General features: G+C 36.3%; 6 protein-coding genes across 15 annotated transcripts in view; 3 read left to right on the plus strand and 3 right to left on the minus strand.

Annotated features, from left to right (window-relative positions):
* LOC125681552 (uncharacterized) overlaps nucleotides 1–1228 on the plus strand; it is an 11477-nt gene extending 10249 nt beyond the window's left edge. For all 10 annotated transcript variants that reach the window (XM_048921699.2, XM_048921700.2, XM_056155394.1 and 7 more), the window contains one exon: nucleotides 1–1228. This exon is cut by the window's left edge. In XM_048921699.2, the coding sequence (XP_048777656.1) occupies nucleotides 1–1034 (1034 nt within the window). In that variant the 3' untranslated portion in view covers nucleotides 1035–1228.
* A 6085-nt stretch (nucleotides 1229–7313) lies between these two features.
* LOC125681562 (caprin-2-like) lies at nucleotides 7314–10996 on the minus strand. Its single transcript, XM_048921716.2, has 2 exons — nucleotides 10001–10996; nucleotides 7314–7810 (listed from the first exon to the last, which is right to left on the minus strand). The coding sequence occupies exons 1-2, from the start codon at nucleotides 10380–10382 to the stop codon at nucleotides 7353–7355; spliced, it is 840 nt and encodes a 279-aa protein (XP_048777673.1). The 5' UTR covers nucleotides 10383–10996; the 3' UTR covers nucleotides 7314–7352.
* A 4793-nt stretch (nucleotides 10997–15789) lies between these two features.
* LOC125681558 (complement C1q-like protein 4) lies at nucleotides 15790–16934 on the plus strand. Its single transcript, XM_048921714.2, has 2 exons — nucleotides 15790–16340; nucleotides 16434–16934. Exons 1-2 carry the CDS (start codon nucleotides 16244–16246, stop codon nucleotides 16886–16888), a joined length of 552 nt encoding a protein of 183 aa, XP_048777671.2. The 5' UTR covers nucleotides 15790–16243; the 3' UTR covers nucleotides 16889–16934.
* Nucleotides 16935–24006: 7072 nt separating this feature from the next.
* On the minus strand, nucleotides 24007–39559 carry LOC125681554 (uncharacterized). Its single transcript, XM_048921709.2, has 5 exons — nucleotides 38984–39559; nucleotides 35196–35598; nucleotides 34711–35058; nucleotides 27229–27546; nucleotides 24007–24562 (listed from the first exon to the last, which is right to left on the minus strand). Exons 1-5 carry the CDS (start codon nucleotides 39014–39016, stop codon nucleotides 24129–24131), a joined length of 1536 nt encoding a protein of 511 aa, XP_048777666.2. The 5' UTR covers nucleotides 39017–39559; the 3' UTR covers nucleotides 24007–24128.
* A 6930-nt stretch (nucleotides 39560–46489) lies between these two features.
* On the minus strand, nucleotides 46490–55863 carry LOC125681555 (neuronal acetylcholine receptor subunit alpha-3-like). Its single transcript, XM_048921711.2, has 8 exons — nucleotides 55420–55863; nucleotides 53844–54001; nucleotides 50989–51033; nucleotides 50742–50851; nucleotides 50407–50637; nucleotides 50033–50252; nucleotides 47192–47288; nucleotides 46490–47041 (listed from the first exon to the last, which is right to left on the minus strand). The coding sequence occupies exons 1-8, from the start codon at nucleotides 55457–55459 to the stop codon at nucleotides 46626–46628; spliced, it is 1317 nt and encodes a 438-aa protein (XP_048777668.2). The 5' UTR covers nucleotides 55460–55863; the 3' UTR covers nucleotides 46490–46625.
* Nucleotides 55864–69547: 13684 nt separating this feature from the next.
* The window catches only part of LOC125681551 (mucin-2-like), a 3430-nt gene continuing 888 nt past the window's right edge, over nucleotides 69548–72089 (plus strand). The window contains exons 1-3 of the mRNA XM_048921697.2: nucleotides 69548–69708; nucleotides 70990–71220; nucleotides 71406–72089. The exon at nucleotides 71406–72089 is cut by the window's right edge and continues 888 nt beyond it. Coding sequence (XP_048777654.2) covers nucleotides 69651–69708; nucleotides 70990–71220; nucleotides 71406–72089 — 973 coding nt within the window. The 5' untranslated portion in view covers nucleotides 69548–69650. The remainder of the gene's footprint in view (nucleotides 69709–70989; nucleotides 71221–71405) is intronic.

The following is a 72089-nucleotide window of genomic DNA, read 5'->3' on the forward strand; positions in this document are numbered from 1 at the left end:
TGACAAAAACAATACATAGAACAAAGGAATTTTTAAAAGATATTCATGTCATGCACAATCCAGAATTGTTTCCAATGAAAGAACCCGATGATTCCGAGTATCACCTGGAAGAACCAAACGTAGAAGTTCCGCATATATACCTGTCCTCTTCAGAAATCGACATTGAATTTCTGAGGAATAATTGCGCAACCATCGCCGAAGGAAACTCCAAGTTTATTGTAAAAGAATCTGAAATTGATGAATTCAACTGTAAAGGGATTAAAAATGAGATTAAAGATATGAGTTATAACACTAAACAAGATACTATGTGCATAACCGAAAGTGGAAAGAAAGCCATGTGTGAAATAAACCACGCCGGAGAAATCACTAGAGAGTACAACGTACAATGTGAACCCAAGTGTGCAACTGTCTGCAATACAGGTGTGATATACGGAAATCCTTCAAAACATACTGTAGAAATTCTTCCAGTTGAAGTTCCGGAAGAGGCGAGAGTAATTTTGTTCACGGAGAACTGGTTTCCTAGAGGAATCTCAGTTTCGCCATTGGGAGAAATACTCCTGTGTCTTTATACATACAAAAAGAAAAGTCACGGAAAAGTGGTAGTGATAAGAAATTACGACTCCAAGTCAGAAAAGGAAGTGATCACAATTGAGTATGACCATAACGATAAAGTTATATACCAAGAGCCAAGATATGTCGTTATGAACAGAGACGACATTTGCGTTTCAGACCGCAGATCTCTGGTTGCTGTTGACTCTCTCAGGAAACTGAAATTTGAGTACACAAAAGGATATTCAAAGTTTCCGTTAAATCCACAGAATGTAAACGTGGATTCGAACAACCACATCTTATTACTGGACTTGTCCGAAATATCGGCCGTCATACACATCATTAACGAAGAAGGACATTTTGTTCAATACCTCATACCCAGTGGGTTACATAAACCAACCGCCATGATCGTGGATGGTAAGGATCGTTTGTTTGTCGCGGATGGTCCTAATGGCAAAATAAAATGCTGGCCATTGAGGTATTAGTTAGTTCATCATGTGTTCTGTGATATTTATACAACTTTTGATTTAATTATCATTTGACATGTACTTTTATACCTCAAACTTTTATACTTGATGTAAAGTCACTTAAGTGTTCAAAGGCATTGTTGCCTGTATGAATTGTTCAGATGAATGATTTCTTAAAAAAAAAAGTTGGTAAATAAATACTAGATATGACTCTTTCGGGTTTATTATTTTTTTAATCAATCAGTTCTCTTCTTAATTTACGGAGAAGCAATAAAATCATGATTACTTCAGAAATAAGGTTCTTATATCTAGATGATTTATCGTTTGCTTTTGACTCCTAATCATTTTGTGAAGGTTAGAGTCAGGGATTTGACGAATATAAATGTTATCTTTTATATTACACATATATAGTAAGACGTCCATTTTGGCGTGACGTCGTTTTGATCAAAATGCTTTCGTAGGGATCCCGGTTAGAATAGGTCCTCAGTACCCCTTGTTTGTCGTTAGAGGTGACTAAATGGGGCTCTCCTTCGGATGAGATCACAAAAATCGAGACCCCGTGTCACAGCAGATGCGACACGATAAATGTCCCTCCCTGCTCAAAGGCAGCAAGCTCCGAGCATAGGCCTAAATTTAACAACCCTCCACCGGCAATGGTAACGTCTTAATATGAGTGAACAATTTCCGACGGACGTTAAACAATATACCATGATTACCATAAATTGTCAGTTGAAAAATTCCTAATCAATATTATGAAAATATTAAACCTCGTAGAGGGCGTGTCTTATCACTGGTTAAGTCTGAGAAGACCTCTAGTAGAGGGCGTGTCCTAACAGAAGGCCATTAGTAGAAGGCGTGTCCTATCAGAAGGCCTCTAGTAGAGGGCGTGTCCTATCAGAAGGCGTGTCCTAACAGAAGGCCTCTAGTAGAGGGCGTGTCCTATCAGAAGGCTTCTGGTAGAGGGCATGTCCTATCAGAAGACGTGTCCTAACAGGGCCTCTAGTAGAGGGTATGTCCTAACAGAAGGCCTCTAGTGGAGGGTGTGTCCTAACAGAAGGCCTCTAGTAGAGGGCATGTCCTAACAGAAGGCCTCTAGTAGAGGGCGTGTCCTATCAGAAGGCTTCTAGTAGAGGGCGTGTCCTATCACTGGTTAAGTCTGAGATTTAATCGATAAAGATTTGTAAAAAAAGAATTACAGACCATCTGTAGAAAATAGAATCTCGACGTTAATCTATACTGACGTGTTTCATATTAATTGTTAGGCCGTTCTTGGCATACTAATTTTGACTACGGATTACTCAGTTTATCTGATCAAAATATAGGGCTCACGGCGGATGTGACCGGTCGACAGGGGATGCTTATTCCTCCTAGGCACCGGATCCAACCTCTAATATATTCAGAAGTACATGTTTGCCAAAGTCTCAAATTTGCATTCCTTATAGGACTTATGATATTGATCACTGTTCGTTATCTCCACCTTTCATTTAAAGAGACACTAAAGCTCATTTTCCACATTTAAATGAAGTGTTTTTAAAAATACGTATTGATAAAATAATAAAAATCATATCGATAGTGACAATTTTGAACAATTTGGATGCATCGATTTGCTCTCAACTGCGCCTTGGAGATCATTCAGAATTCAAAGGTTTCTTCATGCTGACTCGGACTTTTGAATGCTTATTTACATCACATGATTTTGAATGACAGCAAAGGTGACGACGATGGTGAAGATTTAGAGTACAGACTGCCCATTAGACTGCCCATTAGGGACCCTGCAACACTAGGTTTGTTGCGGCGAGGCGACGATGGTGGTCGACCCTCGGATCCCCTGGGAACGGGGACGGGCCTTCTTGAAGATTCGGGGATGGTTGGATCCTCCAAAAGGTGGTGGATGGGTCCATCTCCTTTTTCTCGAGTCGATAGCCCACTGATCCCCACAGTATAGTCGGGGGAAGGGCTTCTTAAAGGTAGCTTGCTAGTCTTCATCTGTTGCGGATATATCCTCGGATCTCCCTCAGTAAAATCCAAAGGCAATTGCATCGCTTGGGGTCGAATTTACTATATAAAGAGTAAAGGTATAGAACTCTAAATATAGGGTACCCAAGTTAGCCTATGTAAAAACAATAAATTAATTGATATAAAATTCTACTTTGTATTTTAATTTATTCATACATAATTAATCTACGTTACTACTAAAGTTCATCCCGAAATTCCGTATACTTCCCAGGATATGCAGAAATGAACTCGGAAAAATGCCTATTATTTTTTGGTTGACTTTTAGCTGGGCCCTGACACTATACGACTACACAGAGTGTTTGAGCATTGCAACGAGCTATCAAATAGAATGTGCAGCATAAAATATCATTTCTAAAATGAATTTCTTACCCCAATTCATAAAATGAAGTCCGTAATAGCTTCAAGTGACTGAAAACTTTTAATCCGTCTGTACTTTCACAATCCCAACCATTAACGGTAGTTATGGCTACTTACCCAAAAGAGATGGAAGGACCCATAACGATTTAGAGACTCAAATACTAATATTTATCAATATTGATTCATTATAGTACATAAATTATGCTAATAACAAGACTTTAAAAATATACAAATGTCTTATTATGTCTATTTTAATCTAAATCACATTATCACAGGTGTTTGACGATTGATAATAATGATGTCAATGTGGGTAGTTAGTGGCACCGATGAAAATGACTGTGATAAATGAAAGTACACACGGTTTAAAATTTTCCGTCACTTTGAGCTATTACGGACTTCATTTTATGAATTTGGGTAAGAAATTCATTTTAGAAATGATATTTTATGCTGCACATTCTATTTGATAGCTTGTTGCTATGCTCAAACACTCTGTGTAGTCGTATAGTGTCAGTCAGGGCCCAGCTAAAAGTCAATAAAAAAATAATAGGCATTTTTCCGAGTTCATTTCTGCATATCCTGGGAAGTATACGGAATTTCGGGATGAACTTTAGCAGTAACGTAGATTGATTATGTATGAATAAATTAAAATACAAAGTAGAATCTTATATCAATTAATTTATCGTTTTTACATAGGTTAACTTGGGTACCCTATATTTAGAGTTCTATATCTTTACTCTTTATATAGTAAATTCAACCCCAAGCGATGCAATTGCCTGTGGTAAAATCGGTTAGATGGGTTTTCTTGAAGCAAAGGTGTTGTGTAGAAAACTATTCAAATACCCCTTAGGGGGTCCACACTCGTCTTTCAAGTATGAAATTATTCCCTGCTTCATATAATTAAGTAATTATAAATCATTATTTTAACAGAAGCTCTTCCATGTTCCTAATGTTTTTAAAATAAAGACGTGTCGTCTTCAGATAAAAATAGCACTTACTTAAAAAGTAGTGTCTTCGCGGCTAGTCCCAATGGCAGAATTGGAGGGGGCAGGAATCCTCCCTTTTTTGCCACAAATTGTTAATAAAACTCCAGATTTGGTAACCAAAATGGCCGAGAACTTTGGCTGATATTTGACTTTCACATCCCCCTTCGGAAATCCTAGATCCACCACTCCATGCGTTTCTCCTAGCTCTTTGTTTTCCACAGTCATACTGATTCCAAGGTAAATTTTAGTTCACATACATTGAGTTTTATCTCATTCTATTTTTACCTCTTCTCTCGCAGAATCTGTCAAAATTCTGGATCTGTCCACTACACTTTCTCTCAATGGACGACATGCTGCATTGTTTACCGTCAATGCGCATGCGTCTGAAGACCGAAAAGAGGAGACTCGATATGTTTTGTATCGGCCATCAAAAATTATTAATGTTTACGTTAAAACGAGGATTTTGAACTTTAGATAAATGTTATTTTCGCAATCTTCATACATTCAACTATGCAGCAAAAATTGAAAAAGCGCTTGGAAAATTGTCATTTCATGATTTTTGGGCTAAATGAGCTGTAGTGTCTCTTTAAACCTAACTTAAATGTGTTCGTTTTCTTTTTTTTCTTTTTTTTTTTAAATCATTTGGAGTTTTAGTGGACTCTTTTCAGAATCACCATCTTCGATCTGAACCAGGGATTCATTGAATGAAAGGTGATTGATTGATTGATGTTTTCCGCCGCGCCCAACAATTTTTTAGCTATCTGGTGGCGCCCAGTTTTTATTGGTGGAAGAGAGAACCCAGATCCAATGTACCTGGGAAGATACCACCGACCTTCCGAAAGCAAACTGGGGAACTTTCTCACGAACCCGCGCCGACAGAGGTGAGAGGCCGTGTGATTTTGAGCGCGATGCTATAACCACTCGGCCACGGAGGCCCTGAATGAAAGGTGAAGACAACGAACAGTGATCAATCTCATAACTCCTATAAACAATACAAAATACATAGTTGGGCAAACACGGACCCCTGGACACACCAGAGGTGGGATCAGGTGCCTAGGAGGAATAAGCATCCTCTGTTGACCGGTCAAACCCGCCGTGAGCCCTATGTCCTGATCAGGTAAACGGAATTATCCGCAGTCAAAATCAGAGTGACAATCGGTATGAAACACGTCAGACAGCATTTGACCCAATGATAGGTTGTATTGACGAACTAGATCGTTATAACAACCATAGAATTTGCGAAATGCTGACTTCAATCGAGACTGTTGAAACCCCTGTACCACCAATGTGTTTGTCAGTAGCTTGCCTTGATTTAAAAACTGACCACACGCAGAACAAGCTGTTACGTATCGAATCAGTTGAGAGATATAAAGACCATATGCAGGTGATAATGGAATATTGCTACATAAATATGAGAAGTTGACGATGGAGAAGCCGAAATCATCCCGTTTGTCATACAGTTGAGTTGTCAGTTTACCATTAATGTCTACTTTCAATAAAATATCTAAGTATGAAGCAGAAGTGGACGACCCTGTGGTGTCTTTTATTTCGAGCTCACAGGGATATATCGAATCGACATATGAATGAAAGTTATTATTGTTAATAGACAATACGTCGTCGAAATATCTAAATGTCGAATTGAAGGCCACAGCAAGATATTTTTTTTCTCACGTAGAAGTTTTTGAATAAATTTTGAGTCATATGAATATAGAAACAGGTCAGCTAACAAAGGAGCACAATTCGTGCCCATGGGAATTCCAACAGAATCATTAGAATCTGACGGCAAGTATGATGCATCACAATAGCCGACACGTCATTAAATTCAGTCAAATGATTTAATAAATCGGTACACATGTGCTTTTATGCCTGTATTCCCCAGCTTTTATGTTGATGTACAAGGATACATTTATTGACCGAGTTTCTACTACATGACGTGTTTTTGACAGCCCTCAAATTCAGTATCACTAGTTCAGAAAAAGCACGGTGATCCTGGAATGATTCTGTGAAACATTTCAATTGGCATGTTTTCCTGTATTTCTAGCCTGTACGATATCTGCGACCATTTATTTGGCATGTTTTTCGAAATGGTTCACAATTTCAGTGCGACACACAGGAATGTTCAAAAGTATTTGCATCTTTTCCTGTGGCCTTCAGCTCGATATCTAAACATTTTATCTAGTATAAAAATTAACTTTTATTCATATCTTGATACGAAATATCTCAGTGACCTCGAAATAAAAGACACTATAGAGTCTTCCACATTTGTTTAATACTGGAATATTTTGCTGAACATAGACGTTAGCGGAAAATTAAATCGACTTTATGACAAACGAGATGGCTTCTCCATAATGAACTTCCCATTTTCATGTAGCATTATCACCTGTATATAGTGTTAATATTTCTCCATAAGTGATAGCATGTTTTATGTCTGATTAAAGCTTACTTTAAACGAAACTGTTGAACCCCTGCATCATCAACTTATTTGCCAGGAGCCTGTCTCAGTTAAAACATTGATCACAAACAGAACATATTATACATGGGAGTAATAGTCGCCCACTTTGCCGTCCGTTTCAAATTATGTTGAAAAGATTTCCCATTTAATGAATTCAAAGTGAACCTCCGATTTACAACCAAATGTAAGTACACATATTTTCATTAGAAATAATCTGAGATTGAATATGACTTCACCTCACCGTTGCTGCGCAATAGTACAGCCTATTCAACATCTGATAATGGAGACGAGTTAAACAATGTTGATCACCTTTTCGTGGAATGTTTGATTTTCCATAAACTTCCTATTGCTCTTTCAGGCGTAATCGCCATCCGCATAAGAAAATTCGGTAAAAAATCAATGTTCTATCTTAGAGATTTTCTCTCTCTCAAGAAAGCCTCTCTTTTACGAAGACAAATTGATGGGAAAATAAAAGGATACAAGATAAAGTAAAAATTTATAACTTTAATTAGGAATTTAAATCATAATTTAGTGCAGCAACCACCCAGAGAATGTTGGCTGACCATGCAAATTACTGTGAACGTTACCATCCCCAGGATACGTGGAGTGAATGCGCACGAATACAACGTCTCCTTTTCCGACATGCGCAATTGCAGTTCCACTTACCGACCCATCGTCACCATTTTTTGCGCGCAAAAATGTAGCGCCCAAGATGTCGTTGTTAATCAGTAATTCAGTTGAATGTTCGGCATTGACCATTCTAATGACCCAGATGAATGTGTATATTCCTTCCTGTGGTGCCGTAAAGACCCCGGTGATTCCATTATATCCATTGCCGACGTTTGTACGCACTTTATCGAAGATAAGAGTGTGGTGAGCACTGGGACTCACTTCAACAGAGGACATCTGAGCATAAAAAGCGACCACTCCTTCTTCATACGGATGGGGTCCAGTTGCCATGGGATTCAAAGGAAGTTGTTGACGTCCTGCCAGAAAAAAATAAAATTTATCAAAATGTCTTCGAATTACTTATCAATATTTTTGGAAACGTACTTTATAACATACTACAGTGCTTTTTAATATATGGAGAGAAATTGACGGTCATGTTGCTTAGTTGGTAGCGCACCTGGTCTGATTCACGGGAGGTGCCATATTAGCGAATGTTGTTTCTTTTGAATCAGAAGAGCTCCTGTGATGGCCTAGGGAGGGAGTTTGTCATCTTAGTTATATTGTTCCAAAACGAGTACAAAATGACAAAAACTTCTTCGAAAATGATATGTGAAGAATGTAAATAAAATTTGATTTACGTAGAAATACTTGCTTGGAAATCCCCTTATTCAGATATCTTCACACCAAATTATGAATTCCGATATTCTATTACGCATCCATACAGATTGCAATGCTTAAGAGGTCTTAGTTCTGAAGATAAAGCAATCAACTGGTATTTTCTCACTATGTAAAAAATCTTGATACATTTCTAAAACAAGATAACAAGAAAAACATTGTTAGAGGAATAATTAATGTTAAAAGACATCTCTTTTTGTCGATAGAATCTTCCTTTAAACATGTAGCAAAACATGTTGATTTGTGGATTCAATATATCCCAGTGAACTCGAAATAAAAGATGTCTCCCACACCTGTTTCATACTTGGATATTTTATTGAACATAGATGTTAACGGCAAACTAACAACTCAACTTTATGACAAACAGGAGGACTTCAGTTTCGCCATCGTCAACTTCTCATATTTATGTAGCAATATTCCATTATTATAAACTGAATAGGGTGTTTATGGCTCTAAACTGATTCGATACACAAGAGCATGTTTTTTGTATGATCAGTTTTAAATCGGGGCAGGCTACTGACAAAAAAGTTGAGGTTACAGGGATTTCAACAGTCTCGTTTAAGGACATACGTGATGTTTTATCAACAATATATATTCTATCGTGGCATTTCACTTGCACTCTATCTCGGTTCTACGAAAAAATCTTGGGGTATATTATCACGCCTGTTTTAGAGTTTTGATAGTCCCTGGTTGTTGAAATGAAAGTAAAAGTAAGCTCTTATGTATTACAGTAATTAATTTCCTTAAATGGATATTACTGTAGCAAAAAAGAGACAAATCATTGCGACAAACGGGTATCGAATTTGATACCCTTACATTACATCGATGGATGTCTTACGTGATCTTATCACACAGATGTGGAAAAAAAACTTAGTCAGAAACTATGTGTTTTAAGGAGATTGAGATTGATGTACAAAGTATTATACTATTTCTACCCTCTAAAATTTAAACTTATTTCGGAAATCATGCAATAAATCTTCATATAAAGGTGATGAAAAAATAAATTAAGAGAAAATGTCAGAAAGTGTGTTCTTTAAATCAACATTTCAGAAATATGGTTGTTACAACGATTTAATTTACCAATACATAAAAGGTGAAGATAACGAACAGTGATCAATCTCATAACTCCTATAAGCAATACAAAATAGATAGTTGGGCAAACACAGTCCCCTGGACACACCAGAGGTGTCGACCGGTCACACCCGCCATGAGCCCTATATCCTGATCAGGTAAACGGAGTTATCCGTAGTCAACATACTGTCATTGGGTCAAAGGTTGTCTGACTTGTTTCATATACCAGTTATACATGATCAAGATATAGGGCTTACGGCAGGTGTGATAGATCAGGAGGGAATGCTTACTCCTCCTAGATACCTGATCCCACCTCTGGTATATCCAAGGTTCCGTGTTTAGTTTATTCTTAATATTGTATCTTTTATATAGGAGTTATGAGATCGATCACTATTCGTTATCTTCACTTTTTCATTGTTTTGTAAATTCCATATTCTGAACAGCATGATAATTAATTCCATGACTAGGGTTCCGTGTCACAGAAGACGTTATCATGATTAAGAACTCTTTTTGTCATGACTTGGAATTCTAAACATGTGGCACTATATCTATGCTTGGTGATGTCCCTATAAGAGTGAACGTTTCTGGAATGGATGTAGCAACGAACAAAATTCCGAGATATTCTTTCAGAATATGAAATTAAGATTTGTAATCTACGTCAACTGAATACGACTTACAATTGCTAAACTATTCCCGGGAACGTTTTAGAAATAAGTGAGAATAAATTCCATAACATTACTTTCCAAGAATTAAAGCCTTACTTCTTCTGGTGATCCTTCCTCTGTTCGGTATGATTCCACTTCCATGCGGATAAGTGGTGACATTAGAGCCAGAAAATGGAGCATACTCCGTTTTAAATTTAGTTTCCACACTCTCCAACCGGTGCTCTAACTTCTCGGTTTGAGTGCCCTTGGTAGTTTTGATTTCCTCTATTCGTCTCTCCTGTTGTATATTTCGTTGAATGAGGTCATCAATTAGGTCATGTTGACGTCGAACCGTGTCCTCAAGTGCCAATACCGATCGTCGAAGCGAAGTCATCTCTTCCAAAAGCAAATCAACCCTTCTGTCCTCACATACCGTCTTACCATGGCACGTATATATTGCTGAGAGTATGGGTAGAAAAAACATATAGGAGAAATTCATGTTTGATGCACTCACAATAGTGTACTTATCTCTATGATATAGGCCACGCAGTCATTTATATATAGATAGAAAGTTCATGTAAATACATTCTTATCATGATATACCTTCGTAATGGACAAATAAATACATGTATAGTAAATTGCTACTAGTATAGCATAGGATTGACTCTATAAATCACTTTATCCATGGATATATGAAAAAAAAAAAACAAAAAAAAAAACTCGAATCACAAGCTGGAGATAATTAAGATTTTTCAAGAATCTGGTCTGAGATTTAATTTCCTGGTTAAAAAAAACTACATACGTGTAACAAACTTCTGAATGCTATTAGCTATGACAAAAGTCCCAATATAGTACTCAGAAATATTCAATATACCTCCATAATTAGCATGCATTGGAAGACAATATCTTAAAATTCACTTGTTAGTATGATAGATAAATATATCAAACACTAGTAAATGTATTTAAGTCATATCTCTCACAGAAGACCTAAAAAGTGGCCATAGGATCCACCTTCTCCGATGATTTCCGTCTCAATTGCGGCGTACCACAAGGATCTGTCCTAGGACCTCGATCGGCTCTATGCCATTTTCTCCAAACCTATTGGTGGAATATGTCGTAAAAACAATGTTCTACATTACTGTTATGCAGATGACACACAAGCCTATCTAGTCTTCAAACCTAAACATGACTGGCAAAATACCGTTAGCTGCCTTGAGGCTTGTATGGACGAAATAAAGATGTGGATGTCCGCTAACATGCTAAAATTAAATCAGAACAAAACAGAGTTCATTGTTTTTTCACCAAAAACCATAGTCACTGACTCACCATTGTACCATCTTTACTTTGCTGACACTATTATCAGTGAGACACTTATTGTGAAAAACCTAGATGTATGGTTTGATAAGACACTTTGCATGCAAAAGCAAATTCCATCTGTGTCTCGTGCTTGCTATCATCAACTACGTAACATCGGACGAATACGGTCGCTCATCACAGAAGATGCGTGCAAGACCCTAGTATGTGCCCTCGTGACATCTCGGCTCAACTACGCCAATGCTCTTCTTTTTGGTATTAACACAACCGACTTGGCAAAACTGCAGCGAATACAGAATATGGCAGCACGAATCATCACTCGTACCAAGAGAAGTGATCACATAACTCTAGTGCTGATTTCTTTACATTGGCTTCCTCATGACAGGCGCAGCCAATACAAAATTATCCTCTACGCATACAAGGTGATTCAGAAGATGGCACCAAAATACTTGGAGGAGGTGATCACTGTTTACCAACCGAATCGTTCCCTAAGATCTGAGGAGGGCCTCATCTGAGGAGGGCCTCCGTGGCCGGAGTGGTTAGAGCATCGCACTCAAAATCACACGGCCTCTCACCTCTGTTGGCACGAGTTCGAATCCCGCTCGCGCCGGTAAGTGAGAAAGTTACCCAGTTTACTTTCAGAAGGTCGGTGGTCTCTTCTTAGGTACATTATATCTGGGTTCTCTCTTCCACCAATAAAAACTGGGCGCCACCAGACAACTGAAAAATTGTTGAATGTGGCGGAAAACATTAATCAATAAAAAAAAATCTGAAAATTCACTGACATTAGTTAGGCCTAGATGTCGAACCTCCACATATGGAAACAGGCACTTGGATGAGGCAGCAACTACACTCTAGATTTCTCTACCTGATACCCTCCGCCGTTGTCAGAATTTGAACACTTTTAAAAAACATTTAAAAACACATCTTTTTAGACTTGCATATTATCAGTATTATAGGTGGTTAAATCTTTATGGTTTCTTTCCCATCATTTTAACATGACTTTTTCAAGTGTATAATTGTATATTTATTTCAACTATTGTATTTTACATCATTTGATTGTACGGCGTGGAACGTTTTTCATGCATATCATGTTTTAGATTTTAGTAATTTTACTTCACATCATTGATGTTTTTCTAACATTGTTTTGATATTATCTCCTTTTGCTACGTTTATAACATGCTGTATCATTTTTATTGTGTGCAGCGCTTTAGAGTGGTTATTTATAGTCTTATAGGGCACTATATAAATAACTATTATTATTATATTACATTTGGTAATCCAAATGATACTCTAAGATCTCTTGCAGATGACGACATTCTTCGAAATCAAGTTTCGGTTTCAATGTAATTTGATATCCCTGTTCATGCCCTCGGCAAATGAAATTGAGTTTTCATACCTATACTGAATTCTAATTGTTTTTAAATAAAAGTCTTACAAAGAAAGATGCATCGAATGATCCAGTAAATGATCTACCGAGCCCCTATTTTTACTCTTCCAGAAAAAAATACAGTCAGTGCCACAACATATGCCAGAAGTAGATTCTCAGAAATTCCGAAGAATTTTAATAAACTTGAAATCACTACTTTTCCAAAATCAACGTTACCAAAACGTACGACTTTTCAACACTTCACATTACCATCCCTCACAGAAAATTAAAGACATCACAGACCGCTACATCTCTAACAAAAATGGAACTCAAAAATATTCATATTTTGTTATCAGTCATAAAGAATACATTCTGATTCTACATACACGAACTCAAAAATTGATATCATAAAGATGATGGAGTTCTTCAATGTTGTAGTATTTGGAAATCATGTCATCCAACATTTTGTTTGAATTCCCATGGACAAAAATTGTGCTCCTTTATTAGTTGTCCTGTTTTGGTGTTCTTACGAGGCATACGTCAGAAGAGACCGCAAAAGTACGAGACCCTGTGCCACAGCAGGTGTGGCACGATAAAGATCCCTCCCTGCCCAAAGACCGTAAGCGCTGAACATGGGCCTTAATTTTTGCAGCTCTTCACCGGGAATGATCACGTATCCTTATGAGTGAAAAATTCTCGAGAGGGACGTTAAACAACATAAAATCAATCAATCCATTTGATATATCCCTTGTGAACATGAAATAAAATACACCATAGAATCTTCCTCATTTGTTCTCCATCACCAACTTCTCGCAGTTGTGTATTAATCTAATATCACTCGTATATGGTGTTTATGTCTCCCAACTGATTAGATGCGCGAAAGCATGTTCTGCGTATCATCAATTTTTAAATCGAGGCAGACTACTGACAAGTTCATGTTAAAGGGGTTTCAACAGTTTCGTATTAAGTCAGCATTGCGAGTGTCGAATGCTGTCTGACGTGTTTCATGCCGATTGTTAGATCGTTCTTATCATACTGATTTTGACTAAGGATAACTCCGTTTTTCTTATAAAGATAGAGGACTCAAAGCGGGTGTGACCGGGCAAAAGGGATGTTCATTCCTGTTAGATAAATGTACCTGACCCCCACTTTTAGTGTTTCCAGATGTCCTTGTTTGCCCTGATCTTGATTTTGTATTCTTTGAAGGATTATGAGATTACTGTTCGTTATCTTCCCTTCTTCATTAATATTTAACTTATTTATATTGGTATGTGAGATCAATATATTAACATGCAACTTATCTATGTCAACATGTAGAATGTTGATGTCGACGTACAGTATATTTATGTCGCCATACAGCTTATCAATGATAGTAATACATGCAAAATAAATTATATTATGTTAATCAAATTACTTATGTTAACAAGCAAATTATCTATTTTGATAACGTAATTAAGTACAATAGTGGAATGTATTGTCTAATTACATTGGAATGAAACATGGCTGATCAGCCTCCTTGAATTTATTTGTAAAACATACAATAAACATATCACAATCTAAAAACTTAGAAAGTCTTTCTATATTATAGGAAATATAGGTAAATTTCGGATTAGCACTCAATCCGTAGTTAAAATCAGTAAAGAACGGCGTTGGTATGAAACACGTGGCGAACACGTCATAGTGATAAGATGTATTTGCGAATTAGATCGTTATAACGACCACATAATTTACGAAATGCTGACTTTAAACGATACTGTTGAAGCCCCTGTAACATCAACTTATTTGAAGTTTTTTTTTTATTAGTTTGCAACTAAATGGTAATTAGATATGACACATATTGACATCATTTACTCACAACTTGTCAGGAATAAGATGCATGCTAACATATTTATCTAGAATGTAGGCTGTCAAGGGTGTGATTAACCAAATGTATTATTTCTGAAGAACGAAGCACCTCTCATGTCGACTTACTAATGATGCGTGTTGTCAGAATCACCATGCTTGTTGACATAACGGAACAGTCTATTTCGTGTTATCTTATTTTATCCAGCATGTGTGAATGTTATATCTGGCGAACATTTTTTCATTATCATTGTTTCAGTATATTCATACTTACGAAAGAAAGCTTCAATCGCACATTTTTGCCAGTGGATTACTAGTATGCGAACGTTCATATTGGCACTATAATAATATGAGAATAGAGAATGATAGTAGGGTTTCTAAGCTTTTTTGGCAGTCATCATAGAATTAATCCTAGAAATGTATACAAGTAGTGTGATTTAAATAAACAAATAGTTTATTTACAAATACAATAAAGCACTATGAAATAAATCTTATTTCATTGAACCGTTCGACAGAAAGATTTCAAAACCAAATAGTGCAATAATGACAATAGAGATTATAACCAGTTTCTGGGTTTGAGCAATGTAGTGTAGAAAATGAACTTGTAGATATATACATGTAGTTAGGAAAGAAATGTTTTGTATAGGATCCACAGAGAGCTATAGTTCTGTCTTCTGGAACCACCGCCTCCCGTGAACTGTTATCGGGACTGATTCACTATTTCCCCCAAAATTTTATTTTTCATTTTTAATGACCAAAACCTGCTGTCTAATATGGTTAAAACATTTCGCATAAAAATTAAGGTTATACATTTTTACACAAGCTCATTTTAGAGAGTTTGTTATTTGTTTTGTAAACAAAGATTGCGGTATGTTATTGTTTACGAAATTTTCAAAATAAATGGATATCGATCAAAGTTTATTATATCGGTCGACAGGGGATGCTTACTCCTCCTGGACACCTGATCCCACCTCCAGGGGTCCGTTTTTGCCCAACTCTCTATTTTGTATTGCTTATAGGAGTTATGAGATTGATCACTGTTCGTTATCTTCACCTATCATCTTTCACATTTCAAGCATTCTTTAGGTAAAATGTGTCATTTAAAAGTTAAAATGTGCGACTATGCAAAATTTTAAGATCCTTTATATTACAAAATTAATATTTCACTGCTTTGTTTGTATACATAAAAAGACTCGAGTCTTTGTTTACATAACACAGATTTAAGGCCAAAATATTGCTTTTATTCTTTCATTCAGAAGGTCAAAATTTTGGCTGTCAACATTAGATGAGTCATATTTTTGATGGTTAACATAAAAAATGCAAAATATTTTTTTCAAAAATCGTGAACCATATAATTATATTAGTGAAGAGATTACAAATACAACGGCTCTGTCATTCACCGTTACTTATCTCTCTATGTGTATTTATATTCCACACGATAAGAAAACCCGTCATCTGATAATGGCAAGGTTCACAGTCTTAGCGCTATGTGTTTTCTTTATTGACTACGTTCTTTCTGATACTGTAAATATTGACGAGCAGGAAGTTTCACTTTCCAAGGACATAGCTTTGTTACGGTACGTCAGGCTGTCTTAACGTTGCAGGATACGGTTAGAAGCCAAGGTGTCCTCATTACTGACCTCTGTCAGAGTAACCAGCAGCAGGAGAAACGTATAGAGGAACTGGAAGCTGCTCAGAAGAACACCGACGAACACCGCCAGCAGCAGGAGAAACGTATAGAGGAACTGGAAGCTGCTCAGAAGAACTCAGACGAACACCGTAAGCAGCAGGAATACTGGTTAAAGGATTTAGTGTCCAAATTCATCTCTGATAACATGGTGTCGTCTGAGAACACCAAACACACAGATAAAACCATACAAAATGCCATTGTAAAGGGTAAAGGCATTAAACGTGAGAAAATAGATCGAAAAGGTTGGTATCTCTAATGTTAATACTAATATGCTAAAATTCACTGCAAATACGGTATAGAGATCCTGATTTTATTACAGATATTATCATTTTCAGTGCGTTTACTTGCATCTTTGATTCCACCTACTAATACGCCTCCTGTTGAGGAGGGAATCGTCGCCTTCTATGCTCAGATATCAAAAGATGAATCTAATCCTAGTGTTCATCATACACTGATATTCGACAAAGTGCGTACAAATGTCGGAAACGGATACAACGGAGTGACGGGAATATTCACTGAGCCACGTGAAGGCATCTATGTATTCAACTGGGTCATTAGAATGCACAATGCTCAACATTCAACCGAACTACTGATTAACAACGACATCTTCGGCGCTGCATTTTTGCGCGCGAAAAATGGTGACGATGGGTCTGTAAGCGGAACTGCAGTTGCGCATGTCGGAAAAGGAGATGTTGTATTCGTGCGTACTCACTTCACGCTTGGTGGAGATGGTAACATACTTAGTGATTTGTATAGTTATACAACATTCTCTGGGTGGTTGCTACACTAGGTTATGACTGAGATTCTTTAATAAAATTTAGATTTAGATTACGGTCTATCATAGTTAACCTTTTTCATGCACAATGTAGTTTTACACCCGTGGCAGTCAGACGGGTTCGATCAACGGTGAGCAGTTAGCTCAGTTGGAAGAACAATTAACTAAAGATTCAGGAGACCCGGGTTCGAATTTCGGTCTGGTCCGTTGTATTTTCTTCCCTCCTCTTACATTATGTGCCGTTGACCAGCCTCTGGAACTGAAAGATGAAAATGCCCGCTTGGGGATAAAGATCTTGGGTTGGTGTATTCATTTTAAGGAGGTAGGAATGCGGCGGTCAGACGGGTTCGATCAACAGTCGCCAGACACTGGTAGTTCAGTTGGTAGAGCACTTGACAAGAGATTCAGGGGGATTGCGTTCGAAACCCGGTCTGGTCCATTGCATTTTCTTTTTTATTATTAAACACGGAAAGTATAAATCATATATCTATAATATGGTACAAAAGATTACATAATGAGTCTTAAAGGGACATGGACATGATTTGAGAAAAAAAAAATCAAATTTTGTTTTTCCAATTTTTATTGTTTACAATGTTTAACAACTAAAGTACAGTAAAACTCAAATATAGCAAACACGAGTATAGCGAAATTAAGCTATATGGTTAATCAAAATTTGAATATCAGTTTTTGAATTACATGTGAGATACAGCACTCGCAATTCTTTGTTATGTAGTCAAGGCTTGTGCCATATTTTTTGTTTAAATATATATTGCTTAATAGAAAATAGTATGTTTGAAACAAAATGAGGTGTGCTAAACACTAAAATATATTTATTAATGTTCAGAATTAACTCCTAAATTGAAAAATCTACTTTAAACGAACTTTTACTTGTATATCTAACCTTCGTAAACAAAAACATGACATGAGCCTTGTTTACATAGCAAAGAATTGCGTGCCCTGTATATCCCATGTATTTTGACAACTGACATTCAAATTTTTGTTGACCAATAGAAATACCTTAGTTGAGCATTCTAAACATAAAACATGAAAAAAAAAAAAAAAAAAAAACAAAAAAAAACAAAAACCAACCAAAATGTTCAGGTCAAATCGTGCCCTTGTCCCTTTAAGTATAAACAGAAGACTTCATTTCTATATCATTTCTTCTCACAATGACTGAATGACATATTTGTTTTTGCTGTGTATTTTATTTTATTATAAGACTGAATAATTTGTCGCTATCTAATTGGCTGATATCCAATAAACTACAAACAGTAGAACTTCATGTGCATCTCCACGTGCATTCTCGGTGAATGTATCATTTGATTTTTCTTACATCCGACCAAAAAAAAATTGGGAATTTTTCAAATTGATACTAGCTTTTTTTGTCGTCCAATGAAAACTCGCGTCTCTAATCACATTCGACTAGGTCTTACACTCTAGTTGTAAACAAATATGGTCGATCAGATATCGTTTCGTATGCTTTAGTAGCCGGGCTTAATTTTTTTGATCATATAATAAAACAATTATCAACATTTTCTCAGTCAGTAAGATGATTTAGCTACTCTCAAAGTATCCTGGGCTCGGTGAATATGTTCTTCTCAAAGTATATAAAGCATCATATTGGCCGTGAAAATATCAACAATTGTATATTATTCTACGTGAAAGTTATTCATAATTCATAAGCGAAATTATAGGATCTGGGACCTCGTTTCTGATTTTCGTACGTCTGCGATCAGTCCGTTCTTCAATATTACCATACTTTGTTTGTTTTTGTTTTGATGTTTTCTGCCACACTCAGCAATTTTTCAGTTATATGGTGGCGCCCAGTTTTTATTGGTGGAAGAGAGAACCCAGATACAATGTACCTGGGAAGAGACCATCGACCTTCCGAAAGTAAACTGGGAAAACTTAAAACTTCTCTGAAGAATTTTTTCAACCAATTTTCACCACAGAATTTAATCAAATACATTTTCCTTTGGATCCACTCTGACTTTTATCGCGCGCTGAACTGTAGGGCATGTCACTTCCGGATTACAATAACAAAGAAGTAAATAAGCATGGAATACTTCAATTGCTATCAAATTCCTGCATCAAAATTATATCTTTGAAAGAAAGAAATCACTACAACCATTTATGGGAAAATGTATTTAATTAAATCATGTGAGTTGGTGAAGGAAATAAATTTAGGGAAAATCCTGAGGATATCGGTAAAACTTAACGCCTTGCATCAAAAGATTTGCATCTAAATGCGCCTTTTCCCTTCCATCTAATTTACACCCAGGTACTAAGATCAATAGTGACTTGGATCGTCATCGCAAGACTGCGCATAGCTAACGAAACACCATTTGTATCGATGTCAACTTTGCCCTACAATTGGTTACTATCACGTGACCGCGGCGTATATACGTCAATTCTAATATAAGTCGATAACCGGTACTAGGGTCCATTCTGCGTTGTCTTCAAAGATAGCGTCAGAGAGGTTGAACCCCTGCATTGATCATACGATAAGGAAATCGTCAAAAGTTCAGGAGAGGTAAAACCACATTTTGAGCTTTTTTAAAATCTCATGTCTCAGATTTCATGTGTGTTTCACTTGACATTTTTATCGCAACGATTAGAAGATTAATTTGTTTTAATATTTTCTTTGTGTACTCTCAGTCCTTTGATGATTTTACGTAGTGGGTGCTAGCTTCTAACTGCTTCAGTCTGGTAAGTAAGTAGTCCATGCCAAACTTATTTTCATGTTTCATAGAGGCGTATATGAGCAATGTACCGAATGTAGTTCTTTGTAAAGTGCACAATCGAATTCATAAAACATGACTATGATTTAAGTAACGTCCCACGTCTCCAAAATTCTTTCACTTTTATTGCAGTTTCCTGTCATTGTTGAAAATATACAAGCCTAAACATGTGGTCTTGCATGGCTGTTTGGGTAACGCAATCTTTTGACCGCAGTGACCAGAATTCGATCCCCATGATCGGCAGAGCAAAGGCAATTTATCGCTTGAGTAACGGTATACAACTCTAAATATAGGGTACTCAAGTTCGTCGATGAAAAAATAAAAATAAAATGGTATAATTTGTTCTGATATATCCTTATATAATCTAGATTACTATTAAAGTTCATCCCAAAATTCCGTATACTTCCAAAGATATGCAGAAATCAATTCAGAAAATTATTTTTTACTCGAAATTTCCTGGGCCCTGACATTATACCACTAAACAGAATATTCGTGAATTGCAACAAGCAATTACTAGAATGTGTAACATTAAATATCAATTTTGAGTTGAATTTCTTACCCCAATTCTTAAACTGAAGTCCATAGTAGCATCACGTCATTGAAAACTGTAAAACTGTCTGCACTTTCACTTGTCACAGTCATTTTGACTAGTTTCCCAAATATAAAACGTCAAACTCCTGTTTTAATGTGTTCGGATAAAAATAGACAAAACAAGAGCTGTGTATTTTTTTTTATAAATACCTGTCATTAGCGTAACTATGTACATATACTATGCGGAATTATCTTTGATAAAAATTAATATTTTTAAAGTATCTAAATAGTTTTGGGTCCTTTCATCCTTTTTGGGTAAATAAAGGAACCGATCAAAATGGCTGTAAGAAGTGAAAGTGCTGGTACTTTTACAATTTTCAGTCATTTGGAGCTATTACAGACTTTAATGTATGGATTTGGGTAACACATTCAACTTAGAAATGCACAATCATGTAAGTGCTTAAAAGAGTAATATCTAGTGCATAGGTGTCAATTATGCAGTGTTCGTTCATTATTTGGAATCTCCCCAAAGCAATAGAAACAATCTAGCGTAGACCACTGCAGCAAAACTTAAATTCAATTAGATCCTAAAACAAGAGGCCCATGGGCCACATCGCTCGCCTGGGTCACTTTGGCCCAAATCTAAAAACTTTGATACCCTATTTTAGGCCCATCCTCTCTCCCCCCCCCCTGCGGGAGGGGTAGGGTTTAAATAATTTTAATAAACTTGAATCTACACTATGTCAGAAAGCTTTCTACTAAATTTGTAGTTTCCTGGCCGAGTGATTCTTGAGAAGATTTAAAAAAAAGATTTCCCCTATATATTTGCCTGTAAAACTTTGATCCTCTATTGTGGCCCCACCCTACCCTCGGGGGCCATGATTTTAACAAACTTGAATCTACACTATGTCAGGAAGCTTTCATGTAAATGTAAACTTTTTTGGCCCAATGGTTCTTGAGAAGAGGATTTCTCTATATATTTGTATGTAAAACTTTGATCCCCTATTGTGGGCCCATCGTACCCCTAGGGGCCATTATTTTGACAAACTTGAATCTGCACTATGTCAGGAAGCTTTCGTGTAAATGTAAACTTTTCTGGCTCAGTGGTTCTTGAGAAGATTTTCCGTATACATTTGTATGTAAAACTTTGATCCCCTATTGTGGTTCCATCCTACCTCTTAGGGCCATGGTTTTAAAAAACTTGAATCTGCACTATGTCAGGAAGCTTTCTTGTAAACCTGTACATTCCTGGCCCAATGATTCTTGAGAAGAAGATTTTTTTTTAAAGATTTTCCCTTTATATTTGCATGTAAAACTTTGATCCTCTATTGTTGCCCCAACATACCCCTGATGGTCATGATTTTGCCAAACTTGAATCTGCACTATATCAGAAAGCTCTTATATAAATTTCAGCTCTTCAGGCCCAGTGGTTCTTCAGCAGATTTTTAAATGACCCTACCCTATTTATGCATTTTCGTGATTATCTTTCCTTTGAAGGAGGCATGACTCTTCATTTGAATAAACTTGATTCCCCTTTACCCATGAATGAGTTGTACCAAGTTTGGTTGAATTTGACCACGTGGTTCTGGATAATAAGATGGAAATGTGGAAAGTTTACGGACAGACAGACGGACGGACGGACAGAAGAAAGACAAATAGTTTCGTGGTATAATTATAGGGCAATACAGACAGTCACACTATCAACAAAGAAACATTTTCTAAAGGCAGTAGATACAGATTTGTAACTCTCTGGAAAAACATTGGGACAGATTAGAGAGCTACAGATCAAACCTTTAAATACAAGGTGAAGATAACGAACAGTGATCAATCTCATAACTCCTTTAAGCAATACAAAATAGATAGATGGGCAAACACGGACCCCTGGACACACCAGAGGTGGGATCAAGTGCCTAGGAGGAGTAAGCATCCCCTGTTGACCGGTCACACCCGCCGTGAGCCCTATATCCTGATCAGGTAAACGGAGTTATCCTCAGTCAAAATCAATGAACCAAGAACGGCTTAACAATCGGTATGAAACACTTCAGACAGCATTTGACCCAATGCGAGGTTGTATTGACGAACTAGATCGTTATAACGACCATAGAATTTGCGAAATGCTGACCTCAATCGAGACTGTTGAAACCCCGGTACCATGAACTTGTTTGTCAGTAGCTTACCTCGATTTAAAAACTGACTCTACGCAGAACAATCTCTTGATATCGAATCAGTTGAGATATATAAACACCCTATGCAGGTGATAATGGAATATTGCTACATAAATATGGGAAGTTGACGATGGAGAAACTGAAATCATCCCGTTTGTCATACAGTTGAGTTGTCAGTTTGCCGTTAATGTCTACTTTCAATAAAATATATCTAAGTATGAAGCAAAAGTGGACGACTCTGTGGTGTCCTTTATTTCAAGCTCACGGGGATATATCAAATCGATATATGAATGAAAGATATTATTGTTAATAGACAAAACGTCATCGATATATCTAAATGTCGAATTGAAGGCCACAGCGAGAGATTTTTTCTTCTCGCATAGAAGTTTTTTAATAAATTCTGCTTCATATGAATATAGAAACAGGTCAGCTAACAAAGGAGTACAATTCGTGCCCATGGGAATTCCAACAGACTGTTGGAAGACCTATCACCAAAGACCACGAAGATATTGTCAATGAGGAACTGTAGCATATTTTTTATTTCAACTTCAGAGTACTTGTGCGTGGAATCAGAGTGGTGTTTAACAAAGTAAGTTTTTGAATGACTGATCACTAGATATGAATATTTCCATTTTCCGTTTTTGTCTATGATGTCAAAAAGTCTAGTCTTTAATTTATCGTGAGGAATGGTCGTGTATAGTGCTGAAAAGTCATAGGTTTTAATGTTATTGATTTGGGAAAAATTCTGCGATTTCAAGTTTACTAAAGTTCTTTAGAATTTTTTAGAATCCACATTTGATTATCACCACTTCTGGCATATGTAGTCGCATAGTAAGTTTAAAGCGTCTCTTTCACAGCTGTTAATATTTTCGTGAGGAGCAAAGATAGGGGCTTGGTAGAGCACTTACTGGATCCAGCAATGTATCTTTGTTTGTAAAGGTTTTTATGTAGTTTAGGAATCCAGTATAGGTACGGTAACTCATATTCATTCGACCCATTGACTGGGATATTAAATGTGTTTAAAACTGAAGCATGGTTTTGAAGAATTTCATTTTTTGAAAGGGCAGCTGGAGTATAAGTATGATTACCAAAAGTGGAATGCCAAGTTATAATGAGCCTTACAAACAAAGACAATGAAGATCTTCGATTTACGACGCAGAAAATCTGCGCACGTTTGAGACCTTATATCGCCGAATTGTTGCATTGCCGTGTAAGAATTTCATATCAAAATTGTTCCCGCTATACCTGTGTCCAAACTTACAATCCAATATTCATTAAATCCCCATGCGAACCCCAAAACTCAAAGCTTCAATTGTTGACGTAGCCATGACTTTGACCTTGCTACCCAGACCTGTCACCTTCATAGGAAGTATGAAAATGAAAGTTGTAATTGTGCTGTTTTACAATATCCATAACGTTTTTTTTTTTACATGTGTTTATCATTAACTCTGACTTTAATTTGACACATGAATACAACTGATAACTCACGAACGATAGTCCTATCTAGCAAAGATAAGAATTTGATGGGAAACGTCTTTATGATGAATGTTTGGACATAAAAATAGTAGGAAAATGTATATAAAAAAGAAATTCAGCGATATAAGGTTTTCTCTGCGATATAAATAGAAGGTTTTTACGAGGGGTGGATCTGTAGCTCTCTGATCTGTCCCAATATTTCCCCAGAGAACTACATATATGCAGCTATATAGACATGTATTTTAATTTGTACATGGAAAGAATTATGAACAAAAATGATTTAGTCTTTTCAGGCGTGTGACTTCCAATATCTGTTTTCAATGGATATTTTCACCAAAACATCTACCGAAGAAGCCATCCAGAAAACGTAGATTTTCCGTGTCCATTACTTGGGGTGTTTCTGTATGCATTAGTAGTGGTATACACGCGGATGAATACAACATCTCCTTTATTGACATGCGTAAGAACGTTTCCGCTGACGGATCCATCGTCTCCATTAATGGCGCGAAAATGAGTGGACCCATATTCAACGTTGTTGATCATCAGCTGCGTGGAACGTTGAGATTCATGTAATCGTACGACCCAAATAAATACGTACACTCCATCTCTTGGGACAATAAATACATCGTCAAACCCATTATATCCATTGCCAACATTTGTGACGACATTATCAAATACCAGAATATGGTTGCCGTTCGGGGCCTTTTCCGAGGTTGACGTCCTGGCATAAAAAGCGACGAGTTGGTGTGATTCATGGGGAGTTTCAGGAGGGCGCTCTACAAGAAAAAGTGTTTTGTAAGTACGAAAAATAGACCATTCGTTTGTATTATACAGTACATTGTATATCCATTTGTCACAATTACAGACCACGGCAGTGCTGGCGTTCTTACACCTTCCACGTTGACTAGGCTGATATCCAGAAATTTAACCAAATTTACACAAACATATTATCAAGTGTATCCCAACATAAATACGAAATCGTGTGTATTATGTCAATGAAATATATCTTTTCTGATATTCAATTTTCATTTCTATCTTGGAATCCAGATAAAAGTGTAAAAATAAAAGTTGATGATTTCGATCATCATCTTGTCAGAATCAGCATTCTGTGCACAATATTGTCGGAGGTCTTATTTGTGTTATAGGTCAGAATGTTCGTATTTTTGCGACAATTTGTCTGTGGTTGCGCACACTATAGAAACAATTCCAAAACAACTTGTATGATTAGTTGTATCTTGTTTAACGTCTCTCTCGAGAATTTTTCACTCATGTGCAGACGTCACCAAGATCGTTGAAGGGCTTTAAATTCAGGGCTTTGCTCGGCACATACAGCCAATGAGCAGTGAGCGTTCTTTAGCGTGCCACATCTACTGTGACATCCGTTTTAAGGTCATCTCCGAGAACCCGTGTCATTCACACCTGATGCCGAGTGTTTGGCCATGGAACTGTCACTACCTGTTTTAACGACTTAAGTTTGTCGCGGCAGGGATTCGAACCTCGGCTTTCCGCATGCGGGGCGAACGCTCTAACCTCTAGACCACTGCGGCGATTAAAACAACTGGTAAGCCAGTGTGCAATGGAAATAATGTTCAACAGAATAATACCGATTTCTAGCATTTTGTTTTTGTCCGCCTTTGTGTGTTCTTTGTTCAACATTTTCATTGTTTCCTCTCCAATACCACAAGATTAATTCTTATAAGTCGGTAGTACAGGGTATATACTAGCAGTACATGTATTTATGGGTGAAGGGGAACAAAACGTTTGAATTTCACAGCCCCTGTCCCTTTGAGGGATAAGCATCGGGACCAAAACCTGAAACAAGAGGTCCATCGCTCAACCGAGTCAGCCGTCGTAAATTTAAAAGATTTTTTCAATCTTTATTCCCATGAAAAATGTTTAATCCCATACTGTAGCTCCAAAGGGTCACAACGTAACTGAACTTGAATTCACACAATATAAGGAGAGGGCGTTCTAAGTTTTAAGAACTTGTGCTCAATCCGTTTGTTATAACATCAAGACAATAAAATATGTTCAAATCAAGGATTCCTCAATACAATTATGATTAAGGGCAAAGTCACAAGGTCAGATACCATGGTATCAAACGAAAGACATTTATGTACAAAATATAAAAGCTTTTAAAAATAATTTTGGATATATTTAAGGTTAGTTTTTTTCAGAAGGTCAAATTCCATGGTAAATGTCATAAACCTAAATACTTTGGTACCATTAAAAAGGTTATGTCACAAGGAATGCACACATCAAATACGAGAACCCCATCACTCACCATTCAAAAGTCATGAGCAAGGTTAAAGATTTCGACAGAAAGACAGACGGAACAAAACCAATATCCCCCGCCAGTAGTCATGGGAGCATATTAAAGCCACACAATTTAAACATTTTAAAATTTACATCTTTAAGAAAGCTTTCACATAAGTTTTGTCTTTTCTGGCCCAGTGGGTCTTGAGAAGAAGATTCTTAAAAGATAACACCATATTTTCACTATACCACAGGACTGAGCCCCCCCCCCCCCCCCCCCCCCCCCGATTGAGCATTAAAAAGATTGAGCGTTTTCGACGGCCACTTTGAAATGTTGCCAATTTTGAAAATTTCGAGAGTTTACTACTTTATTCGCCAACCTGAACTACCCATACATACTAACGAAATTGGACGCACTCTTGGCAGTCATTTTGAAAATGCTGGCGGACATCTAAAAAATTTCAAGTACGATAAAAATTTGAAACCCCATCCCCTTTTGATACCCCCAATACAGACTTTCCCTTCCACACATTGCAAAACTTAAAAGGTATAGTAAAGGTAATTTTGTTCAAATTTCTTCAAAGAATTAAAATGGGTTCTAATTAATTTTTACAAATCATTTTCTGTATCTTATAACAATTTTATGCATTTGTCTACTTTTATTTCCAAGTAATCTTCAAATAACGTCCGCTGAATTTTGCTTTCTGGACAAAAATTCAATCAATGAAAAACGTAAGAAAGTGACAGGAAAATATCAGTAGTTCAGAGAGGATAGATGTTAAATAATTGCAGTCTTGCATTCATATTATGCCAATGCATGTTAATTAATATCAAACATTTTCAAGATATTTTTAGCAAATGTTTATTAATGATTTTAAGCGGAAGTAGCGGTATTTCAGTCATATACTGACTTGTAGTTAAATCAATATTCGGTTTTTAAATATTTAGGTGATCGTGTAGACTTGAAACAAGCTCAACAGACCCTTTTATCGAACACGACGACGACGGGTTTTGTTTTGTGTGTCAGAGGATTTGTGATCTCCCGACGATATTTTGCATCATCAAAATTGGTACCGTATAAGTTTTACATCATTTAGCAAATGAAAAGAAATCTACAAAACAATTTTTGGGAAATTGAAGAAAAAAATTTAAATGATAAAGATTAAATAATCAAACAATCTTTCACCTATTTGTAAACTGGTGTCTCGGGATGCATTAAATGACTTTCCATTGAATCCATTGAACGCTGTACACGTGTATATCCCAGTTTGCGACTCCTGCAGATTGGTCAGTTGAAGGTCGCCATTATTAGATGCTAATTTCGTGGCATTGTCGCTGGGATCCGCCCGGAATGTCCACACATACTTATTGATGTTCCTGTCTCCACGGTAGGTTCGTGGACGCGGATTACCATCAGCTTCACAGATCAAGGTCACATCAGAACCAACAGGATACTGTTTATTTCCTGCATTTCGAAGCCATATTGTGGGAACTCTAACCTTATCTAAAAGTAAATATTTACATCGGTGTTAGAAGAATTTTGACCCGGGGCTCAATTTATTGACCCCTGGTTCAGTTTACACGGTTGAAAATTGAGACCAAAAGTCGTGAATTATACCCCGTCATTTTTCAATAGCTTGGTATTTTTTTCTTTCAGCACTTACGATGACCTGAACACATTGGAAATTGACCCTGTTAAATATTAATCCAGCGACTACAGAGTTTTGCCCTTTCTCCGTCTGGACGTTGTTATACATGATTTATATGCTTTTTTCTAAAATAATAAATGTATGGAAATCAAGACCGAGTATAGGGATTGTTGATCAGTTCACAGTCCTATGATTGAGGCCACGGTCGTCTCATCATCGGAACTTCACGATTAATTAATCAATGCCTGCTGACCTTACGTGGGGATCCGGGTTAGAATAGGTCCTCAGTACCCCTTGCTTGTCCCAAGAGGGAACTAAATAAGGTGGTCTTTCGGATGAGACCACAAAAATCGAGGTCCCGTGTCACCAGTGGCGGATTTAAAGGGTGTGCAGCCTAAAATTTTCAAATCTAAGGTAAATCGTGGTCTCTTGTTTAGAAAAATATAAACGATAAAACAAGCAATAATTTCTTCCACTTTTGGAGAAAAAAATAACAAAATCTTTTGATTTATTGAATTACTTTTATTGGAAAAACTTACATTTCCCCCCAAATCCCTTAATTTGCCAATCTCTACCCAGAGTTATCTTTCCTTACACTCACATACACCTCTGTCTCAAGGGTTTTACAAGATTTTTGTAAAATGGCACGTATGCTCAAGTAAAGTATGGTTTTGACTTCAGTTACGAAAATATACGTAAATAAATAAATAGTGAGCAGATGTCAAGTCTTTTTGTGACAGAAGAAGCATTGATTTGGGTTGAAACGTGATATTGGGTGGTTCTATTGCACCAGGCCTAAACAAAGGTACATGAAGAATATATAGTAATGGAAAAAAAATCTACATAGTTGCTTGTCCTACATTTTCCCGATATTTTATAAAATAGTTCTTAGTTTTATTAGCCGTAAAAAAAAGTGGATTTACATGTGGAATAACATGGCTTATTTTGAGACGTTAACAGAGGTGCAAGTGAAAGCAAGGAACGACAACCCTGGGTAGAGATTGTTAATTTACTTTTGATGATTTGGGATTTTTCATGTCTGAGTCGGCTTCTAAGAATGGAAAGTTATTTTTGATTATTTGAAAAACTTCTGGATTTTTAGGGTTATGTGTTGAAACGTATGGTATGGATTTTTTTTTTACCGTAAGAAGTTCCTTTCTTTCATGTGATTTTGCTTTGATAATTTCATTTTCAATGACTTCCCTAGGATAACGTCTTTGTCAGAGTATTTTTTTTTTTTATTCCGCAAGACTTTCTCTGTCTGATATTATTGTGCATAGACTTCTTGCTATGGAATAACATTTCTGGTATGCTTGGGTGACACGAATCAAATGACAGACATTGATTGGTATCTGTTATTTTGTAGGAAACATCGATGATGTTACGTTCTTTTTTTCATTACTATAACGACAAGGAATGGTAACATGCACTCACCCCCTCCCCTCCACACACCCACAAGATCGATCCTCAAGTGATGTCGTAGGTTTTTGCAAAAATCTTTATTAAATCAAACTTGCGCATGATAGAAATGTATATACATTTACTCTTTAATCCTGTGATAAAATGCATTAGAGAATTTTGAATGATATTTGCCTATAACTGCTATGGCATGTCAAACGTTGCAATATTTGATCTTTTCCATTTGCATTGTATAATTATCCATTTGTATTCTATATTTTCCATTTGCATGTATAATTTTTCATTTGCATTGTATAATTTCCATTTGTATTGTATGTTTTTCCATTTGTATTCTATATTTTCCATTTGCATTGTATAATTATCCATTTGTATTCTATATTTTCCATTTGCATATATAATTTTTCATTTGCATTGTATAATTTCCATTTGTATTGTATGTTTTTCCATTTGTATTCTATATTTTCCATTTGTATTGTATAATTTTCCATTTGTATTCTATATTTTCCATTTGTATTATATAACTTTTTCGTTTGCATTGTATAATTTCCATTTGCATTGCAAAATCTTTCATTTGTATTGCATCCGAGGGATTGTTTATTTTGATTTGTTACGAAGGATTTCATTAGTTAAGGTCCCACTTATATTTAGCCGTCACCAGCTGCAGGTGACGTACCACAAATAGACTTACTATGCTACATGTACGGGCACAGTGGCTCTTTAACGTGTCAACGCCTGTCGCAACACGGGATGTCTGCTTTTAAGGTCACATTATTCGAAAGATCCGTGATTCTCACTTTTAGATAGCAATACATATGGGAAAGTATTAACTATATTTACGTCTAATGTTTGATGCAGCCATGACACGAGTAGTACTCGAACATGCGACTTCACGGTTACGAACCAAAGGGTATATCACTGAATTACCGCGATCGGTTCCATATAAGGACTAGTTGAACATACATGTAGCTAGCAATGAGGAATCTTGCGCCGGGAGACCCCCTCCCTCCCTTCACAAATATGATATTTTGTATATAGATGTCGAAAAAAGCATGCATGTACGTTTTATTTTGTCAGAACGCACTTGTTCCAGGGGCGGATCAAAGAATTGCTGTTACGGGGGCGCCACTTTATGAAGCAGGGGGTCTGGGGTCGGCCCCTAGTGGGTCCAGGGCCAAGCTCTGGTAGGTGTTCAGGGGCCAAAGCCCCCGGAAGCTCCTGGATTTGACAGATTTTACAGGGCTTGAAATGTGTCATTTTTAATATTTAGTGAAATTAGTAAAATGACGCAAATTTTAAGGGTTTCTGGAAAAATTAAGTTCTCTCAATAAAGTAATTCAAGAAATCAAAAGATTTTGTCATTTATTTCTCCGGGAATGGAAGAAATTATTGCTTCTTTTATCGTTTAATATATTTTTCACTAAACAAGATACCAAGATTTACCTTAAATTTGAAAATTTATGGGGGGAGGGCGGCTGCGCCCCCCTTAAATTCGCCACTGACTCCCCCCCCCCCTCTTCCAACAAGGATTTGCACTGGACTCACTAGGGATCTTAAGACAGTCCCCAGACATCAAGCAGTTTACTGCATCCTTTCGCTCAGAATTATCTAGATCAGCCAGTGGTTAAATAGGAGACTAGTTTGTGTAATAGTGTTTATTAATTGATTTAAATTAATAAATCTACACAAATTTGTATATAGATTTCAAATGAAACATTATCTGAATAACCACTACATTGAGATGTGTTTTATGCTCATCCAAGTAGAACAGGCAGTACCTGTTCTGATTTATTGAATTTTGCCTTAGGTCATTATAATCAAACTTTTGTAAATAGGTTTGAAAGTGTTCGAAGTTCCTATTGGTTTTAGTGTTGTTAGCTGGTGTTTTATTGGTCAGTTCTTTTTCCCTCCAAAAGTTCTTGGTGGTGTTCAGTCATTCTTTGTCAAGTTGGTTTATAGAGAAGTTGGTAAAAATATATGACAGATATTTGACTGTTGACTGATCATTTCTTTAACAAGGTAAGCTTATTTTATAACTTTAATATTATTTCTAATTTGCAGTAAACGTAATAATTTGGTAGATTTAATTCCATAGCACTTGCACAGTGAGAATGATATTTTGTGAGGCATAAATCAGTTAGCTTGAAATAAGTTAAATTTATGTGTTTCACAGATTTGGTATATTTTTAAATACATGCTTGATATTTTTATGATGCAAGTTTATTTATGTAAACTTCATAATTTACAGTCAATCTCCATGGACATTTTTGTTAAATGAGGGATTATTGCCACATCACTTATTCCCATAGAATGGTATGATTGTGTTCATGACATATTCTATGATTATAATGAATGTCTGTATAGTCATTATAGAAAATCATAAATATATAGTATCAGTGTTTTTAAGCTTTTATAATATCATGGTAACATATATTTCAAAGAAGTAATTTGTGTAAATAAGTAATACTTTGATGTATATGATTGTAAATATAATTATTTGTTTGATATGTTTCAGAGTGTCATACACATACACATACATATATATCTAAAGCTTAGATTCTGGCAATAAAATGGAGGTGATCGATATCTAAGAAACCATACAGGACTTTGTTGTTTAATTCGACATAAACCCTGTTACATTTTAATATGCTGATCACAATGGGTGGTGGGGGGGGGGGGGGTGGTGGGGGTGGGGGGGGGGGGGGGGGTGGTGGGGGTGGGGGGGGGGGTACGCCATTACACTTAGCAAATACGGTACATTCCTGCGAAACGTGGCTCCTGAACTTTACCTCTTCAACATCTCTCGCATTACCAAATTCGATAAACGATAACTTAACATTAATCCAATGAATAGTTGTAACAAACCAAACTCGATGTTAACAATTGGTGGGGACCCAAGAGCCGAATTAAGTCCTCCGAATCTACTGAATTCTGACTAAATAAAAATGTACATGCTTTTCGGACAGTTCTATTATTTAAAAAATGATCAGGGTGGGGGTGGAGGGATTCGCCATTACTAGAGCTAACTACGTATTTTAAAAAATAACTTGTCCTGCATGCATGACCTGGTCGCGGTAGCTCAGTATATCGCTTGGTTTGTGGGTGAGAGGTCGTGAGTTCGAGAACCGTTATACTGTCATTGCCGCATCAAACCTAAGACATAAACAAAGACAGTGATTGCTCCTTTGCCAAACACTCGGCATTTAAAATTGAGAATCACGGGTGTTTCCGTAATTACCTTAACAACAGATATTCCGTATCGCTGCACAGGCGTTGACACGATATAGAACCGTCATTGCTACGGCCCTGTGTGTTAAGGACGTCTACATTTGTGGTACATCAGTGACGTTAACTAATGAAATCCTTCGTAACAAATCAAAATAAACATTCCCTGGATACAATACAAATGAAAAATTATACAATGCAAATGGAAAATATAGAATACAAATGGAAAATTATACAAGACAAATGGAGAAGATCAAATATTGCAACGTTTGACATGCCATAAACTGCAAAGACCGAATCACTAAATTTATTAGGCGTATGAACACCGTAGAACATGTCGTCTGCATCTCGGCCCACAAGAACGCTTCAACCGGTGATTTTGTAATAATAATAGTAGGGGTCTTATGCCATACAACTTCCTAATAAAATTATTCTTACCCCTTATTTGGGGATGATATGGTACAAGACCCCTACTATTATTATTACTGACTACCATGCAGTTCCTGTGCTCGGCCACACGTGTGCCGATTGAAAACAAAGCTTTGTTGTCCATTCCCGTCTCACTCGATGCCAGTAAATTGATCTTACCTCTAATATGGGGTTAATATCACCGAACCTACACAAGAAATTAACCCAAGTGCAGGATTTTTCAACAATTCTCTTTCAGTAATTGTACTTTCAGTTTCTCGATGTGACAACATGGCCAACTAGAATTGGACTATTAATTTTTTAAGTATTGTGCACTCTTTTCTTTTACGTAATGACATCACGTTTTGCCTTCCACGGCTGTTCCATTAATCGCTACTTACCCAATTAATTAGACGGGAGATTCAAGATATAAATGAAAAATGCACACATCAAAAAAGTTTTTAAAATGTAAATATAAGCAATGAATTATTATTTTTTGAAAGATGTAGTTTCATGACTGCAACAGTGTGTGCATACAAATTTTCATAACACGCTAATGCGCGTTATCCAATTTATATGGACACACCGTTGCAATTATGAAACTACATCTTTCAAAAAATAATAATTCATTGCTTAAATATCTTTCAGAGGAATTTTATTCACTGAATAAAAAAGTTGGTAAACTATTGATATTAAAAAATGTATTATATTTTCCACACAGATAAATCAATTATTTATAATTTTAAAAATGGAATCAAGGGCAATAACTCCTATACTGATTCCCTCTACTGTATATCATTATATAATGATTTCCCAATATCCACAATTAATTTATGCATATTCATAAATCAGCATTAAAAAAACCTGTTGATATCAAAACAATTGTCATTTTAACAAGTAGATATCTACATTTGTTATTCTGCTTAACCTCTATAAATAAATTATCATTAATCATTTATTTCTCATTGTTGCATGCAAGGTGAAGATAACGAACAGTGATCAATCTCATATGTGTAAATGTGTTTTTATTTCTGCGATCAAGTATGACAGACCACGTGTGTGTGTTTATAACTGACCACTGGACTTCCCTATACTTGCTTAACCAATACTAATACTCACTCACTTTCCCGCTTTTACTAACCCAGGGCCCGCACTCTCGGCGCTACCCTTGAAGAGAACAGACGTAGAAGCTCTTTAGCTACGATTATCCATATTCTTAATGCTGGAGATATACGTACCGGTGTTGGGTAATTATTAATTATAATCTAAATTATATGTAATTGTGATAGTCATTGCCATATTTAAAACGTTTTTCTAATAATTTATTTTATTTCAGGTTTTCATATAATAGTTTTTAAAAATAAAACATATAGCCCTCAAACTGACTGCTCTCTGTCGATCTGGGTACAACTACTTCTGTTTTTGTATGTCTGACATCTTTATAAAGCTGGCAACATGCACATTTTCTTTGGTTATCAATTAAATTGAACTACATTGAGTGGAAATCACTAGTTTTTTTATTACCATTTCTAACCATTAATATTGATAAACCACACGAAAGTGGAGCTTCCTGAAGGTATGAGACATGCATGTAAAATAATTTAAGAAAAAAAAAATCATTGTTGGAAAACAAACACAAAGACTTGAACTGCGACACTCTATGCCAGCATACTGCTTAAGCGCTTCATGAAAAGTGTGCAGGCGTGAAGCGTTGCTGATCATATCCTCAAGTATTTCCAAAACTGAAATTTACTTTTTATATTTACATTTTACTTACATTTATGTTGAAATATTACCAGCCTTTGACGTTATCAAGATTCATACACAAATTCATGAGGAAATTAATATCATTCCATTGTTAAAGATATCGAAGGTAAAATCTATGGAAATGAAAATATTTGATTTTGGCGGACACAGAAAATAGATTCATATATATGAGCTTGAAGAGGACACATTGTCTCAACACTTACAATAGACATTGACTCTTTGAGATTCTTGGTTAGGTTTGTTTTGGTCAGGCTGAGTTGTTAACAGCTCATTGTCTACGGAACACCGCCACACCGACTGGTCATCATCACTGGACATGTTGTGTTCGATGGAACTAGTCACGTTGTACACACACACCTTAGGCTGTACCTGTGGGTTTTCTGAAGAGTCGCCCATAGGCTGTGGTGCAATTATTCCAGACCTGTAGCGCCACCACCTGATTTTTCCCGGTGGTTTCCCAACATTAGCAGTACAGGTGAACTTTACGTTCATACCCTCCTCGATATTATCCGGAACAGGAACCGGAACTGCATAGGGCTTCTCCGCTGGAGCTACAACATTATTCTAATAAATAGCATTTGCATAGATAAAGATCATGTAAACATCATTCTCTAGGGTGTGGAGGTCACATTGATCTATACACAGTCATTCATATATACATATATATGTTGCTTGAAATATCCTTTACCTTGAACTGTGAGAGATGTCTCTGCAGTAACAACGCTTGGCCCTTGAGTTGAACTAACATAATTAACATTACATCTGTAGCTGTCTTCATCGGCACAATCCACGTTTCTCACCCTCATCACAACATTAAACGTTGTGTTATCGTCAGATGTCACATCGGGTAATTCTGACCTATCTTTGAATTTCAGACCAGACTCTGTACTTGTGAAAGCATTAGAACCACCAGAGTTGGGAGGTGCAAATGTGGCGATGCTCTCAAATCCTGTCGCTGCTGAATCTTTTTTTATTTCCCAGGAAACACGTCCTGGGTACACCACTTCATCTCCTTCTAGTGTATATGTACAACTAAAGTCTAAGGAATCTCCGACAGTGGCTCTGAGAGATGTGCCTGTCAACACTGCCACCTGTATGATAACAAAATGTCAATTTTAATTCATAGATACCTACAATGTATGAACACACACACAATGTATACAAAAGATCAAATTCTTCAATGCTTCTGCCAAGTTATGAATTGAAGCCCTGTAGCGAAGGATGTCCTTCCCCCCAGCCTGAGGAAAAAGTGAGCACTATACACCCCTCCCCATACTTATTAAGGTTTTGAAGATCAGGCAATCTTTATTATTATTGTTTGTCGGGAAAGAAGGTGTTGCACGTCTCATGTTAATTTCCCTAAAGGTGTTGCATGAAAAAAATCGAAAAAATTAAGTTATTTAAATATATGATAAAACCAATTGGAACGTATATCTTGATTCAATAATTTTTGAAAATAAGCTTAAAAGACGTGTATTGACAAAATTAGTCAAAAATATTTCGAGTTTAAATCAAGCAATAAGTGATTTGTAATGTAGTAATTAGGGCTATACGGACCGTGGATATCGGCCTGGATAGCTCGGCTGTTAGAGCACCAGACTAGTAATGCAGGGATCCCGGGTTCGGTTGATATTGAAAGACAATTTAAAAAAAAATATAATTGATCTTAAGGAGGGAGGAATGTAGTAATTAGGGCTATACGGACCGTGGATATCGGCCTGGATAGCTCAGCTGTTAGAGCACCTGACTAGTAATGAAGGGGTCCCGGGTTCGATTCCCGATCCAGCCTAAGATTTTCTCCTCTCTTTCAATACTACAATATGATTTATAGCGTTAAAGTGGAATTTCAGAAAAACTACCTCCGTGAAACAAAATAAATTTAGCATGAACATGCTCTTCGAGTTTTCCTCTTAAAAAAAACTCGCTTTGAAATTTTGTTTCACGAGGGCATTTTTTTTTGTAAATTTACAAAAATCGAAACGACTTCACTGGTATTATTTTCAACTTCACCTGTACGTTATTTTTCCCTAGTAATGTATGGTCTACTGCGTGGTTCAGTGGGTAAGGTCGTTGACTCTTACATATAAAGATGTAATCTATCTTTAAAACGACCGGGTTCGACTCCCTCACGAACACATTTTTTTTTTCATATTACGTTTTCCATCTAGATTTTTTTTCTTAATTGAAACACGCTTCTAGTTTTTATAAATGTTTCTAGTCAAATCTCTGCTTATTACCATGTGCCGAGTTTGAAATAAACTTCCAACCTGGACACTGTTTAGTTTGTGAATAGGACTCAACAAACACGCCGAATACAGCATGCAATACCTGTGTTTTAACAGTCAAGGTTGCTAACGTGAACTTGTATGTTTTTTTAATGAAAGTTGTTGACAAAGGCATGGCACCTTTTACGAAAAACCGTTGTGAACTATGCAAACTATGCAAAGCTTCGGAAGAAAAACTTTAAGACCAAACAAGGTTAAACAGTTTGAGTTTATATGTATTCCAGCAGAAAATTGCTATGTATATATTGAATCAATTTTTACAGGTGCATGTACTTTGAATAATGTTGAACTTTATTGATGCGTATTAAATTCCCATATTTTGTTTTGTGGTCAGAGTCATGTACAGTTGCCAATTGTTGGTTGTAGAAAATAATACATAAGAGCTTCTGGACTGTAGGTATAGAATGTTAAATATTTGATACACTCGTAACATGTAACCGTATACATTGTATCTGATACTCAGAAAAAAAGAAGGCAATTTAATTTTCACGATATCAAAAATTATCTTTAGACTACATGTATAATGTATTGACACATAAAATATTTTAGGATTGTCCCTAGTACTGGGGAATCCTTCAGGTATTTAAATGGTAAATACGCAATGAGTATAAATATGAATGAAGGTAAGTTCTACGTCACGAGTGCTGGCACAGAGCTCCGATTAGGGAAAATTCCCGCTTCGGTGCAACACCCTCTTTAAACAATCAAATCAACTTCCAACTTCTCCGGCACCCCTTCCTGTTGTTGTTTTTTCTTCTTCCGCAAAACGATATTATGCGTCCACTGGCGGATTTACAGGGGGTCCAGGGCAAGGGCGGATCCATAGTGGGGGGCAGGGGGACCGTTCCCGTTTTCTCCACCAATTGACAAGGTATTACTAGCATATATAGATGGAAATTCCAGATCTGGCACCCAAAATGGCTGAACATTTTGGCTAATACTTGACGTTCACTTGTCTGGAAAGCCTCACCATCTGAAAGGTCTTATCTTCCTGAGTATTCATTGAGCCCACAAGGCAAGATGGATATAGCACTTTTAGTTTACATTGATTTAAGAGTCGTTTTGATAGGAAAAATAAATTTAATTGTTTAACCATATGATGAAAGGTGAAGATAACGAAGAGTGATCAATCTCATAAACCCCATAAACAATACAAAGTAGATAGTTAGCCAAAGAGGGACTCCTGGGCAAGCCAGAGGTGGGATCAGGTGTCTAGGAGGAGTAAACATCCCCTGTCGACCAGTCACACCCACCGTGAACCCTATATCCTGATCAGGTAAATGGAGTTATCTGTAGTCAAAATCAGTGTGCCAAGAATGGTCTAACAATCGGTATGAAACACACCAGACAGCATTTGACCCAATGATAGGTTGATATGATTGAATAATTCAAAACATGACTATTTTGGCCATCTATGTTTCATTCTTAATTCACATAAACAAATAACTACATGGTGAAGAGATAGTTTTGCAATTATATATACATTTAGTGTTGTTCATGCCAAGGCGTACATATAATACAATATTCAAAGCCAGAATATACAATGCATTGTTATTGCACATTACTGGTTTACAACAAACTCTCATTAAAACACCCTTTTCCTCCAAATACTTGTAGATCAAAACCAAAAAAAACAAAACAAAATCAATCATACTTCAAAGTGTACGCAACATTGAAGAAATGGCTGTGAGTGGGAATAGGGCATTGTTCGAATGAGAGTACCAAAGCCCCGGATGTTTAATCTGAAGGTTCCTTACTCAACATAAAACAGATATATTTAAACGTCTAGGAGCTACGTGATTTGCCAAAATCAAGATAAAATTATTTTGAATTGAAAGAAAATATTATAAGTGTTTGAATTAATTGTCGGGATGAGAAATTATTGCACAAAATTGAGAAATGACCGAGGAACTAACGTGGTAGGGGTTATATTTCAAAGGAAGGGAGCACTGCGTATTTAAAGAAGAATGTTTTTTACTATGATAATAAAAACAACAGGACCCTTTTCGTAATGTTTTCATTTCATAAGCGTTTGGAATGGACTTAAGTTGATGGGTATCTGTCTAAAATCAATATACATATGTAGTGAAATAACGAGAGGGCGATATGGAAAATGGATTGGTACTCTTGAATAATCTTAACTTGCTCAACACAGATACATTTATTGGCAGGATTCCAAGTGGTCACTTACCCGGATAGTATAACGTTGATAAAAATAAAACATAGGATATCCTTTGAAATAACTCCATGTCTATTACTGATGATGTTGCTTTTAACGCTATCCTTTACACAAACTATTCATTTAGCAATGGAATGTTTTCAAAAGACGACAACCATATTGAGTCACTTCCATAATCCCGTCATGCATTGCGATATGTGACTTAAAACCTACACGAGCGATTCGCGAGTGCAGTAGGAGGCGGGTCTTACCTCACTGCTGTCACATTAAACAACCTGCAGTTTTATTTTTGCAATGAAAGACCTCGTAAACTATAACTCACATTCGTAAACTAGATTTTACAATTTAAAATCCTTGATAACAGCAGTTTAGTTTGTTAATCATAGATATGTTAAAACTCACAAAAATTATCTTTTCAATATGGTTCAAAACAACAACAGCAAAATGACTGAAACTGGTAGACGTTCAGAAAGCAGGAGCACAAAGCTAAAACGAATGTGAGAACGACAGTTTAAAGACAATGTGCTTAGAAAAATATGTATTTGAGAATTGAAAAACACAACAGAACCCTAGTTTCAATATTCCAGATCACCCATCTTTTAAAATAAGGAATCAATGTCGTCATATTTTGAAAAACCTATATCCAAGATTAAAATTCCATTCAGTGTTAATCCAAGCTTCATCATTTCTGATTGCACCTTTTTTGAAAAATAATCCTTTTGGATTACTGTGAATTTGCGATTTTTGCAACAAAGTGCCAAAACAAACATAGATGACATCGCTTCTGGTGTGTTCAAAGGGACGGATTTAAATGTTTGGGTTGTGTGGTTTTATTTGATATGTGTATGAGACCAAAGTTTAAAAAAAACAACCCAACACTGAGTCTTGAGTCTGCACATAAAGCAATGATTGATAACTGACAAAAGAAACGGGGTAGATAGCATGTTCTTATTATTAGACTTAGAGGGGAAATAGGCCAACAGGACGCAATGCTTATTACTAGACTTAGAGGGGAAATAGGCCAACAGGACGCAATGCTTATTTAAGCTACTTTGTTCATACGGGGATATATACTTAAATATTTACAGACATATTATGGTTCCAGTGGCTTAGATATGGTTCCAGTGGCATGGAGTGAAGAAAACGGAACATATACTGCATGAAGATATTCCTATAATGATCAGACTAAATTTATAGATAGGACGATCTTTTTAAAGTAGATTTGCTTTCACATTTAATTGATAATTTGATTCCTTTGTTTTACTTAAGAATATTTAAAAATATTCCATAAACCAATAATCTGGCCCCACCCTTGTCTTGGGATGATAGTTTGAACGTTGAATTTATTGAATCTGTCCTACATGGTAATGCTTTCATTGCAATGACACATTTCACCCTTGTACGATTTTGAAGGGGTCATGATTTGAACAAATCTGAATTTACCGGGTAGTTAAGAGGTGCAATGCATCGTAAACCGCTATTTGTCAGCTGAAGTAATTCTTGATTCACAACTGAGCATATTCGGTTCGATTCAATATAAAAGAATACAATATGTACCACTTACCTATTTACTTCCTTTATTTTTTCAACGACGTCTCTGACTAGCTAGAAAATATCCAATCATCACTTAATTTACTAAAACAAAGATGGAAGGGCATGATAAAAATCCAGCGTTCAGACATCCTCTTAAGTCGCTTATAGGTTTAGAAGATCAGAAAACAGGTGAGTTTTGTTTTGATTATTCCCAATAATTTGCTGTAATCATGCAATAAGTACCGGTGAGTTGTTAAACAATTATTTCCATCAAACTACAAAGTGTAGCATATGTTTTTAAGATTTGTATTTAATTTACTGATGATCTGTGATAGCATATATATAATTTCTTTCAATTTCAAGGAGAATACTTAATTAAATAGCTAAAGAACTATATGTCACTTTGATTTAGTTAAGAGTATTAGATATTATTTTAAAAAAAAAAAAGTTTTAATGATTGGAATTTCATTTTTAAAAATAGTGATGTACAGTACAGTACAAAAGTATACATCACAACAAACGAGTCTTGTTGTTTACGACGTTAAGCGCTGAACCACTACGACCAGTTCGCCATGAAATCGAGATGAAATTGATCTTGATTTCAAACCTAAGACATAAAAACAGAAAACAACTGCTACTTTGTCTAAGAGTACGCAGCATTTAGAAATGAGAGTCACGGGTCTCTCGGATGAGACCTTAAAAACCGAAGTTCTGTGTCGTGGCAAGTGTTACATGTAGCACGATAAAGAATGTCTTAATTTGTATTTCACGTCACGTCTCAATATGAGTGAAAAATTATCGAAGTGCATGGCGTAAAACAAATAAACACCCCCATCACCCATTTTAACAACGAATTGACGATTAACATCCAAGTTCTAGAAAATATGTCGATGCCTCCATGCGGCTCAAATATTGACACGAAGGGGTAAATGCTATGGAATGAAAACGGAATAGCTGGAGGAAACACTCTTATCACAGTGGACAATCATAATTTCCTCTCGTTTACAACCCCTGCCGATGACGAGGTTGGAATTCGGGGCGTAGCGGTTACCGCTCACTGGCTAATCAACACATCAAATTGAATTGATCCTTGTAATTTTGTAATTCTCGATGTAGATTTATTGATTAATTAGATATTGTTTAACGTCCTTTTCGAGAATAGTTCACTTATATGGAGACGTCACCAATGTCGGTGAAGAGCTGCAAAATTTAGGACTATGTTCGGCGCTTACGGCCATTGAGCAGGGAGAAATCTTTATCGTGCCACACCTGCTGTGACACGGGTCCTCGGTTTTTGCGGTCTCATCCGAAGGACCGCCCCATTTAGTCGCGTCTTATGACAAGCAAGGGGGTACTGAGGACCTATTCTAACCCGTATCCGCACGGCATTGATGTAGATTTAATAAATAAATAAATATATTAAAATCAATATTCGGCGCTTATTGTCATTTAGTAACTAGTTCCTTGTCATAAGTATGGTTCAGTAACAAAATTTAGATCATAAAAAAATCTATGTATGGGCCTCTTTCAAAATCAGATGATATCAACAGAACTCACACGGCCTGTAAGACGTCCAGACATTACGTTGTAATCCTTTTTTCAATTGGCCAAAGTTCAAGATTACTGATAAAATGATCTGTCAGGGCCATCAACTTTGTAACGGGGATATAACAGAAGTTCACCCTTGACACACAGGTTGGAAATGAGTGGACAAAGTGGACTGGATGTTTATAAATATTAAGTAACAATGTTTCGCCAGTTCATAAGGTCAAGGTAAATAATGAAAGGGTATTAAAATTATGACTTTGTAATAGAGCTATGCCACAAGTTCATATTTGGCGCTAATGTAACTGTTAAATTAGACAATGTGTACCGGAAAATAATGCGATATTTCTCACCCCCGTTTTCTATGGTGAAATGTGATGGGGAGAGTGAGAGCGGAGGCCATGTTGAAAAGTGACAATTCAGCGTGTCGTTGCTTTGCCTACCTTTTATAGGTACGTAGAATGGGTTTTTTTGGACAATGATCATCATAGCTGTTTTATGATACACATAACGATATATTGGGTGACCCTCCCCCCCCCCAATTTTAATGACGCATAATAAGATGCTATGGAGGAAAGGGAGAGGTTTTGTTTAGTTCTGAAACATATCGGTAGGTGGTCATCGTGAGATGGGTATTTACCCACTGAGCACAATCAATAACTGTCCGCTCTTCTTAAAAAATGAGCCACTCACCTAAATTCCCTCTCAGCTACAGACTTTTGGCTGGGCCCTGAAGGTTTTAATCTGAATTTCTTCAGCAACTGACCATGTGTCTTAGTTTCGTATTTACACCCATCTAAGTGGTAACAATCATGGTGATACCTACATGTTGCTTTTTATATTTTTCATTAAGCACTCGGCTACACCTGTCCTAAAATTATTCTGCACATTTTTTTTATTAAATTATTTAACGGCCCTATCACGGAAGATGATTTGAGTTTATGATGCAGTACGAATTCGGGTTACCCGTGTTGCACTCCCATGGAGAAAGTTTCATCTATCACATGACGTATTGTGACGTTCGAACTCTACACATATCGGTCTTGCAAGGATACTGCGCATATGTCAGTTAGGAGAGTAAGACCGAAGTCACCCCGAAAATAAAAGCATTACTCTGAATTAGGTCTGTCCTATATACGTGTTAATTCTACTATGTGTTTCAAAATGTTTGAAATGCATTTTAAAAAAAACTTTTAAGAGCATCATTTCAAAAAGAATACTTTTCTAATGATTATCAATTTGTCTAGTTATTTTTATTATCTGTTAGAGTGTAGACTGTAAAGAAACACACAGGGGCTCGGTTGTCAGATATTGAAGTTTTGTATTATTTGTTCCCGAATAATAAATTGAAGTTTTGCATGATTTGTGTCCGAATAATAAATTATATAAATAAAATCCACCACCAAAATCCGCTTTTTTAGAGGTTTTAAAAAAGGTGTATCATGTGTACATTAAAAAAAGTAAAGGGACGACACTCGCCATCTTGGATTTCTAGGGGGCCCTCGATTCACGGCTTGTTTTTAACAATTTCTACTCTCTGCCTACCGGTTTCTGGCGAGATCTATGTTGGAAAAAGATCCAACGACTTCTCCCTATCATCTGCTTATGTCTACATGCCGTATTAAAGATCCAGTGACCCGAAACATCCTCGATACCTGTCCCTACTTTTCGAAAGCAACGGAAGTTTGCATCGAGTGACACGACGCCTACCGGAGCTCTCCATATAATCACTGGGGTGTTCCGAATGTATACGATAAGTCCTGAGAAATCAACACCGCAAAAACAACATATCTTAAACGTGGTGACTTTGCTTTAGAATGGTCACAATTTATTGATAAACGGCCAAGCTGCTGACAATGGGATGTTTCCATTTTCACATTTACTGATATTTTGGAGAAGCCTAAAATATGATCGAATTTTGTTTCGTTATTTTGAATTAAGTTCTTGCACGTCGTATTTAAGTTGAATTGTAACATTTGAAAATAAACAATGCACACAGTGTACAGTTTTGCATATCGGACCCATAGAATGATTCTAAATGGGGGAGGGGGATTTTTATTTCTCTTCTTAAAAGGCTAAAGCAGGAGAAAGACAGCCCATAAGGGGGTGGGGGTGGGGGGGGGGGAGAGAGAGATTACTCTTAATCAATTTCCCTTAATGATAGGGAAAAAAGTGGATTTACATATAATTGGTCCAGATAAGTTGAAATGGGGAAAGGGGGAGGTTTGCATGCCCCCCCCCCCTCCCCCACGCCTTCTATGGGCCTGCAACCTGTGTTTGTTTAATCGAACGAACACTGATGAGTTAACGACAATACACTTACAATACTTGTATGGTATATCGGCCTTCAATTTGATATTTATATAGCAATGTGTGGATAAACAGGTGTTCTTTTGATCATGTGCCCCTGTGGTACTTTGTGCGTAAGTTAATCTAATGAGAATCATTCAGTTATTGGTATATAAAATCTCTCCCATAAATTACATAGTTTACTATGCTACGACATTGTCTGAATTCTTTGTTCTTCCGTGGAAAACATTCGTTTACTAAATTCAATTTGAATTTAGTGCTTATTTCAACTTAGACTTCTCTAGATTTATCCTATGCGTTCGGAACACCCCAGTGATTATATGGAGAGCTCCGGTAGGCGTCGTGTCACTCGATGCAAACTTCCGTTGCTTTCGATAAGTAGGGACAGGTATCGAGGATGTTTCGGGTCACTGGATCTTTAATACGGCATGTAGACATAAGCAGATGATAGGGAGAAGTCGTTGGATCTTTTTCCAACATAGATCTCGCCAGAAACCGGTAGGCAGAGAGTAGAAATTGTTAAAAACAAGCCGTGAATCGAGGGCCCCCTAGAAATCCAAGATGGCGAGTGTCGTCCCTTTACTTTTTTTAATGTACACATGATACACCTTTTTTAAAACCTCTAAAAAAGCGGATTTTGGTGGTGGATTTTATTTATATAATTTATTATTCGGACACAAATCATGCAAAACTTCAATTTATTATTCGGGAACAAATAATACAAAACTTCAATATCTGACAACCGAGCCCCTGTGAAGAAACATAGTAGCATGTTACGAAATGGCTACACAGAGTGATATGAAGAAAAAATATAATTTATAAGACGGAGAACACATGCAATACGTCATACCTGAAAAGTTGGACTGATTTTTTAAATGCCCGAGTTTACCGGCATTATGATTATGATTATTCGTATAACACAGGACACTCTTTGACGTCGTTATCTCTGGGGAATACATTTCATAAAACGTGTTTGTGTAGATGAATGTTGATATATTATACTCTGATTGAATGGTACTGACCAAATAAAACCGCCAGAGATCTCGTGATACCGTAAGTAATGGTTATCTTCTAGCATCCGAGTAATATTCACATTATCAAATAGATGGGTGGTCCTTCTGTCATGAGTGCGCGGAGTGCGCGAGTGAGAGAAGGACCGCCCATCTCCTTGATAATGTGAATTTTACTCGGATGCTAGAAGATAACCGACTTGTCACATATTTCAAAAGCTTCTCATTTTACATTTATTGAACCATACATTCAATACAATGGTAGATTGTCATATACCATCGGCGGACGATGCATGTGTATATAAAATTTAGTACGCTTTACCCGTAAAACAGCAAAACTAACTTAACTAAACTAACTTAACGAAAATTGACGAACAACAAAACAATTAATTAAGGAGGTACTCTACATCGTCACAATGGCCGACTTCCTTTTTAAAAATGGATGAAAATATAAATATCAGCAATATTTTTTTTATTCATTTAAAAAGTTATCGCATACCTGAGTGCAGTAGGTTATAACGTCGACTGTTAAAAGAGTAAAAAAAAAAATCACTTCGACTGCTGAACTGTGGATCGTGGATTCGAGTCCAGCAGGGGTTTTAATTTTTTTTTCAAATAGTTTTTTTTATTACTAAAACTGCAATTTTTGACTAAATAAAGTGAATTTGAAAGTCTTCAATTTCAAAATATTGTTGTACATATCGTCCACTTTTCATCCATATCAAATTTCTCTGGTGTAACATACCTCCTTACGGCCTCGAACCCGCATTCTACAGATCAGCAACCGACTGAGCTACAAATATTGTTGATATTTATATTTTCATTCACGTTTTAAAAGGAAGTCAGCCATTAATACGATGTAATACATAACATTTATGCTGAGGATTATCACTTTAGAAATACCCTCGGTGACACATGATTATAGTAAAGTCCTTCAAAATGACACTAAGGTTTAACAGTTTGTTTCAGTAATCTACCGTTTCATAATATGGTTTCAATATGGATGGGATAGCTTCAGGACATAATTCAGCTCTTCTTGATGTTGGGGTAAACTCTTATGAATCAGCCCATCATGGACATAAATGCTTAAAGCACTGGACTTTAAAAATACAACTCATCATGGTTTTTCATTCATCATGTTTATCTTGTTTTTGTTCATCATGTTTTCATTTACATAATGCATCATGTTTATCTGTCTTAGTTAATAATGTTTTTGTTTAGCATGTATTTGTGTTTTTGTTCAACATATTTATTTCTCAAGTCGAGTTTACTTCCCCTCCTACAGCCAATGCAACCATAAAAGTTAGAGACGACACTGTGGTTACGATCGACATGACGACCATGAAAAACTGATCCAAGACGGCGGACAAATCCACCCATTTTATCCCATCGGAAGACTCAGGCCCCTCCGATGGCGTCGATTCGGCTTCATTTTTACCGCCCTCGTAATTCACAACAACCACTTCCTGTTGGGTGGTCGTGGGTGTAACGCCATTATTCTTTCCTTTCTTGCATCCGCCGGAACATGAAAATGGCACCAAGATCTTATCATGGAGAGACCTCCACGTGGCTGAGACGGGTATGTCGGGGTCCTTGAAGTGGATCCTGATGACCGTCACGGTCAGTAAACAGCACATCACACCAATACAGAGAGTGACGGCTAGGTAGACAGCTGAGTGAGGAGGAATTGTAAACGATGTTACATTTACTCACAAGTATTTAATAATATCGACTTTATTTATAGATTTGAAAATACATCAATCGATGGCAGCATTTCAAACGTGTCGATTCATATTCAACATCAACGTTAATATATACTTACATAAAACGCTGGTGCTGATAGATGTCGAGGGTATGCTGTCACTGACCAAAGTCAGAAGAACGGCCGTCGCCAGTAGCACCGTTAGGATAAAACCCACCTAAATATAAACCAAGAACATGTCAAAGTGATAAGAATCATCAACAGCTTTTGATATTCATTAGAGTATAAAAATATTCAACATGTAGAAAGTACATAGGTACTTCTTCTTTCATTGGAACGGTTTCATTTGTTGTATCATGACCCAAATCGATTTCTTCTCTCACTCAGAGACGTCAACAGCATACATATGGCATGCCAAACGTTGCAATATTTAATCTTTTCCAATTGTATTGTATGATTTTTCATTTGTATTGTACATTTTCCATTTCTTTTGTATAATTATCCATTTGTATTGTATCCGAAGGGTTGTTTATTTTGATTTATCATGAAGAATATCACGTTACCCTACAAAACATGTATTATTATACATTTATTGCATGATAGTGAGGGAGATATGAAGATTTATTCACCCAAGAAAAATCATATTCCCCGAGGACAACGCCAGGGGGGAATATGATTTTTCTTGGGTGAATAAATCTTCATATCTCCCGAACATTCATGCAATAAATTGTTTATTATACCGAAACAAAGCAAAACCACAAAATTGTATTTGACATTGGAGTTTACTCATCTATACATCGTACATGTATGTAGCTGAGATCGCCCTAACAGTAACATCGCGCCGTCAACGTATATATAGAAGGTACAAACAGCGAAACACAGTGATATCATAACCAGTTTTTAGCTCACCTGAGCTGAAAGCTCAAGTGAGCTTTTCTGATCACCCGTATTCCGGCGTCCGTCCGTGTGTCCGTCCGTCTGTCCGTCTGTAAACTTTTCACATTTTCAACTTCTTCTCAACAACCACTGGGCCAATTTCAACCAAAGTTGGCACAAAACATTCTTAGGTAAAGGGAATTCTAAATTGTTAAAATAAAGGGCCAGGCCACCTTCCAAGGGGAGATAATCAAGAAAAGGTAAAAATAGGGTAGGGTCGTTAAAAAATCTTCTTCTCAAGAACCACTGGGCCAGAAAAAATGAAATTTATAGATAAGCTTTATTAGGTAGTGCAGATTCTAAATTGTTAAAATCATGGCCCCTGGGGGTCGGATGGGGCCACAATAGGGGATCAAAGTTTTATATACAAATATATAGGAAAAATCTTTAAAAATCTTCTTCTCAAGAACCACTGAACCAGAAAAGCTGAGATTTATATGAAAGCTTCCTTATATAATGCAGATTCTAAATTGTTAAAATCATGCCCCCCTGGGGTAGGATGGGACCACAATAGGGGGTCAAAGTTTTACATACAAATATATAAGAAAAATCTTTAAAAATCTTCTTCTCAAGAACCACTGAGCCAGAAAAACTGAGATTTATATGAAAGCTTCCTCATATAGCGCAGATTCTAAATTGTTAAAATCATGGCCCCCGGGGATCGGATGGGGCCACAATAGGGGATCAAAGTTTTACATACAAATATTTAGGAAAAATCTTTAAAAATCTTCTTCCCAAGAACCACTAAGCCAGAAAAGCTGAGATTTATATGAAAGATTCCTGATATAGTACAGATTCTAAATTGTTAAAATCATGGCCCCCGGAGATCGGATGGAACCACAATAGGGGGTCAAAGTTTTTTTGTTTTGTTTTTTTGTTTGTTTGTGTTTTTTTTTTTGATATAGTGCAGATTCAAGTTTGTTAAAATCATGGACCCCGGGGATTGGATGGGGCCACAATAGGGGGTCAAAGGTTTACATACAAATATATAGGAAAAATCTTTAAAAATCTTCTTCCCAGAACTACTAAGCCAGAAAAGCTGAGATTTATATGAAAGCTTTCTGATATAGTGCAGATTCAGGTTTATTAAAATCATGGCCCCCTGGGGTAGGATGGGGCCACAATAGGGGATGAAAGTTTTACATACAAATATATAGGGAAAATCTCTAAAAATCTTCTTCTCAAGAACCATTGGGCCAAAGAAGTTCACATTTACATGAAAGCTTTCTGACATAGTGTAGATTCAAGTTTGCAAAAACCATGGCCTCCAGTGGTAGGTTTGGGGCCATAATAGGGACTACGGTTTTACATGCAAATAGATATGGAAAATCTTCTGATATGGACCAAGGTGACTCAGGTGAGCGATGTGGTCCATGGGCCTCTTGTTGTATTTCCGTTCTCCTTGAATGCTGATTTACTTGCATGTTTTTATATCAACCAAAATCAGTCGATTTTAAAACTGTATATCAGAGACCCGCATATTTTGTGCCTTACGAACTTTGAAAGTAGAATGGCTCGGACTTATTGTGACGTCATAATACACTTCGTTTACTTTGATGTTGGAAAATGCACGAAGCTGCCCAAGGGGAAATATGATAGGGAGATATGATGTTTAAGGGGGAGATATGAAGTTTTGTCTTCCCTGGCACGTGACTGTCTAGACCAATCAGATTACGCGTTACATAGAATTCTCATACTGAGGTATAAATTTTTTTGTTATACTTCAAACGTTATTAAGAATACATTTAATTAACTACTTTGAACGCGTAAACATTCTGCGCAGTTAACAATTTTTGTACTGTTACCCGTCGTTATGCATTGTCAACCGTTGCTATGTTCTGTTACCCGGGGGACGTGGTTTATGCACACAGTGGAGTAACAGTACTTTTCAACAAATGTGAAACTAGTCAAATCCGTTTAATTGATATGAAAGTACATTGTATGACGAAGGGACCTTGTTACAGTGTATATAGAAACAATACAAGACCTATCCACAATACAAAATGTACATGTTTTTGTGGTTACCTTTTCGCCAGAATCTACCGGAAGAAGGAAAACAAATATATTCAAATAGGAAGTCAGTAAAACTGGAAGCAGCACGCTGGAAATGTAGTAACTTGATTTTCGCTGCATTCTTATGTTAAAGTCCAGCTGCGAAAACTTTTCCGTGACACCATTTTCTTTTGTTTCTTGTAGTTCTTTCTTTGTGACAGACGATGAACGAATGGTCCATTCTCCATGTGGTCTGCATTAAAATATATATATAATTATGTAAATTATAAAGTTGACAAGTTCATGTGAATTATTCCTTAAACTTTATTGAACTGGACTTTCTTATGGTGATCGTTCTTAACACCTGACATACTTCTGAAATTAATTGTGAAAATGATATTCTATACTTCATGTCCTCGAGGTTAACCGAATCCCTGGAAGCTCGCATCTCCAGCTCGTCCACGGTATACGCCCAGCTGGTGACTTCTATGACGCAGTTTTGAGTATCAAACGGGTAATACGTGACGTCAACGTTACAGAACGTGGTAAAGATGCGGGGTAACTTCCACTCCACCACGCCGTCACGACCAACCTTAAACATGACATTGGAATCTTCCAAAATTGATACGTCCGCTAGACTGATAAAGAAAATGCATGGAAGAATTATCACAAGAAACAAGAGTTGATACAAGTGAATATTTTTGAATTGTTTTCATCAGAACAGAAGTCAACAAACACTGACGAATTGTCAATGAAGAATTCCGGTTTCCACACTTCTGTATCCAGCGCGTAGAAATGGGTTACATCCGGGTATGTAGAATCGCTCCATGGTAATCTGTCATCGCTCCATTCCTATCCAAAGACAACTATTAGCTAACATAATTCGTTTAAAATGTGTAAACACATACCAGTATGCAGTTTTTATTTCAGCTATATTTCTTTGAAAGTAACAAAGATACCGAGAATGAGAGCGACAAAAGCAAACTTACAACTGTCAGCCAGCCCGTGGTGGACAATATCTGTGTTTTCACATCCTGTCAAATTGTTAAAGAAAACGCAAAATGAAAACTCTCTGGCGTCTGTTAAGAGAAGCATTATGTTCATCAGTATTTTGTTTAGATATATATGAGGTATATATTCTTCTTACACATTCTCTTTTACAGATTGTATATGGGATACCCGAGCATTTACTTGAGCCATTAAAGCCTGCGCTGTAAAATGCCCGGGGACTACTTCGAATCAAATGTGACGTTACATTGCTTACGGAAATCGATGATTGTGACGTCACATTAATTTACAAATAGTAATGGACGTAAACCAAAAAATGTAAACAATTGTGTGCTTTTAAAACAACCTCGTGTAGAAATATTTCCCTATATACAATAAATAGTAATTTATAAAGCACCCTGATCCATTTAAAATCTCAAGTGCGCTTCACATTAAAATCATATGATTATAAGGCCAAATATATATATATATATATATATATATATATATATATATATATATTGATATATATATATATATATATATATATATATATTGGTTTCCACTTTCCAGATCTACCCTAAAAATTTCTACCGACCCTAACACATTTTTTTCATTCTCACAGATTTTGTAAATGTCATCACTACAACAAGAGTATATCCACAACACATAAACGGTTTTTGTTTACAGTACAGTTGAAGAAATGTTTTGATTCATCATATAACTTTTATTTGCTTACTAAATAATCACTATATATTATGCATAGTAGAATACTAAATCATTAAAAAATAATTCAACCTATAAAATAAGTTTTTAAAAAAAATCAACCAAAATAATAATAATAAAACAACAACAACAACAAAATTTCCAACCTACCGACCCTTAAAAATTTTGAGGTGAAAGTGGAAACTAACATATATTTTTTTCGTCTGAATAAAAAATTGTCCTGCATCATACCTGTCAACCTCTCAGAATGCTTATGAGGGAGATTTCGCGTAAACTCATTTCGCGACATTTTGTGTAGTTTTTATACATACTGTACCATCAGATTTATGAATTAGACATCAAAATGTTTGACATTTGTTACATTTAAACAAAACGGACACTGGTGTTACTGATGTTGATCATTGTGTTTTCTAACAGCTTTATTTGCCCTTAGAGGAAAAGGCAACCCCCCCCCCCCCCATGAATTACATGATAAATGATGAGATTAATTATATGATAAAAACTTGTCATATTATTCTGTTGATATACAGCCTAGATAAGCTTCAGTACTAATTTGAAAACGTTAGAAATTGAAATTCCCACCATCTATAGAGGCTGCCATGACGTGGAACACTTTTGTATTAAAGACCACAAAAATCACTAATTTTGACGTCACATCGTTTGTTCCAGTTTTGATGAGATTCGAAGATCATCAAAGATGTGCATGTGGTAGATTTTACGAATAAATAGATTGATGCCTTCCTGCCAAGCTGTTAATTGTACTAATGCGAAGGGGAGATGTGAAAAAAGTTTTTTTGAAATTCCTCACACAACCAAGTCATCTGAGATGAAAAGACTATTTAAACTGTGGATCCATCATTTGCGTTATGACAAGGTTCGGGACATTTGTATGAAGAAACGTACTGCCTGCCTGGTCTGCAACTCGACTGAAGCGTCTTCTTTTCTCAATTTCTTTGTGCAAGAACGGGCTCAAATCTATACGGCTCCAAACTTAACTGTTCTTGACTTGTCATGTTTATAGTGCTGATGATGAAATAAACCGGAACCGACGGTGTGACGTCATAAATTAAATTTCAATGGCCGTTCTTTTCGCGGCAGGTAATTTAAAATATGATATAAATTACTGTTGATTTAATCGTTAAGCAAAGATTTTTGTTGTTAAAGACTGTTATTTACGATATCAGTAAGTAGTACTTCATTCATAACGGCAACAATATGGTTAGGGATGCCTTTCCCTTTAGCAAAACCATATCCGTTGGCTTATATGTACAACAATTAACTGTTCGAATTTTTTGGACAGTCAGAATTTGTTGATAGTATTTATTGAGACGATTGACCTAAAATCTGTTTGAATTTTTCTTAACATTGAGAACATCTCAGTACATACTATGGCAAGGTTGCACAAAGTCTCAAACTCTAAAAAAAAGAAGTCTGTAATATCTTTCAAAGATCTCATCCTCAAATGAAGTTTTTTTTTGGGGGGGGGGGGAAGAAGATGAACAGGGAATCTTCAGTTTCCTCAGCTTTGATTATATGTTGAAATCTGACAGCAAGATTTAACAATGTGACATTGTAATAAAATGACTAAAACTTGCATTGTTCTGTGTTTTTATCGTAACTGAGTTTAGAATCACGATATGAGTATCCACTCGCAAAGATAAACAAATTGTAATAAACCAAGGGCCACTATCGTTGTCAAACAATTATCGCAATGAAAAATAAGCGTTTTCATTCTCTCGATTCAAGCCACGCGATAACAAACGAAATTTAGATTTCAATGTCTTCCAAGCGAGCAAAAAAAAAAAAAAAAAAAAAAAAAGATTTCGTAGAAAAGCAGTATATGAATTCAAAATCCCGGAGGGAAAAAATCTCGCTGTGGGAGATTGGTTAATTCTGGAAATTTTCAATTTTTAATTAAATTTGCGGGAGTCTCTTGCGAAAACTAATCCGGAAGATTTTCAATTTTTAATTAAATTTGCGAGAGTCTCCCGTGAAATCAGAGAGGGTTGACTGGTATGCGATATTTAGTCAATAACTTATTCCAATATCATGACAACAACTCTATAATAAAATATTTTATGTGGGGAATAAGTAAATCTCGACAAGCTTAATGAAAATTAAATCCACTTACTAGATTGTTGATAGTAAGGAGACTCAGTGATGTATTCACATACATTTTTTCGGAGGGGCGGATCAACCTGTGATACGTGGTGGTGGAGAGCTTACTTCCACGTATTGTATGAACATCCAAAGTGGTCCACGCTCCATTTGTGGGTTGCAGAGCAATTACTAGAAAAGTAAAGTTTTCTATTTGTGTATAATTCAAAGACAGGAGATGTCTGTGGTATTTCACTTAAAAAAATATCGTTGGTGTGTATCACCTTTGTGTCACAGCTTAGCTATAAATAACCAATTGCATCATTTATATTCATTGTGTTTGAAATGACCGGGAGAGCGGTCTATTACCTTCCCAAATACGTTTTAGTTGGAGTTCAAAATGAAAGAAAAGAGACAATCACTAAGACTGCTTTTAGAAAAGTATCAAGATACAAATATTCTCCCCCTCCCAGCAATATGTATGCAGATTTGTCATGGAAATACAGGGGAAATCATGTAAACTAGGCGTACTATCATTTAGTCCTATTCCAAAAATCACAGAGGAGTCATATCTAATCACATACAAAATTGCAATAATAATTGCTAATAGTCACATAATCATCAGACTTTGAACGTATCGTGGTATGGTACGTATGTAACTCTCAGCATGTCCATTATGATCACGTCATTTAAAGAAATCCATACCAACAATGCTATTTATCATATTTTAAAGAATTAGGGGAAATATGTAGTAAAAAATCTATATCAATGAATGCTTACTTGCATATTTTATTTAAAATTTTAATGAAAAACACTATTGAAAGGGGTACTACACTTTTATACACAAAGCTGTAATGATTGCGTTTAAACGTCTTCTTACGTCACAATGCATTCTCTAACAATGTTTTTTATTAATATTATTCATCTTTCAAAAACCTGTATTATGTAAATCTTATTATCTACATTATGTAAGAGAAAATTTGGCTTGTTTATTTCATGTTGCATTGAGATTTTTTCCACTCATATTTAGAGATGTCAAAAGCCGCAGAAGTACTAATTTTGACCTATAGATAAACCCGAAGACCATGGCAGTGTTTTTTGATCGTCTCAACGCCTCGGATTTGAAGGTCTTATCCTAAAGACCCAGCACTCTCACTTCTAAACGCCGTGTCTTTGGCGAAAGAGCAATCACTACCTATATCTTAGATTTGTTGTGGCCAAGATTCAAGCGAGGCCCTCCGTGGCCCAGTGGTTAGAGTATCACGCTCAAAATCACACGGCTTCTCACCTCTGTCGGCGCGGATTCGAATCCCGCTCAAGCCGATAAGTGAGAAAGTTTTATAGTTTACTTTCGGAAGGTCGGTGGTCTCTTCCCAGGTACATTGCATCTGGGTTCTCTCTTCCACCAATAAAAACTGGGCGGAGTGTGGCGGAAAACATAAATCAATCAATCAAGCGGGGCTCAAACCTGCAACCTCATGATCACGAAGCACATGCCCCAAACTAGTTAGTCACCGCGACTAGTAGAAAATTAAAAAAAAAAAAAAGATTTTCATTATAGATGACAATAAGATGCCAATGCAAGTTCAGAGTTCAGATTCGAAACTTACCCATGAAATACAGAAAAATCCCAAACAAAGCAAACGACATCTTGTCCTACTGTCTTTGCTCATACTGTTAATGATTAATGAACTAATATCGTATACCTGTAACAAAACCTTTATTCAATTATCCCAATGTCGTGATGTAAAAAAAACATCTTATCGATAACACGTCTATAAACCGAGAACCGGAACGACTTGACACACAAATTAAAACCCTAATTCAAAGGACACAGAAACACTGGATGACTGATACGTGATAATACAAGGTTCTTAGTGTAGAACTCAAGAACTTGGGAAAATGTTTGATACAAGCTGTTAAAATACGAAGTTTAGCGTATTAAGAAGTAAAAAATGTAGTTATAATATTTTGTCTAATAGCATGTGAAACTCATGATGTGACTACATGTATATTATATTTGTAATTTTGTTCCCTCCTATCTTCTCCTGTCCATTCACCCATTGTTACCTTATAAAATTAGATATATTGTGTATATACATGTACTAGATGTATTCCGATGAGTTGTATAACTTTAGGACAATAAAGAATTGAATTAAAACACTAATACAATTGGATGAAAAAATGCATTAAAACATTAGCTTCGGCGATCCAGTTAATGACGCATAACTTCTTGTAACTTTATCATCTGAACTAATCAGCGCTCGCACCTTTTTCAGAAGTATACGCAAAGTGGTCGCTCTATTGGACGCGTGGATGGGATTTTCATGAATGAGAAGACACTGAATAGAACTCTACTCAAACTTAACAAGGATATTAATTAAAATTGCACTCAAATTAATTATGCTCAGCAAAAAGCATGAAATGAAAACATTGGTAGAGCAGTTTGTTAAATAGCTAATATCAATATAATGCTTAACGTGCTATGCTTAGATGATATCCATCGATATGAATACTATCGTTCAGTAAAATTTCTTTTCAGATCCTTAACAACTATATAAAGTGTTGGGGTGGAAACCACCTCCATAATACATGTAATTTTTTCTCCGCATCTCAATCATGAAAAATCGTAATTTTACTAACCGTGGATTTAGTGCTAGTTGTCGATAATTTGATTGATTGCACACAAAATCGAAGGTATATCAGTCTAAAACATCGTAATATCTTGTATAAAACTGGAACAACAGATACTTTTACGTGCCAAGCGATTGTGATTAATGATATTACAAGAACGATACAGGTTCAGGTACGACGAAAGAAGTCATCTCTTTGCTTTTCTCATCATCAGGATCGATATAGATATCTTACATGTACTAGCTTTCCTTAAACCGGAACAGTCGGACTAATATACCCAGCGTAGGCAATTTCCATAATATGGTTTTATATTCCCCGAGTGTTAGTCTTTCTCTTGTATATAAATAAGCATGACTACTACTTCTTTAACATTGCTTTTAAAAACAAATATTACGTACTTATTCTCGGGATATAACTGTCTACATTCAATATAGAAAAGAAGGAAATGTTAGACAGATAGACACATTTGCAAGATTTCAAAAAAGTTTACAAATTGTCAAATATTGAAACTGGTTTCTCATATTTATTGTTTTTCCTAGTATTTTGACCTACCTTTCCAAATCGTCACACTCTAGGTTTGCAATACAGGCGCATAATCAAACCTGATCCACAGGCAATTATATCGCTTAGGTTCTAATTTACTATTAAAGAGTAAAGCTATAGAACTCTATATGTCGGGTACCCAAGTTCGCCGATGTTAAAAACAACAAGCATTCTGAAAGTATTGCCATGCAATACACAGTCCCCGACCGGCCGCAAAAATTACTGGAACACAACAATATCCGAAGTTCATTATGTAGGTTATGGTAAAGGGGCGAAATTAAAGAACAAGGATAAGAATGGTCGGAAACCAACTACTATTCAGGTACAAAGACTAGACAAGGAAAAAACCCAACAAATTGATGATTAGGTTTAGGTCTTTAAATGTAAACTGCAGTTGCGTGATAAAACGACAACACAGGTTGATAGTTCACTCAGCAGTAAAATGGAATGCAATACACAGGAAAGTAATACAATGGAATACAGTGTGTACTGTGCTAATCCAAATGCTGAATATACGAGGGCTGTTCGATATGTAATGTGTATATACAATATCTCTAAAGCATTCGACTCAAATAGTGAAATGAACATTACATCCCTTCAAAGTAGCCTCCGCGGTTTGAAATACATAATTTCAATCTCTGAATCCACTTCTGAAATATGTCACGGTACGCTGATTTAGGTCGACCTCTGAGGCACTGACCGATGGCTGAGCCAAGGGCTTGTCGGACTTGCTACGACGACCAGATAAAAACTTTTTAAGTTTTGGAAAAAGGAAAAAATCGCATGGGGCTAGATCTGGAGAGTATGTTGTGTGTGGCAAGACGGTAACATTCTCCGACTTCAAAAATTGCTTCACAAGCTGAGATGTATGTGACGGAGCATTATTATGAAGTAGACGAACATACCGAAATCCTGACACAGGGCGTCGTTTTTGACAATATTTCGAGCTTTTTCAGTATAGCATCTCGGCAATATCGACCTGTAACACTTTTGGCCTTCAGCACAGGAATTTCTACGGCTATAACATCACATGAGAAGAATATGTAATTAAGAACTTCTTTGTGCTTATGGTTCTTTTGGCAACTACAGGCCTTCTACCGTGTTTAATTATCCATATTTTGTTTCCAATTTTTCTTACTGGTTCGAAATAGTGAACCCATGTTTCGTCACCAGTAACAATGTTTGCAAATTGTCTTTGGTTGAATTTGGGAAACATTTTGAGCAATTGCTTAGCGGTTTGTACTCGTACCCGTTTTTGGTCATCTGTCAATATATGCGGTATCCATCTGGCAGAAATCTTTCGTACTTTCAAAATACGCTTCAAATTGAAATGCACCTCCGATAGCGACATGCCAAGTTGCCAACAGCTTTGGCAATATCAGGAATCGTGTATCTGCCATCACTTTTAATTATTTCTCTGACTTTTGAGACATTTGCCTTGCCTGTTACAGTCACAGGTCGGCCAGATTTTGCTGCATCTTTGACGGACTCTGTGCGAGTCAGAAATTTCTTTCTCCACCTACGAACTGTCTCATAAGATACCTTATAAAACCCATAAACTTCCCCCAATTCAGTAAAAATCTGCAATACCGAATGACCGAGTTTTGTGCGAACTTTCATATGAGCTCTAGTTTCTTCAATATTCTCAACCTGTTTCCCAACCATTTTTACAACAGTGGTCAACGACTGGCTCAATTGAAATGACTATAAGTTTAAAACTATGTGGAGCTGAAGGCTCGTGTTTATACAGTTGGAAAGGTATTGAATAGAGCTATTCAAGAGTATCATCTTCTACGAAATCATACAAAGCGTTATCGCGCTGTGGTACAATACACATTACATATTGAACAGCCCTCGTACAGACCTTGAGGTAAAGTATATAGTTAGTAAATTGTGAAGCTGTTGTACTGTTGAAGTGTAACCACATCATTTACCTGTATTTTATGATATATGCTAAGTTAGTGAATATACATAAAGAGAATATGTATACATTAATCATGTGCATGTATGATGACCCATATTGTTTTGGACATTTCATTGACATAGAGAGATAGCAAGGATGAATAATCTTGTGAAAGGACTACGGTCAGAAAAATGTAATCTGGAATATAAGCTTTTGCAAATCAAAATAGTGAATAAGATGTTAAGAGGTGATAATGACTCTCTGAAAGATCTGCTGAAGAAGAATCAGAAGTAGGACTAGATACAGATACATTGAATATATTTTAAATTAGTTTTTATGAACATGACAGAGTTAGGGAAATTCTGTCAACAATTACGCATTGTTGTGGAGTCTTAAAGCAGAAGACATTGATCAATATTCATCCGGAAAATTTCACCAAAGGATTAGCCTTAGGAATTTTTCTTTTTGCAAAATTCCAGTTAAAAAATCCTGTGGAAATATACATCAAGTGGTTTTCTGGTCCATTTAATTTAGATATGAGTAGTATTTCCTATTTCCAAAAACTCTACGAGATTGCTGCAAAAAAAGAAAAAAGAAAAAGAAGATGGGTGGAAAAGGTGTCAAGCTTTTTCTTGAGGAACTTTTTTTGTTTCCCACTGCAACAAGTAGTAAAAACAGGCAGTATCAAAGAGCACTTCAACAATAGTGTTGTCCAGTGAAGAAAAAACGGAAAAGGCCAAAGAAGTGGCAAACATTAAGTAAGAAAATGATCTCGTCAAGCGCAAACTAAAAAGGGCACAGAACAAAATAGTCCATTTGAAAGAATCTAAAGAAACAATTGCAAAACAAAAGGATTCATGTATGAAATAATTGAAGAAAAATCCGATACAGTGAAAAAATAAATGGCTTCCATCAGACATTGCAGAGCCAGAAAGGACAAAGAGAAAATTAGTAGAGGGAATTAGAGAACTTAAACAAGGCATGACAGAAAAGGAAAAAGTAATTGAAGGCATTTCAGTTCTGAAAGATGAAATGCAGACAGTTATAATAGAAACTGTACTTGTTTTAGAGGAAACCAAAGAGGAAGCTGTAAATGTTTTGAAAGAAATTAAAGATTTGGAATCTGAGAATGAGTATCTTAAACTCTTACTGGCAGACAATACTCCTATGATGAAACAACTAATTCCTATTCTAAAGAGTTAGGTCATTGTGTAATGGGTCTCCTAAATTGCAATGTACTAGCAAGAAATGTATCCCACGTTATTAGTGTGTTTTCCAGATAGAAAGAGTTCCAAATAAACTGCCAAAATGTAGATAGGATCAGTAATCAGAAAATATTTGAACAGATGAGGGTCATTTTAGAAAAAAACTGAACATTGTATTCAGACAAAACATTAAAATTTGGTCGATCATTTGAAGTATTTGCTGTTACAGACTCAGAGAGGAATAACTACCTACTGGGACTTCGTGATATGCACAGTAAGAGTTCTGAAACAGTAATTGATACACTCAAACACATTCTTAGTGACATTGATGCTGTAACAGATGGAACAAATATCGGACAACATTTTTAAAGAAATATTAAGAATACAATACAATGCCTGACAGAGCTGCCACAGAGAAAACGTTTCAGCATTTACTAGAGAATTACAGAAAGGAAATTCTGCCCAATAGCAAAGAAGGCTGGGGAAAGATGAATGGTGAAGAAAAACAGGCATGTGGATCTATGAATAATTTTTTGTGGACTTCACATTCTGGTAAATTTTGCTGATGTGTGCTAAGAGGCTCTTCTCAAATATGAAAATTCAGTACAAGGAGATAGCTATATCAACCAAGATGATGAAGAACCACAAAAAATAAAACAAAATGAAAGTGGAACACTTCGACTCATACGTACATCAAGGAAGGCTTTTGCTCGAGGTGTTGACGAGAAAAGTGGTGTTTACGGCTCATTGAAAACATATATGACAAACAAGAAACAGAGCGTCCAATTTGTGAAATCTAAACATAATCGATTTAACATTTTGTTTCTTATGAGACAAATAACCTATCATCACCAGAAAAACATAGAAGATTTTCTTGAAAATGCACATGGAGCTACCAACAAACTTTTTATGTCTGTTCTAAAGGACATATAAAATCCAATATTGAAAGCTGGTTGCCGTGCCCTTGGTATAATCTCATACTGTGTTACAAGTCCACTTTAGCGTATTATTGAAAGCAATTCACATGTACTGGAGATGACGGATGTGTACTCAAATTTGTTGAAATTTCTTGACACGGCTAAAGACGATAGCTCAGAAGTCCTAACTGGAAAATGTCTACTATTTCCTGATGTGAATGTAGAGGACAATGAATTAGTTATGGAAGATGCAGAAACTGACTCAATCACTATACTTTACAATGGCTTTTTGAGTCAATGTCACATCCACTTGAGAGACAGATAAAAGACAATTTGTCAGGAGGAAATTTTTTATACCATCTTAGCCTCAACATGGAAGGAGAGTCAGAGTACTGTAAAACATGATAAGCTTCCTGAATTATTTTTTGGTCAATTGCATTTTCTTTTAAGATTCAAACCAAAGCCACCACATTGTGCAATGAAGCATTTCGCACCTTTTCACACAATAAAACAAACAATTGTCTTGTTGAACTGCCAGGTTCTGAAAGGGAAGATTTATGAAAGGAAGCAAGAACTGAAGGATCTAGAATTAAACAAAGATTTCAAGAACGAAGGAATGAAATAGAAGCAAAAAGACTGATTACTCTTAATGAAAAGAAAAATGTACTTCTTAAAAAGAAAGAAAGGTCGTTTAAGCAAAGTTAAAAAAAAATGACAAACGATTTTTGGTTTGTGGCAATCATCAGAGGAGATAATACAAGAACTTGAGAAGATTGATGGAAAGACTGAAAAAATCAAAGCTGCAAAACGCAGTTGATATTCAGGAAGAATGTTATACAGCAGGGCACCCAGGACAAGTCATTGTTTGCATTTTCTGCAGGAAGTAAAGCTAAGACTCTTGAAGAGCTCATAAATAACCAGATATTTTAATTAATGAAGCCAGAAAAGAATCAACTAGAGAGAATAAACTAAAGACAAAGCCATTACTTGTCAATAAGTTTATAAAGCATAAGTTTAAAGATGCATGGTATGTTGGACATGTTATATCTGTTGTTTCTGGATTTATTGACTGGTACAATATATGTTATATCTGTTGTTTCTGGATTTGTTGACTGGTACAATATATGTTATATCTGTTGTTTCTGGATTTGTTGACTGGTACAATATATGTTATATCTGTTGTTTCTGGATTTATTGACTGGTACAATATATGTTATATCTGTTGTTTCTGGATTTGTTGACTGGTACAATATATGTTATATCTGTTGTTTCTGGATTTATTGACTGGTACAATATATGTTATATCTGTTGTTTCTGGATTTATTGACTGGTACAATATATGTTATATCTGTTGTTTCTGGATTTATTGACTGGTACAATATATGTTATATCTGTTGTTTCTAGATTTATTGACTGGTACAATATATGTTATATCTGTTGTTTCTGGATTTAATGACTGGTACAATATATGTTATATCTGTTGTTTCTGGATTTATTGACCGGCACAATATAAAATGTGACGGTGATGATGCTATGTATAGGTATAAACTCCAGGAAGATTATCAACAAGGAGATCTTGTAATAATTCCTCAAAAAGCTAAGAGGTGGAAATTCTCATTTAAAAGAATTCAATTCAGTTTACATTTTCATCGCTTGAATTCATGTTTAATATTGTTGCACAGTTGATAGTTAATTAATTCAGTTTTGTTCATAGAAACTTTTTATCTCGTTTTTTTTTTTTTCAATTTACAACATGTTTTCCTCCCTTTCTTAACATTTTCTTGTTGAGTTTCCAGTTGACAAAATGATTGCCTTTGTCATTTATATTGGGAAGTTTATATTCATATAATATTGATATTTACTTCACATTTGTTACTAGTTGTATTTTAAGTAACCATCAATAACTTACTATAGCAAACAGTTTTGAAAGAAGATCTGAGTTGTCAGGTTTTAAAAATATTTTTTTCTATTTGTGTGTGTGTTTTGGTTTTTTAAAATAAGAATTCAGGAATTTCAATATATGGAAGTAATGTTCTGACGAACAGTGATCAATCTCATGTTCAGTTTATTTTAAAAAAAACTTACTATAAAAGAAGGTAACGTTCAATTTATATTCCTAATATTGGTTTAGGTTCAATCTGACACATACACTGCATTTATGAATAAAAATACAAAATTTTCTCCATGTTTGTTAATTAATTAACAGAAGTACACTTTTTACAAAATTCATTTAAAGAAATATAACCCCGTACTACTACTGGAGATTTCTATATTTTGCATTCATTATTGTTTAGGAAAGTAAGACTCGATCGGGCAAACCGAGTACAATCCCAACCACGTATGCCTTTTATCCCCCCCCCCCCCCAGCAAGATGTTTCGCATCTGTCTGTTGGTCAGTTGGTATACCTAGTGTTGTCCACTTAATAAATTTTGGAACCTTTCCTTGATACAAAAAGATACCTCTTCTGCTGAAAGAAAGACAGGGGGAGGGGGTGATGAGGACAGAAAGAGGCAGGGGTGGGATAAAGGAGATGGTATAAATTGAAAGTAGTTTTTACATGATGAATATTTCATATTTACTCTCATCAAAGCTATATATATATATATATATATATATATATATATATATATATATAAACATGAACTAATCCATCTTCATTTTCTGCAAAAGAATTTGGCCTCATCCCTCATTTATGCCTAAATAATGCAAATGTTCATAACATTTCCTATCGAGAGGGGATGCTCCGCTTAGCGGTGCTCTTGTTAAGTAATATCTTAAGCAAAATAAATAATTCGATGGTGTTCCATGGAGTTCAGAGAAAACATCCCCACCTTGGGCTTTTGGCTCTCAGTGGGGACGTTTTTTCTGAACCAGTCCACACCTTCTGGTTATTCATCCATTACGTGGGACCTCGATTTTTTTGTTAAAAAGTCTCATTCAAATAATCCATGACGCTTGTTTCGAATACTAAATACCGAGCATTTGACAAATGAACAGTGTCACGACAGCCGTCGCTAGTCTCATCAGTCAGGCAACAGAGATTCAAGTCTCAATATAATTACAATTTTATCGATATACAAGAAATACAAAAATATCTAAAATTTACAAACTATCAAAACGAAAACCAAAATGCTCATGACAGAGAGAAATCCCTAGAGTTGTCTGCCCTTTCTAGGCCTTCGTTTTAATGCTCCTTCTCATATGTCACGTCCATTGGCTTCCGGTGTACTTCAATGGACACAAAAGGAGGGTAATATTACTTTGGAATGGTCCGCTATTGAAAAACTTTTTGAAGATTACTAAAGTTCGTTGGAAAGTTTTAGAAAATGCTGGAACCCCTACTGGAGATTGGTTACCGTACATGAAAACTAGCCAAACCTCGTGCTGGTGTAGCCAAACCTCGTGCTGGTGTAGCCAAGCATGCTACTGTGGACCCTGACTCACTCACCAAAATGCAAGGATATTTATAATAGGTAAACAAAAATACATGGAATATTTTTCCAAATCAATTTCTGCATATCTTGGGAAGTATACGGAATTTTGGAATGAACTTTGGTAGAAATGAAGATTGATTACCTATGAATATACAAACATGTATTAGAATACAGAGTAGAATTTTATACCATTTGGTTCATTAGTCCCCAAACGACGAAGTCGAAAGGGACTTTAGGTTTGCGCTCCGTTCGTCTATCTGTCTGTCCGTCAGTCCTGTAAATAAGTTTTCCGCACTTTTTTTGTTATGCTTGCAGATATTCATTTTATATTTCGTACATTGCTTTCCCATAACAAGTTACAGATCAAGTTCGAATTTGGTTTTGGTCCGTTGATTTTTCACTAAGTTATGGCCCTTGGACTTAGAAAAATAGCATGAATTATCAGTTTTGCAGTCATTTTCTCTATTTTTGCTGATATTCATTTGATATTTGGTACACTGCTTTGCCATAACAAGTTGCAGATCAATTTTGAATTTGGTTTCAGTGTTGCTTTTTCACTAAGTTATGACCCTTGAACTTAGAAAAATAACATGAATTATCAGTTTTCCACACTTTTTTTTTACACAGATATTCATTTGATATTTTGTACATTGCTTTGCCATAGCAAGTTACAAATCAAGTTCGAATTCAGTTTTGGTCCATTTATTATTCACTAAGTTATTGCCCTTGGACTTTCGAAAATAGCCTGAATGGTCAGATTCCGGGCTTTTTTGTTGTGCTTGCAGGTATTCATTTGATATGAGCTTGTTCTGCGTATGGTCAGTTTTAAAATCGAAGCAGGCTACTGACAAACAAGTTGATCGTGCAGGGGTTCTAAAAGTCTCGATTGAAGTAAGCATTTCACAAATTCTATGGTCGTTACAACGATCTTGTTTGCCAATACAACCTATCATTGGGTCAAATGCTGTCTGACGTGTTTCATGTAACAATGCCTAGCCAAATGTTTATCATAAAAAATCAATCTTTTTATTTTGAAATGCTTTGTGTATGTGACATTGAACTTAAAACAATACTCAGTATTTAGATTGAAAACCAACTTTTTAAAGAGCAATTGATGTGGTCTAAATTATGATAAATACCAATGATAAATGCTTTAGCCACTTGTACTATCAATTTACCACCTGGCTAGGTGGATGCTTGGTCACTGGGTTAGGGTTACTTAATCAGTAGATTGTTCAAAAATTCAATATTGTAAGCAGTTAACTCGGCACTCTATCATCAATTATCTATCAATTAACTCTCTTGTTTACCAGTTTTTGATTTGTCATGACAAGCGACTACCTATATTTACTTAAATATATATTAGTAGAGATCTTGCTGCTTTTTATACATCTAAATCATAACACTTGTTACAGTGTTTAAAAGCCTGCTGATCCTGAACAGTGGCACGCTATAGTTACTGTATTATTATCCGGACTCCTGCTGATCCTGAACAGTGGCACGCTATAGTTACTGTATTATTATCCGGACTCCTGCTGATCCTGAACAGTGGCACGCTATAGTTACTGTATTATTATCCGGACTCCTGCTGATCCTGAACAGTGGCAAGCTATAGTTACTGTATTATTATCCGGACTCCTGCTGATCCTGAACAGTGACACGCTATAGTTACTGTATTATTATCCGGACTCCTGCTGATCCTGAACAGTGACACGCTATAGTTACTGTATTATTATCCGGACTCCTGCTGATCCTGAACAGTGGCACGCTATAGTTACTGTATTATTATCCGGACTCCTGCTGATCCTGAAAGTGGCACGCTATAGTTACTGTATTATTATCCGGACTCCTGCTGATCCTGAACAGTGGCACGCTATAGTTACTGTATTATTATCCGGACTCCTGCTGATCCTGAACAGTGGCACGCTATAGTTACTGTATTATTATCCGGACTCCTGCTGATCCTGAACAGTGGCAAGCTATAGTTACTGTATTATTATCCGGACTCCTGCTGATCCTGAACAGTGACACGCTATAGTTACTGTATTATTATCCGGACTCCTGCTGATCCTGAACAGTGGCACGCTATAGTTACTGTATTATTATCCGGACTCCTGCTGATCCTGAAAGTGGCACGCTATAGTTACTGTATTATTATCCGGACTCCTGCTGATCCTGAACAGTGGCACGCTATAGTTACTGTATTATTATCCGGACTCCTGCTGATCCTGAACAGTGGCACGCTATAGTTACTGTATTATTATCCGGACTCCTGCTGATCCTGAACAGTGACACGCTATAGTTACTGTATTATTATCCGGACTCCTGCTGATCCTGAACAGTGACACGCTATAGATACTGTATTATTCATCCGCAGTGTCGTTCTATATCAAATCGTAACAACCCGTACCACCCGACTCGTTCTATATCAAATCGTAACAACCCGTATCACCCGCATCGTCAAATGGCCCATAACCTACGGAAATTGGCACTTCCGTGGTCATCCGTGAGATTTATCCGTAGTGGAACTGTCGAGGTGTTCCGTGAATGTATGATGGAGAATGTTGCTAAGCGACATTCAGTTGTGGTCTTACAAGTCTTGCATTTCATGCTGGAATCCACGGTAGCTTCCACTGTATATGTAGCATGTATATGTACATGTACCTTTCATTGCTTGTGCTTTCAATGCGCTCAGAACTTTATAGCTGAAAATATCAGCCAATCTCGCTATGGTAAAGACAAAGTAATGGTTTCGGTTGTAGACAATTTTTAATATAATTATTGTTTCGCCATTGTTATCCATACGATGTGTGGGTGACTATAATTTAACCTACATGGAATATACGACACTGTATGACGATAACCACTTTTAAAGAAACAACACATCAGCTAAAATGAGAGGAGGTCTTCGCCTTCTAGGGGCATCAAAGGAGTTCACGGCCATCTACACCCCCTTCCAAATTTATTAGATCTACCAAACTAATAGATAAAAATTTGTTTATAAATCATAAAAGGTTGATTTAAACAAAACAAAAACAAACACAAAAAAACCCCAGAAAAAACCCCCAAAAAACTTAAAGGACCACAATATCGGGATGTTACTAGAACATTTTATTTGTGATGTACCTCTTGCCATAATATAAAGAAAGGTATCTTTATCGCAGCTCGAAGGCCGATTAGGATAATTAACTTAAAAAATAAAGAAATATTTTCAAAGGCGCAATAACGCAAAAACAAAGGCGTAATAATACAAAACAAAGGCATTATAACGCAAAACAAAGGCGTAATAATACAAAACAAAGGCGTACTAATACAAAACAATGGTGCAATAACGCAAAACAAAGGCGTACTAATACAAAACAATGGTGCAATAACGCAAAACAAAGGCGTACTAATACAAAACAAAGGCGTAATAACGCAAAACAAAGACTTAATAACGCAAAACAAAGGCGTACTAATACAAAACAAAGGCGTAGTAACGCAAAACAAAGGTGCAATAACGCAAAACAAAGGCGTACTAATACAAAACAAAGGCATAATAATACAAAACAATGGTGTAATAATACAAAACAATGGTGTAATAATACAAAACAATGGTGTAATAACGCAACACACACACACACACACACACACACACACACACACACACACACACACACACACACACACACACACAGCTTTCTACAGTGGAATGGAAACAATACTGTGTAGTGAATGAGAAATCGATCTGCGGAGGATGAAACCAGGCCCTAAGTTCAGCAGGTCAGGATGATTTGGTTCACATTCATTAGTTGATGCCCTATTGTAGACTGTTTTGCAAGCGTTTTTGAAAGTGAGATGGCATGGGATATTGGACCATTTTTATAGGTTTGTTACCCCCCCCCCCTTATAAAAGAAATGCTGATGACGACTCAGAAAGCGTAAGTGATTTTTTCTTATTTCAAAGTACGAGGCTTTTCTGGATTTTAATTCTTACAAACTGATTCAAGCGTAATCAGATCATTATGATCACCTTGATGTTTAATTTAAATAAAACCAAAGCGTAAACTTTTTCATGAATGTTTCCCTTCCACATTGAGCCTACACCTCGGTTTCTCGATAAAAAAAAATTCATATTGTTAATGCTATGATTAAAGCAAACTTTGCATGAAGTAACAATATAACAAACTGGTGGGGTTTTTTCGATTCCCGAATATAGTTGTTTTCCGTCCTTTGAACAAATCTTCGTCATTTTGAATATTCTCTGACCAATACACAGGTAACTGAATCGTGTTTTAATCACACAAAGTAAATATACACCTGATGCATGTGCCAGATGATGTGGATACGTGCTGTTGAAGAAAATGTATTCGTTGATGCATAACTATATTTGATAAAGAAATAATACGAAATTAATTCAGAATATTAATTTTATAAAAATGATGCAAATGTTTTGTCTGCTTAATCTTTTAGAGGAGTTTCATGTGCATTGTGGCTTTATTTAGTAGTTTTATCAATTTCAGAAAAGGAATATCATGTACTGCAAAAGCAACGTGAATTATCCAGTGTGCACGTTAAAAAATCGCGAAATTGGACCATTTTTGAGATAATTATGTAACTTAGATACAAAAATTGTTATTGTATATAATTATGTGTAAACTCTGACTTTTGTCAGTAGAATATGTTCGGATCAAATGTGAGTATTTGAATCGGTCAATATCAAATGGTTAGAATTATGAAATATAAAGTTGAGGTAATTCAATGATTGAAAAAAAAGCCACGGAATTTAGTCACTTGAAAACACAAGAGACACCCATTTCTCTGTACAGACAGTTGCAAAAAATAATTCATCTAGGTCATGTCAACTATGTAAACAATTTGTTGTCTGCATTGAGTAAATGATTAACGCTACAATTTAGCCTGATAATAAAAATAAATCAAGAATGACCACTAAAATAGTGGATTACATTTGACTAGAGGCTACCGAGGTGGACGTTAACGCAATGTCTCATCAAGGTGGAGCATATCATTTTACACCGTTCGCGAGAGAAGGGGGAGAGTTGGCAGATTAACATACCGTGCCGGGATAACTCAAGCGTGTCAGCAGCCAGCAAAATGTGTATCTATAGCTGTATGTCACAGTGCAAGGTGCCGGAAAAACAATTATCAAGTACCAACATTAAGTGCTTTAGCCTACGACATTTTCATTTGAGTTTTGGGCAAAGATGAAACTGTACACGTTGGTGGGAATACTGCTCGTAATTACGATTCAGCATGTCAAAGGTTAGTGATAATCAGTACACAGTTCATTTATTTCACTTGATACTGAAACATATATCAAAACAATTTTTGTCACTTCTCTTCGTGATGAAAATCAGTTCCGTAATATCGGAGAAAGTAATAACAATTATATTTAGGCTACGAATGTTTAAGCCTATCTGAGCCAAAGTGAGCATCGTTCGTTCGCTTTTTGTCGTCGTTGTAAACTTTTCGCTGTTTCATCTTGTTCTACATGATCAGTGGAATTTCAACGGAACACGGCACAGTGTATCCTTGGGTGAAAGGGATTCAAGTTTGTTCAAATGAAGGGTCATCTCTTCAAGGAGAGATAACCAAGAAAAAACCAAAAGTAGGGTGAGATCATATACAATTCTTCTCAAGAACCACTGGAGATAAAAAGATGAAACTTATGTGAAAGATTCCTGGCACATTGAAGATGTAGGTTTGTCCCAATCATGGATCCCATGGCAGTGTAGGGCTACAATAGGGGGGCGAAGTTTTACATGGTAAACATGATTGTATATCATGAACAATCTTTTAAAATCTGCTTCTCAAGAACAGGCTTGCTATAACGTATCATTTTGATTGGCAAACATTCAGGCAGTACAAGTTTGTTCAAAGCATGATCCTAGAGAATAGGATGGGATCAAATTTTTACATGGCAATATCTTGGAAATACAGAGATGTACTCTTGGAAATACAGAGATGTACTTTTAAAAACCCTCTTGTCAAGACCCCCTATCTGTGTTGCTATTAAAAGTAAACCACACCCAATCCTCGCAGTAACGTAACCATGTGCATGTTGCGATAACCACTTCTCCTGTAAGTGGTTACTGAATCTTATTATTTACTATACACATGTATATATCTAGAATTTTTATAGATTAATTCGAAAAATATTTTGATATAAGTGGTTTGTATATTTATTCATTATGTAGCATCTGCTTACAAACAGATGATGAAGAATAAACAATAATATGATATAATTTGCAAATACAACCTGTCATTAGGTCAAATGCCGTCTGACGTGTTTTATACCCATTGTTAGATCGTTCTTTACATACTGATTTTGACTACGGATTACTCCGTTTACCTGATCAAGATATAGGGTTCACGGTGGGTGTGACCGGTCAGCAGGGGATGCTTACTCCTCCTAGGCACCTGATTCCACCTCTTTGTACAGGGGTTCGTGTTTTCCCTACTCTTAATAATGAATTCTTTATAGGATTTATGAAATTCATCACTCTTCGTTTTCCACTATTCAATGATTTCGCTGGTTTACAGGTGAGAAGTGTTCAGATTGTGTTCACCTGGACTACACAATCAAAGGAATGCGCTACATCTCCCGAGCCATGCTGGGTGCTCTCCTCCTCGATACCTACAACCCCAACTGTCTCCATGACAACCAGGAACTACACGTCACGTGTCCCCACAACGGAAGTGCTGGTCTGGTGGTGAAATGTAAAAAGACACACGTTATTGTGCAGGCACATGACATACGGGGACTGGAACCTGGTAAATCATTATTAAACGTTGTATATAGTGTTAGAGTTCTCACAGAGAAATATATTCTATAGCGAAGCGATTCATAAACAAATAAAGTAATTTACTATTCCAGCTTATAATTGTTTTATTGACGAGTACGATATTTCTAAGTTTATTAAAGAATGCATTTTCCGTAACATTTATTTTTCCCCTAGACGCTGAGGTAAATTTAATGGCGGTTGAACGTCGATGTGCTTTGATCGATGCCTCACAAGAAAACTACTGTGTCAGTCACATGTATGATGATTCATTGACCTCCTACATTTCCAAAACTGTGACCCATCTGATGGACACGTGGAAAACAGTAAATTATACAGGCGCCAACTGTTACTCTAACACGCATAATGACGTCACCACAGGAACGCATATCGAAGCACAACAATCAGAACAGCACACCGTGCCACACTCTGATGCTACGACAGTCCACATAACGTCAGTACAACAAGAAGGACAATATGGCGTACAATCTACCAATGGTTTACCAGTAAATAACGTGACAGACTTAAGTACTGAAACTAGTCCTTTAGAGTATGTACCAATTGTGAATTCTACTTCAGCATCTACCACAAACGATTCCATACCTCCATCTTCTGTACAGACATTAGCAATAAGCACACATAATCCCAAACCTTCATCAGCAATACCGACTTTAGCAATAAGCACACATGATCCCAAACCTTCATCAGCAATACCGACTTTAGCAATAAGCACACATGATCTCAAACCATCTGCACAGACTTTAGCAATAAGTACACATGATCCCAAACCTTCATCAGCAATACCGACTTTAGCAATAAGCACACATGATCTCAAACCATCTGCACAGACTTTAGCAATAA

The sequence above is a fragment of the Ostrea edulis genome, chromosome 2 (genome assembly GCF_947568905.1).
Source record: "Ostrea edulis chromosome 2, xbOstEdul1.1, whole genome shotgun sequence".
Classification (NCBI taxonomy): domain Eukaryota; kingdom Metazoa; phylum Mollusca; class Bivalvia; order Ostreida; family Ostreidae; genus Ostrea; species Ostrea edulis.

Excerpts from the sequence above, each read along its gene's own strand:
- LOC125681555 (XM_048921711.2), bottom strand. The coding sequence starts at position 55,459 with ATGTCGTTTGCTTTGTTTGGGATTTTTCTGTATTTCATGG. Across the intron at positions 50,852-50,988 it reads CCACGGGCTGGCTGACAGTT|GAATGGAGCGATGACAGATT; the intron begins GTAAGTTTGCTT and ends GTCTTTGGATAG. Across the intron at positions 50,638-50,741 it reads GAATTCTTCATTGACAATTC|TCTAGCGGACGTATCAATTT; the intron begins GTCAGTGTTTGT and ends TTTCTTTATCAG.
- LOC125681558 (XM_048921714.2), top strand. The coding sequence starts at position 16,244 with ATGGTGTCGTCTGAGAACACCAAACACACAGATAAAACCATACAAAAT. Across the intron at positions 16,341-16,433 it reads TGAGAAAATAGATCGAAAAG|TGCGTTTACTTGCATCTTTG; the intron begins GTTGGTATCTCT and ends TATCATTTTCAG.
- LOC125681562 (XM_048921716.2), bottom strand. The coding sequence starts at position 10,382 with ATGAATTTCTCCTATATGTTTTTTCTACCCATACTCTCAGCAATATAT. Across the intron at positions 7,811-10,000 it reads AGGAAGGATCACCAGAAGAA|GACGTCAACAACTTCCTTTG; the intron begins GTAAGGCTTTAA and ends TTTTTCTGGCAG.
- LOC125681554 (XM_048921709.2), bottom strand. The coding sequence starts at position 39,016 with ATGTTTTATTTTTATCAACGTTATACTATCCGG. Across the intron at positions 35,599-38,983 it reads ATCAACGTTATACTATCCGG|GTGGCAGTGTTGACAGGCAC; the intron begins GTAAGTGACCAC and ends GTTATCATACAG. Across the intron at positions 24,563-27,228 it reads AGACACCAGTTTACAAATAG|AGCGCCCTCCTGAAACTCCC; the intron begins GTGAAAGATTGT and ends TTTTTCTTGTAG.